At 48.1% G+C, this 71,145-nt stretch overlaps 2 protein-coding genes and 1 long non-coding RNA gene across 63 annotated transcripts in view; 2 read left to right on the top strand and 1 right to left on the bottom strand.

The window, feature by feature from the left end:
• Positions 1-3,752: 3,752 nt before the first annotated feature.
• On the bottom strand, positions 3,753-53,353 carry BCL2L1 (BCL2 like 1). 12 transcript variants are annotated; one of them, XM_085002856.1, is made up of 3 exons: positions 53,238-53,353; positions 51,240-51,726; positions 3,753-5,421 (listed from the first exon to the last, which is right to left on the bottom strand). In XM_085002856.1, the coding sequence occupies exons 2-3, from the start codon at positions 51,612-51,614 to the stop codon at positions 5,284-5,286; spliced, it is 513 nt and encodes a 170-aa protein (XP_084858982.1). In that variant the 5' UTR covers positions 51,615-51,726; positions 53,238-53,353; the 3' UTR covers positions 3,753-5,283.
• LOC106506650 (uncharacterized) lies at positions 12,203-22,270 on the top strand. The gene is made up of 3 exons (XR_001302085.3): positions 12,203-12,307; positions 14,361-14,494; positions 18,837-22,270. It is a non-coding gene; the product is annotated as an uncharacterized LOC106506650 (long non-coding RNA).
• Positions 53,354-68,961: 15,608 nt separating the features above from the next.
• Positions 68,962-71,145, top strand: part of TPX2 (TPX2 microtubule nucleation factor) — a 53,702-nt gene continuing 51,518 nt past the window's right edge. For 6 of the 50 annotated variants that reach the window (XM_085003509.1, XM_085003528.1, XM_021078088.2 and 3 more), the window contains exons 1-2: positions 68,984-69,249; positions 69,444-69,568. The gene's annotated coding sequence lies outside the window, so the exon portion shown is untranslated. Of the gene's footprint in view, positions 69,250-69,443; positions 69,582-71,145 lie in introns of all 50 variants that reach the window. The other 44 variants (XM_085003498.1, XM_085003515.1, XM_021078086.2 and 41 more) reach the window with 10 other exon arrangements.

Genomic DNA, 71,145 nt, shown 5'->3' on the forward strand with positions numbered 1-71,145 from the left:
TCAATCCCTGGCCTTGTTCAGTGGGGTAAGAATCTGGCATTGCCACAAGCTGTGTCGTATTTCGCAGATGTGGTTGAGATCTGGCGTTCCCATGGCTGTGGTATAAGCCTCAGCTGCAGCTCTTATTTGACCCCTAGCCTGGGAATTTCCATATGCCACAAGTGTGGCAAAAAAAAAAAAAAAAAAAAAAAAGCTTTCCTATATTGAGTCAATCTAGTTTACCTGGAATAAAGCCTACTAGGTCATGATGTATTATTCTTTTTTTTTTGTCTCTCTCTCTCTTTTTTTTTTTTTTTTTGTCTTTTTAGGGCTGTACCCATTGCACATGGAGGTTCCCAGGCTAGGGGTCAAATCAGAGCTGAAGCCGCTGGCTTATGCCACAGCCGAAGCAATGCTGGATCTGAGCTGCATCTGTGACCTACACCACAGCTCCTGGCAAAGCCAGATCCTTAGCCCACTGAGCAAGGCCAGGGATCAAACCTGTGTCCTCATGGATACTAGTTGGGTTCCTTAACTGCTGAGCCACGACGGGAACTCCTATTATTATTATTATTAGTTTTGCTTTTTAGGGCCGCACCTGCGACATATGGAGGTTCCCAGGCTAGGGGTCTAATCGCAGCTACAGCTGCTAGCCTGCCCCACAGCTCACAGCAACGCCTGACCCTTAACCCACTGAACAAGGCCAGTGATCGAACTGGCAACCTCTTGGTTCCTAGTCGGATTCGTTCCTGCTGCACCACGATGGGAACTCCCTATTCTTCTCATGTGTTTTAGATCCTGTTTGTTATAACTTAGGCTTGTGTGTTCATAAATATATTGGCCTAGAATGCCCTTTCCTTTCCTTCTTTGCCTTCCTTCTTGCTTGCCTTTCCTCTCTTCCTCTGTGCTATGCAGCCTTGCACGGTTTTCATAACCATTATATAATTTTATCAAAAAAAAAAAAAAGTTTGAGGAAGTTCCCATGTGGTACAGGCGGGCTAAGGATCTGGCGGTTGCTATAGCTATGGTGCAAGTACCAACTACAGTGTAGGTTTGATCCCTGGCCCCAGAACTTTTACATGCCGTGGTTATGGCTAAAAAAAAAGGATTTGAAAGCTTTAGGTCATTTTCTATGTTCCGGAACTCATGACTGATTAATTAATTAATTAAAAAATTTTTGGCCTTACCCATGGCATGTGGAAGTTCCTGGGCCAGGGATCAAACCTGAGCCACAGCAGTGATAATGCCAATCTTTAACTCACTGAGCCACCAGGGAACTCCTTGATTATTTTAAAATACTCAAGGGAGGTCCTATTGTGGCTTAGCAGGTTAAGAACCCAACTAGTATCCATGTGGATGCAAGTTTGATCCCTGGCCTCACTCAGTGGATTAAGGATCCAGCAGTGTTGCAAGCTGCAAATGCAGCTTGGATCTGGTACTGCTGTGGCTGTGGTGAAGGCCTGCAGCTACAGTTCCAATTCGACCCCTAGCCTGGGAACTTCCACATGCTGCTGGTGCAGCCCTAAAAAAAAGACAAAAGATAAAAATAGGAAAAGAATGAATCTGCCATAAGTTAATTGTTGAAGCTCTATGATGAGTACCCAGGGTTTGTGTATGACCATGGAAACTTCTCTAAGATTCACTATTAAGGTGGAAAAAGCAAGGCACAGTATGTATATTACCATTTGTGTAAAAAAAAAGGATCAGAATATATATATATTTTGTCTTTTCAGGGCCGCACCAGTGGCATATGGAAGTTCCCAGGCTAGGGGTCAAATCCGAGATGCAGCTGCTGGCCCACGCCACAGCCAGAGTCACAGCCACAGCCACAGCCACAGCAATGCGGATCTGAGCCGAGTCTGTGACCTACACCACAGTGCACGGTAATGCTGGATCCTTAACCCACTGAGCAAAGCCAGGGATTAAACTCCCACCCCACATAGTTGGGTTCTTAACCTGCTCAGCCACAATGGAAACTCCGAGAATATATTTATATTTATGTATTAGCCTTTGTATAAAGAAGTTTCTAGAAGGGTGGATATTAAGAATCTGGGGAGGGGACCTTGAGTGGCTAGGTTAAGGGACAGGGGTCAGGGACGCATTGTGGGCCTAAGGGTAGCAGGAGGCTGGAGGCTTTGGTCTTGAACCAAGGGGAATGGTGACCCTGAGCCCCAGGAGAGCCGTGACAAGTTCTTTTTTTTAGGGCCGCATCTGCGGCATGTGGAGGTTCCCAGGCTAGGGGTCTAATCGGAGCTACAGCTGCCAGCCTACGCCACAGCCACAGCAACGCTGGATCCGAGTGGAATCTGCCACAGTTATGACAACGCTGGATCCTTAACTGAGAGAGGCCAGGGATCGAACCCGCAGCCTCATGGTTCCTGGTCAGATTCGTCTCCGCTGGGCCATGACGGGACCTCCCCTTGGCAAGTTCTGAATCTGGTACCCATGAGTTGGAAGTGTAGACGTCCTTCCGGTGAACATGGCAGAGGATGGAGGGGAGGACACCACGGAAATCTGGCCAGACAGAGGTCGTGGGCACTCTGGGAGGGAATCTGGGTTGGGAGTGGCTTTTAGGTGGCAACCATCGGCCACCAGGGGGCAGTCAAGCTCGGTCCTTAAGGGTGGTGGGGCGGAGAGCCTGAGGCAGGTCCTGCCCCCCAGGCCCGCCCCCTTAGCTGGAGTTCTGCTCCCTTTCCCAGACCCCTCCCTGACCTCTGGCCACAGCCACGTGAACTCCACGAGGAGCACCTCCTTCCTCCTCCTAGGAGTCCGCTTGATGGTGGGGTCATCGCTGCTGCCCCCTCAACTTCCAGCCCCCCCAAACTTTGCTAGGTTATCTCATTCAATCTTGATGACAACTGCTTGAGATGGGCACTACCGTCCTACCCATTTCATAGATGGGAAAGCTAGGGCATAGAGAGGCTAGGTAACTTGCCCAAAGACCAGGAATGCTGACTCAGGATACACACCTGGCCTGTCCACCCTCAGAACTGGAGCATTAACCAAACCATGGCTTCTCCACTCTGCTCCCCTTTGAGAACCTTCTTCACACAGCAGCCAGAGGGCGCTTTGGGGGCCATAAGGGGTATATCACTCCCTGACAACCTTCCTCTGGCTCTCCCTGCCCTCAAGATCAAGTTCGGTCCCCCTCAATCCACCTCTGGCACCATATTGACCCAGGAGCCCACAGACACACCGACTTTTCTTCAACCTGAAGAAAACTCTTTGCTCTTCCTGTGCATTTGCTTCAACAGAGCCACTCTTCTTGCCTCCCTGCTTCTTTTGGATAATTCTTATAGCCTGCCTGTTCAGGCCCTGGCTCTGATGTCACTTCCTCCAGGGAGCCCTCCCTGAATCCCAGACAAGCTCAGGTTCTGTGTGAAATGCTGTTGGACACTCGTTACGAGCCTTTTGGGTTGTACTGGTCTCAGACATGTGCTTCGCTTTGTAATTATAATCATACCCCTATTCCCAAATCTCAAATCACCTCTCTAGCGCTCTCACTGATCCAGCAGCCAGTCTTGGGGCATTATCTTTAAAACGTTATCTCAAATCTGACCCCTTCTTACCTCCTTCCCCACTAGGTCCTTTATGTCTTGCCATGATTCCTCAGGGTCACCCTGTTGCCTCCTCTGCCCTGCAACAGCTGGCACCATCCTTATATTCATCTGGCTGTCCCCACTGCCCTCCCTGGCAGCCTCTCTGCCAGCCAAGCAGCCCCCACCCCCACCCCCCCGCTGGCCCCGTCCCGCAGCACACTGAAGCCTGGGCCCTTTGTTCACTGAATCAACACAGTTTATTACTGAACTGCACTTTCACCTTCACACAGACTATTTCAAAGAGCTGGAACAAGTGTGGGGTGGGGGTTGGGGGAGGGACAGGTGTCCCTCAGGAGCCAGGACCCCCGGCTGGCTTCCCCGGACCAGGGCAGGGGAGGGAGCATCAGGCTGTTTGACCTCCGGGCACCAGCTCTCCACGTGCACACGCACAGCAAGCCAGCAGCTCCTCACACATAAATACAGACACGCTTAACAAAAATAGTATATCATCTTCACAAGGAATAAAAACTAGTCTCAAATATGTACAGCAGAGAGCCCGGGGTGGCCGGGGCTAGGCCGGGACCCCCAGGGATGAGACAGGCCATGGGTGGAGCAGAGGAGAGAAGGAGGCCTGAAGAGCTCCTGGCCAGGCCACTCTGACCTCGGCAGCCCGGCTGCCCAGGCTGAACGAGGGTGGTGCACAAATCGTTTGGGCCAGGCAGGCAGGTCTGGCCCCTCCAGCAGCCCTCCCTTCACGGCAGCATGAGGCTCTCCTTCCTGCCCTTCCTGCCTGAGGTAGGGAAGACCCTAGGGCTCCCACAGCTGCTCCCTGTAGCTCCCCTCACCTCTGGCTGAGGCTCCTGACCCCCATGGGCAGCAGCCCAAGGCAAAGATGCCACAGGCTGATCTCCTTGCAGGAAGTGAGGCAGCTGAGGCCATAAACAGCTCTGGGGCACCTGTCTAGGGCCCAGTTGGTCCCTCAGTCATGGTCATGGGAGCTGGGGAAGAGGAAGGGGAAGGGAGCGGAGGTGGTGCTAAACCGCGAGGGCCACCCGAGCTTTGGCGTGGGGTGCTTCCTGCAGCTACAGCCCCCTCCATCCCAGGTGGGGCTGACCTCTAGCCAGAGGCCTCTAGTGGACACTGGGATTTGGGGGTAGGGACTTTGGCCAGGCCAGAGGTGGGGAGAGGGTCCTGGTCCTTTTTACTTTCTCCCAAGCAGCCTGAATCCGTAATTAGTCAGAAGTGGCCCTAAGTAGCTCTTGGAGGGTGGGCATGAAAGGAAGGGGAGCCCAGGTCCGGGAGGGGGAAGACAGGAAATGATCAATTCTGAGGCCACAAACATCAAAACGAAGGCAATCTAGTCTCTTTTTCTGGGGAAAAGGGTCAGAAAGCTCTCTGTGTCCTGGGCAGGAGAGCATTCTCTGGGAGGCTGGGGGAGGGGCTCCACCTATTAGGCAGGGAATTCTGGCCCCTGCCACAATCCCTCCACCACCCTGGCACCTGCCAGCTTCCATGGGGCAGATTTGGGGGAAACTTTGTGGGTTTTGAGGCCAGGAGAACTGAGGTGTTGGGGAAGGCGGCTCTCACAGAAGCATGGTAGATTCTAGAAACTAACTGCAGGGGACCAGGTTAGGCCCAACCCTGTGAGGGGTGGGTAGCGGTGGGCTGCACGTAGTGGTTCTCCTGGTGGCAATGGTGGCTGGACGGAGGGACGTGGTGGGGGCGGGGGGGGGTGTGAGAAGGTGAGTAGGTGGTCAGTGTCTGGTCATTTCCGACTGAAGAGCGAACCCAGCAGAACCACCCCAGCTAGAGTCATGCCCGTCAGGAACCATCGGTTGAAGCGCTCCTGGCCCTTCCGGCTCTCAGCTGCTGCATTGTTTCCGTAGAGTTCCACAAAAGTGTCCTGCAGGGAGACAGGAGAGAAAGGGAACATGTGGTTTGAGGCCTCAAACTGTGCTGAGGGTGGGTGGGCCGAAGGGGGGCTGTCTGCATGCAGTGGCTTTGGTGATTTGAGAAACAGTAGCTGTCTGTGACCTCTCTTGGCCAGAAAAAGGGTTAAGGGCTGCCCTCCCTCCTGACCCTCGGGTGGGAAAAACCAACCCATTTTACTGTTGAGAAAATAGGTGCAAAGTGGGAAAGAGTTTTGTCCAAGGTCAGACAGCTTCAGAACCTGGGGTGGGAAAGGGATGGCCAGGGGCAGGGGACTGACAGGAAGCCAGGTGGCCAGAGAAGCATGACAAGAGGAAGGGAGAAAGGAGTTGAGGGTGTGGGATGAGCGAGAGTTGGACCACGCGTGGTCTGGAGTTTGGAGTTGAGCCCAAGGGCAGTGCAGAACCACCAGGTCTCAGGCTTCCCACTGCTGCAACAGAGGGAGGGAGGGAAAGAAAGAGGAGAGACAGGGCTAAATTCCCAGAGCGATTCAGGGGCAGAGCAGGTCTGCAGGGAGGCTCTGACCAGGACAGGCGGATGGGTGGGCAGAGCAGGGCAGAGTAGAGACAGTAAGAAATGATGCAGGACTGGGAGTTCCCATCATGGCACAGCGGAGGCAAATCCGACTAGGAACTATGAGGTTGTGGGTTCAATCCCTGGCCTCGCTCAGTGGGTTAAGGAACCGGTGTTGCTGTGGCTGTGGTGTAGGCTGGTGGCTGCAGCTCCGATTAGACCCCTAGCCTGGGAACCACCATGTGCTGCGGGTGCGGCCCTAAAAGGACAAAAAGACAAAAAGGAAAAAAAAAAAAGAGAGAAATGATGTAGGACTGGAATGGGGATTGGAATGAGGAGGACTGGAATGAGGGCCTGGCCCTGTCCCGGACCCCACGGGGCATGATCCTGGGCCCAGGAGGTGAGCAACAGCCTTCTGCCCTGAAGCTAGTCAGGAGGGAAGCACATGATATGGGGAAGGAGGGGCTGCGGGTTAAGTTATCCAGCCTAGGGTAGAGCCAGCCCGTGGGCAGGGAGAGGGGAACTTGGAGCACCCTTTAATGAGTGAGCTTGGCACCCCATTTGTCCTTTAATTCTCTGAACAACACTGCAGTGTGATGCTGTCTCACCCCACTGACAGACCAGGAAGCCGGACCTCTCAGTGCAGAGGGACTTGATCAGGTCACCCAGCTTTGCGGTGGAACCAGAATCCGCACATGTTAAATCAGCATGCTGTGTGTGTGGAGGGAGGGGATGGGTCACTGCCTGGTTCCAGAGATGGCATTCCTGCCTCCCCATCAAGAGCTCACACCTCTACCTGGGCCCAACTCGCTGAGTGGCGGCTGTTCCCTCAGACGTGCCTGCCATTTCCGGTTGGCCCTACTGTGCTGGCTGTGATATCTAGTCTGAACAACACCCCTCACTCCATGCCCCATGCAGAGGTTTTTACAAACAGATGAGGGAGCGCCTATCGTGGTGCAGTGGAAACGAATCCGACTAGGAACCATGAGGTTGTAGGTTCAATCCTTGGCCTCGCTCAGTGGGTTAAGGATCTGGCATTGCTGTGGCTGTGGTATAGGCCGGCAGCTGCAGCTCCGATTGACTCCTGGCCTGGGAACCTCCATATGCCGAGAGCGCGACCCTAAAAAAACACCCAAAACAACACAGATCAGATCACGGCACACCAACAACTTTCAGAAAGCCAGCATCATGTCTGTTCATATCCCTGGTACCTAGCAGAGGGCCATGCGCACTGAGCTGCCAACTTGACTCAAAGAATCCTCAACACTTATTAAGCCGTTAGGGAAGTCGCAGTGATAAATGAACCAGAGCCCTTCCAGAAAAGCTCACCATCTGCTTGGGAAAAGGCATTGGGAGGGGAAGGCAGGCAGGTGGGGAAAGCCCCGCCATTCAGACCACATCACTCCATGCTCTGAAACTCCCCATCACACATGGAATAAAGTCCTTCCCACAGCCAGCAAGTCCAGCAGGACCGTGCCCCTCCCTACCACACAGTCCACCCCAGCTGCACTGGCCTCCCTGCTGTTCCTGGAATATCCGCTGAGCTTGGTACCTTGCTGCCTTGTGTTGCCTGAACACTCGACCCCAGGTCTTCACCTCCCTTACTCCCTTGTCTCACTCCTGACTCGACTCAAATGCCATCTCCTCAGAGAAGTCTGCCCGGGCCACCCTGGCTAAAATGCTACCCCACCCCACCCCCTTTCTCCCTATCCCCTTACCTTATTTTTCTTCTGAGCACTTGCAAAAGAAGAGTCTACCCTTGGTCTTGGTTTTGATTTGTCTCCTGCAGGAGATGTGGCTTGATGAGGCAGAGAGCCTGTCTTGTTTCTAGATACCCAGTACCCAGAACAGCGTCTCGCACACAGTTGGTGCTTCATAAATACATGAGTAGAACAAAGGTCTTGCATGTCTCCTAAGTGCCAGGCATTGTCATCCCACTTTACCTTCATCAGAATCCCCAGATGTTGGAGTTCCCACTGTGGCTCAGCAGTAAGGAACTTGACTAGTATCCATGAGGAGGCAGGTTCAATCCCTCACGGGATTGTGGCGTAGGTCACAGACGCAGCTCGGATCCCATGCTGCTGTGGCTGTGGTGTAGGCCGGTGGCTACAGCTCTGATTCGACCCCTAGCCTGGGAACTTCATATGCTGCAGGTGAGGCCCTAAAAAAAAAAAGGAATGTAGAGCTCTGAGCCCCAGTTACCTGTTCTCAGACAACTGAGGATAGAGTAAGTAGGAAAGCCTGGGGTCACCCAGCTAACAGGTGGCAGAGCCAGAATCAAAACCTAGGACTGCCTGGCCCCAACAGAGTGCTGCCACAGAGGGAGGCTGGGATGGAGGCAGAGCCTTGGGTATGAGGGGAGAAGGACAGTGGCAGCAGCCAGTGTCCTCACTCTTTGGCCGCACTGCTGCCCAGGCTCTCCTCCTCCATCTTGGTTAGCCTTCATGGGTGTTGACAGACCAGAAAATTCTTAGAGGAATTTTAATTTTTCTTGTCCTAAGTGAAGCAGGCTCAGGTGAAGTCACAAAAAGATCTGTGATGGAGGAGAGTCCTGGGCTGTGGGGAGCATTAAGAGAAGGGAGGCCACAGCCAGAAGGCCCTTGTTATCCCAAGGGGCTAAATGTCCCACAAGAACCCAGGACACAGGGGTGCAGCCAAAGTGGGAGAGGCCTGGCTCCCTGGATGGGAACTTTCCTGAAGTAGAGGTCTGGCAGCCACAGGAAATTTTCAGCTCTGGGGCTGAGTTGGAGTAAACAGGGCCTGTCCCTGCAAGGGCACAAAGCACTCACTGTCCAGGAACAGTCATTCCAGGGTGGAGGGAACATTCTCCTGCTGGTGCCACAGAGACAAGGCTCAGATCTGCCCAGCCCCCACCCACGCAGTCCCGGTTGGACAACCTTCATCTCCATTTCAGAAGTGCCTTCTCCTAGGGAGGGAGGGGGCAGAGGACCGTGGGTTCTGGGGACTGCTTTTGCAGCCAACATGAGCAAAATGGGGTGTGCTGTTCCAGGGCGGGGCTGGGGAGGCAGTGGTGTGGGTATATTTAGCCCAAGGTTCACACACACACACACTTGGAAACAAACACAGCCATTTTCTCAGTGGGCGGCTGCTCTGGATAAATAAACAAGATTGTGGAGCAGCCCTGGTCTGGAAAAGCAGAGATCAGCCCCCACTGCTGCTCAGTGGCTCTCAGAGGTTTCAGCCAGAGCTGGCATGGTGGGCAGGGAGTGAGATGTAAGGGTGGGGTTCAGGGAGGTTTCCGATGTCACAGAGGCTCTCAGGAGACCCAGGCCTAAGAGGCTACCTGCATCCTCAGCGTGCATTAGAGCAAAGCGGGGCATTTCTCTTTGCAGCTGCAACTGCTACCACGGCACCCATGTGGGGTCTTCAGGACCACTGGGGACGGGTAGTGGCGAATGACCTCCCTGAGAGAACCATGGACTCCTAGCCAGGCAGACCCCAAGTCAGCAAGGCCAACCCACTCACCCACACTACAGTCTCAAATAGCCAATTTGTGGCAGAACTTGGACTAGGAATCGGGGTCTCCTGATTTGACATTGGGGCCCTTCAAAGCGATGAGACAAGAACCAGGGTCCCCAGGAGAAGCTAAGGCTGGGATCACTTTCAAGATGCTGCCTCCAACAATCCGGGCCACATGTGCGGACTAGCCGCCCCCTGCACTCCAGAGGGCCTCAAGCCTGTGTTTCTTTGCTAACACTGTCCTCCAACTAGTCACCCTGCCCACGTCTCCCCTCCCCAGTCAGCCCACTCCTACTCAGCTTATATGACCCCACTTTGGAGTCCTGCCTTCCGAGAAGACCTCCCTTTTCATCCCGCCTTTAACTCCAGGATGAACGGCTCCTCTGTGCTCCCAGGGGTTTTGGACCTTCATTCACACCATAACTATTTACTGGGCACCTTACCATGCTCCGAGCCCAGCCCTGGAGACACAGCGGTGAACAAGACAAACGAGGGCCCTGCCTTCACAGAGCTTATGTTCTAGTCTGCTCATTTTCCATCGGGGGTGGGGTGGGCAGAAAGCCATACACACTACAGCTGTGGTATTCAAAGTCATGGCAGAGCAACAAGGACAAAAACGTCTAAAATACTCCTTAGCGGAAGGGGTGGTAAGCATAAAAAGGTTGAATAACACTGTCCTAGTAGGAAGCAGAAAGAAAAGGAGCCAAGACAATTTCAGAGATGATGAGGATTTGAAGACAGTAACCTGGGCAGGTGATAAAGACCTGGGGACTGGTGAAGGTAGAGTGGTCAAAGAAGGTGTATCTGGGGAAGTGAGATTTGAGCTGAGACCTGAGTGATACGGTGGCAGTGGCCAAAGGAGGATCCAAAATGTTGGGTGATGGAGTACCCTGGTGGCCTAGTGGGTTAAGGATCTGGCGTTATTACTGCTGTGGTAAGAGTTTGAATTCTGGCTGGAACTTCCGCATGCCGTGGGCACAGCCCAAAAAAAAAAAAAAAAAAAAAAAAAAATATATATATATATATATATATCGGATGAAAAAGAGCATGTTCTGGCAGAAATAACATGTGCAAAGGCTCTGAGGTGGGAAGAAAGGGCAGGGGCATCCCTAGGTCGAGGCCTTCTGTCTGTGTGTCAGTCTCTCCCAGCAGTCTGGGGACTCAGGGCAGGCAGGGACCAAGATCGACCACGTCTGAGGCCAGGGGCCCATCCAGACAGGCAGACTGATTTCAGCTAGATCTCTGTCCAGAGATAGCTCAGGGCACAATGCAGGTCACCCTGCGGCCAACTGCAACCCATCAGGAAAAAGGTTGGCACAACAATGCCCCGAGTGCAAGTGGACCACCTGCCCTGCCAGGGTCTGGAGTGCAGTCCCTGCTTGAATCCAGTTAGTCCTCCTGCTCCCATCCTTCTCCTCTTCTCACCTCCTACTTCTTCACAGTTCCTTCTGGCAGTGTGACTTGGAGCAGGTGACTTCTCCAGCCCACAGTGCCCTCACTTGTTAAAACGACAATAACTGTTATCATGGCTGCGGACCTTTATCACGTGGCTGACTGCTCTGCCTGTGCCAGGCCCTGAGCAAAAAGCCCTGTACTCTGAGGAGGCCGTGTTCCCTCATCATAGGCACAATCATGTTCACTTGAGCGACTATTGCCTTTTTTTGGTTAGTTTTTTTTTTTGCCTTTTTAGGGCCGTACCTGTGGCATATGGAAGTTCCCAGGCTAGGGGCTGAATTATAACTGCAGCTGCCAGCCTACACCACAGCCACAGCAACGCGGGATCCTTAACCCACTGAGTGAGGCCAGGGATCAAACCCGAGTCCTCATGGATACTGGTCGGGTTTGTTACTGCTGAGCCATGATGGGAGCTCCCTTGAGTGACTATTTTCTGTCCTGTCTCCTCGACTAGGCTGTATGTGGTTTTTGTCACCTGTATCTCAAGAACCTGGTGCGATACCTGGAACATAGCAGGTGCTGTTCTAAATGAACCTATTTGAACTGAACCAGTGAATGACTCCTTTCAGTTACTCCTCAGAACATTTATCGTGGCTTCATTGTACTGATGTGAAAATGGGGACTTCGGCATTCATCCACAATCTCTATCTAGGAAGTGGGGGGCTAGGATTCGTCTGAGTTTTGGCTTCTCGTTCATTCTGATCTCAGTCCCTGCTGTCTCCTCAGTGGCAGTGGCAGTGGCTGACACTGCCTACAGGACACTCTTCTTGGCCCTTTCTGTGGATGACTTCATTTAACTGCCTCTACCGGTCAGTGGGCACTCCTGTTAACCTGTCACATAGCTGATGGATCCGAGGCCCACAGATGATGTGTGTGACTTGCCCAAGGTCACACAGTGACCTGGTGATCTGGCTGGGTTGCCTGCACCAACAATCTGGCTCGGGTGCCTTTGCTACCAACCTCTACACAGCACCCTGCTCACTTTCAAAAGGACAACTCCTCCTGAGGCCTCGTCATGGGCCAGGTTCCTGCACTTCTGCTACTGAAGGAGGTCCTCATTCTAAGCCCAGGTAAACCGAGGCTCAGAAATACTGAGAGCCCTGCCCCAAGTTGATAAGTGGAGAAGCCAGTTCATAGTCTGGGCCAGGCCTATAGCTCTGAGTCCCTGTAGAAGGAAGAAGGTGGCCTAAGGCCATCAGCTGAATGAATGAGTTCTGGCCCCCAGCCAGCTGAGGGGAACTGGGTGCCACAGGAAAAGGATGTGACGAAGGCCAGGAGAGAAAGTGAAACCCTTCCGTCCTCGCTTCAGTGGGAAACGAGCACCTCTGCCAGACAGGTCCTTCCTTCCTCAAGGGTGACTCTGGAGGGCCCAGGCCCATTGCTTCCTTCCTGCTGGTTATTTCAGGAAAGAGGTAGGTGGAGAAGAGGAAGGGGATCTGAACAGCCCAGGGAAAGTGCCAGGATGTCAGGACTGTACCTCAGCCTTAGCACAGCCCTGCGTGGCCAGGCCCTGAGTCGCTGTCTGCTCCCGGCCTCAGTTTCCCTGATAAATGCCAGCTGAGTAGACAGAGAAGAGATCCCAAGAAGACGGCAGGAAGGCGAACCAAGAGGCCTTATCACTCTCTCGGCAGGGAGGTGCAGGCGGAGACTCAGAGGAAGTGAGGTTTGTGGTTGGAATCCACTTCCCTTGGCTTTGCCAGGGGCGGGGCATTGGCCTTAGCAATGTCAGAGGAACAGCCTCTCTCCTCTACCCTGGGGAATGTGGGCCTGGATGCGGACAACTTGGAGAAGCAGCTCAAGGGGGCAGGACTGTGAGATGGGTGGCCAGACTGTGCTGGGCTGACGCCTCAGTCTAGCCTGGCCCACCCAGCTCTGGGCAGCACAGCAGGCTGCCCTACCTCTGAGCTCAGTTTCTCCTGCTTTGACCTCACAAGGTGGAGACTGGGGGATGAAAGCACCTGGTAAAGCCAGGTGGCCTTGGTGTTACTGGCTGAAGAGGTGTCACAGGGGGCCCAAACCATCTGGGCTGTAGGGACTGTCTGGAGGCATCCTCACCGCAAACTTCATGTTCATCTTTCTCTAACTCCGCCCCCAGCAGCAGGCAGCCTCTCCTCCCCGCCTCCTCCCCCACCATTAGTTCTAAGAAGCTAAGCCTGACAGATGTGCTCTTTTCTCAGAAAAGGAAGTGGTTGTGCCGGGAGGAGATAACACCTCCACTGGGGAATTGAGAAAGCTATCTGGCCAGCAGCACAAGCAAGCGAGCATGGGCTCTTCACCTCCTCAGCTCAGAAGCGGGTTGCTGGTCTTGGAGGCAGAGAAAGATAAAGCGTTTACTAGGGGCACAGATACACATTTAGGGGCTCACAACCTCCTCCCCAGGGAGTGACGGCCAATATTTACCGAGCACTTGTCACACACCAGACATGATGCAAAGAGCTTCGCAGGGTATGCAAATTCACTCAATCCTCATAATAATCCCATGAAATGAGTAAGAGCTCTCTCATTACCCTCCAAGTTACAGATGAGGAAACAGGCACTGAGAGGTCAAGTGACATCCCAAAGCCACAACATTAATCAACCGCAGAGTAGCGATTTGAATCCAGGCAGTCTGGCTCCAGAGCCCAGTGAATGGCTCCTGGGCAGCTGGCACCTGCTTATGTGCATTCATTCCCCGGAACTCTGAGGACTCTCCTCATCTCAACCCTCTCTCATCTCATCCTTGGCAACTCCCTATTCTTTAAGGAGGAGATGGCCACTGCCTTTCAATCTCCTCCCAGTGTCCAGCGTGAGAAGGACTGAGGCTCACCCCTGAAACAGAGTCAGAGACTCAGAAGTGAACTTATGACTTTCCCATCCAACCTTGCACGTGATGCTCAAGCTCACCCCTAACATCCTCATTTTCCAGGTGCAGTTTAGATAGGTGGAGCACAAATCTACAGATTCAGTTCAATCCCTTTCAAAATACCAATAACATTTTTTACAGGACTAGAACAAATAATTATAAAATTTGTATGGAAACACAAAAGACCCCAAATAGCCAGCATAATCTTGAGAAAGAAGAACAGAGCTGGGGGTATCATGTGCCCTTATTTCAAACAACACTACAAAGCTACAATCATCAAAACAGTGTGGTATTGGCACCAAAAAAAAGACACACAGATCAACGGAACAGAGCAAAAAGATCAGAAATGAGCCCAAACTTAAATGGGAAATTAATCTATGATAAAAGGGCAAGAGGATATAATGGGGGAAAAGACAACCTCTTCAACAAATGATGCTGGGAAAACTGGACAGCTACTGCAAAAGAATCAAACCGGATGATTCTCTCACACCATGCATAAAAAACAATTCAAAATGGATCAAAGACTTAAATGTAAGACCTGAAACCATAAAACTCCTAGAAGAAAACACAGGCAGTATGCTCTGACAGCAGTCTGTAATATTTTTTTGGATGTGTCTCCTCAGGCAAGGGAAACACAAGCAAACATAAACAAATGGGATGACATCAAACTAAAAAGCTTTTGCATATGAAGGAAACTATCAACAAAACAAAAAGCTGCCTACTGAATGGGAGAAGACATCTGCAAATGATATATCCGGTAAGCAGTTAATATTTAAAATATACAGGAGTTCCCGTGGTGGCGCAGTGGTTAACGAATCTGACTGGGAACCATGAGGTTGCAGGTTCGATCCCTGCCCTTGCTCAGTGGGTTAACGATCCGGCGTTATGGTGAGCTGTGGTGTAGGTGGCAGACGCGGCTCGGATTCTGCGTTGCTGTGGCTCTGGCGTAGGCCAGTGTCTACAGCTCCGATTCAACCCCTAGCCTGGGAACCTCCATATGCCGCGGGAGCAGCCCAAGAAATGGCAAAAAGAAAAAAAAAAAAAAAAATACAAAGAACTCATATAACTCAACATCAAAAAAACAAACAACCTGACTAAAAAATGGGCTGAAGATCTGAATAGACATTTTCTCAAGGAAGATCAACAGTTACATGAAAAGATGCTCCACAATATCACCTCACACCTGTGAGAATGGCTGTCAAAAAGACAGCAAATAACAAGTGCTGGTGAAGATGTGGAGAAAAGGGAACCCTGTTCTGCACTGTTGGTGGGACTGCAAATTGGTACGGCCATTGTGGAAAACAGTAGGGCGGTTCCTCAAAAAATTAAAAATAGAGTTACCACTCCCTGGGTATTTATCTGAAAAAAACGAAAACACTACTTTGAAAAGATACAAGCACCCCTATGGCCACTGTGGCATTATATACAATAGCCAAGATAAGGAAGCAACCTAAGTGTCCATCAACAGATGAATGGATAAAGGAGATGTGGCATGTTCGTGCACGCGCGCGCGCGCGCACACTCACACACACACACACACACACACACACACACAGAGGAATATCAGCCATAAAAAAGAATGAAATCTTGCCATTTGGGACAACATGGACAGCATATAGGCTTAGTGAAATGAGTCAGACAAAGAAAGTCAAATACTGTATGATTTTACTTATTTGTGGAATCTAAAACAAAACAAATGAACAAACATAAAACATAAACAGAGTTATAGATACAGAGAACAAACGAGTGTTTGAAGAGGGTGGGCTGGAGGGGGAGGAGGAGGAAAGACATAGGGAGATTTGATTAAGAGATACAAACTTACAGTTGCAAAATAAGTCTTGGGTATAAAATGTACAGTGTGGGGGAATATAGTCAATAACTGTAATATCTTTGTATGGTGACATATCTTAACTAGATTTATTGTGACCAGTTTGAAATGTACAGAAATATGAAATCACTACATTGTATAAAAGGAAGTATCAGTGTTGTAGGTCAATTATACCTCAAAAACAAACAAACAAGACTCATAAAAAAAGAGATCAGATTTGTGGTTTCCAGAGGCCAGGGGTGAGGGAGGCGAGGAGAGGGGGAAGGAAGGTGGTCAAAAGGTACAAACTCCCAGCTAAAAGATACATGAGTACTAGGGATGTAATGTATAACGTGATAAGTATAATTAACACTGCTGTGGGTTATACATAGAAGCTGTTAAGAGAGTAAATCCTAAGGGTTCTCATCATAAGAAAAAAAGTTTTTTTCTATTTAATTTTGTACCTATATGAGATGATGGATGTTCAATGAGCTTACTGTGGTAATCACTTCATGACATATTGTAAGTCAAATTATTATGCTATAAATCTTAAACACAGTATTGTATATTAAATATATTTCAATAAAACTGAAAGGAAAAAACCAAACCAAAACAAAACAAGAAGGAAGGTGGAACATCCAGATCACACACTGGGTCTGTTTCACTCCAGGTGGGCTGTACCCACGGAGTCATCTCTGCTCACACACGAGTGAGAAGGGCTCCCTCTGTATGGAGCATTTCATCTTTGGACGGCTCTTTGGGAAAACCTTTCCCTTTGATCTGTTTTACTGGAAAACTTCTGCCTCTTTCTCTCTACCTCAGTCCTCTCTCTCTCTCCTCTAGTGCCTGTCCCCCAACCCTGTCCCAAGGGCTGCCCAAGAAGGCAACATGAGCTGCAGAGGAAGCTTTACCAGGCTTACTTGAGGCCCTGGACCAGGTCCTGCTGCTGAGTATCAGCTTCCTCATTTGTAAAATGGTGGTGCTATCTGGATAAGGCCAAGGCTGGTGACAAATTAACTTGTATTTCTCCACCAAGCTGGGCTGCCAGAGCAAAAAGTAGGTAGGAACCCAGTAAGTCTTGCAATTAGACTAAGATGTTTAGCTTTGGACCTCATCTATAAAGTGGGGATTAAAATGTACTTATTTCACAAGAACATTGTGAAAATTCAATAGTAATATGTGTAAAGCTCTTAGAACGGTATTTGACACATAGCAGACTTTAAGTAAATGCCATCTATTACTATTGTTCTTACGATTAGACTAAGGCTCAGCTTGAGTCTTAAGGGCCTTCTCCTTGGTTTGCAAGTCACTGCAGGGTTTCCTCGGCTTTGTCTAGGGCCAGGCTGCTTGTTCCTCACATGCTACGTTCTGTTCAGCCACAGGACCTTTGCTCATGTTGGTCCCTCTGCCAAGCTCTCTCCTACTTACCTCTTAGGTCTTAATCTTTAACAGGCCACTTCTTCAAGGAGGCTGCCTGCTCTACCCCCTTCCCCAAGTCTCCTTTAGCTCTCTCACCAGTTTTCTGGGCTGCTCATTTTTTCTTTCTCTCTCTCTCTTTTTTTTTGGGCCACACATACAGCATATGGAAGTTCCCAGGCTAGGGGTCAAATCAGAGCTGCAGCTGAGGCCTATGCCATGGCCACAGCAACGTGGGATCTGAGCTGCACCTGTGACCTATGCTACAGCTTGCAGCTGTGCCAGATCCTTAACCCACTGAGCAAGGCCAGGGATCAAACCCATATCCTCATGGACACTAGTTGGGTTGGTAACCCGCTGAGGCACAATGTGTACTCTGAGCTGCTCATTTTTGACCATGAGCTCTGTCCCCCAGGCCTAGCGGAGGGCTGGGCCCAGAGAAAGTGCTGATGAGTATGACTGGCTGGTGGGAAGGGAAGTGGCCAATTTTTTCTCTCTTCATCCCCATCCTCACTGCCTGGCAAAACTAGGAGGAAACCCTAAGACACTAGGTGATTAGGCAGGGTAGCAAGGACTTCCCAGGACATCAAGCTCTCCTAGGCTCATGAGAAAGTTCTGGAAAGGCATCTTTTGCATTGTGTTGAGGCTACAGGCCAGACAGACCATGGTAGGAATATACAAGGATCAGGACCTTGGTCTCTGGAGCCAACTCTGCCAACCCTAAAACTCTGTCTCCTTCTGGAGTCTATGCCTCCAAGCACTCCACGGTCCAAGGCAGCCACTCCCTCCTCCTTCCCATCCAAAGCTGCCCCCACTCCTGGACTGGTGCTGATCAATGCTGCCTGCTGTGACGAGAAGGGCAATGAACTGAGCATCAGCAGGATTTCGTGTCCCAGCTCTGTCACTGGCTTGCTTGGGGTGAGTCCATCCTGCTGTCTAGCATGCTGGGGAAGTCTGGGACTTTCCTCATCTGTAAAATGAAGATCATCTCAAAGGGCTCTTACTAGTGCTACAATGTGAGGAGGATGAAAATAACTCATACGCGGGGAGTTCCCGTTGTGGCGCAGTGGTTAACGAATCCGACTAGGAACCATGAGGTTGGAGATTCCATCCCTGGCCTTGCTCAGTGGGTTAAGGATCCAGTGTTGCGGTGAGCTGTGGTGTAGGCTGCAGATGCTGCTCGGATCCCGCACTGCTGTGGCTCTGGTGTAGGCTGGTGGCTACAGCTCCGATTCGACCCCTAGCCTGGGAACCTCCATATGCCTCGGGAGCGGTTCAAGGAAAGGCAAAAAGACAAAAAAAACAAACAAACAAACAAAAAAAACCACCAAAAAACCAAAAAACTCACATGCGGGCAGATGAGTGACTACCTGCATTCTCTCAGGGGATCCAAAAGATCTGTAATTTAGTGTGGAAGGCAAGAGGCAGCATTCTTGAGTAGAAGAACTTGTTGCCTCCACTGCAAAGCCTGCTGAGCCTTGCCCTCAAACCAGCAGATTCCAAAAGAAAAGGGCATGGGGCTTGTCTGTGACCAGGGCTAGCTCCTCAGAGGGTCAGACCTGCAGGGCTCTGTCCTAGTGGCCTCAACCCCTCACCCCAGCACTGCCTCCAACTAGTCCAGACAAGTCCCGGGTATTTTCAGCCACCTTTATCTGATCGGAAATGTTTGGAATTCCACAGCAGAAGGCAACAGCTCTGGAGGATTTGGGGATGGGAAGAAATCGCTGCAACCCCCACCTCCCTCATATGAATGTGCGCGCACGCGTGTGCGCGCACACACACACACACACACACACACACACACACCCTTGTAACCAAAATCTCAAGAGCTGCAGGCTTCCTCATGCTGCATTTCCTACATTCTGGTTCCTTCCAGTCTTCCCCGTGTTTTATCTCCACCCGAATCCACTGGCCCTCTCAAGGTGTAGAACAGCAAGATGCTGAGAGGGTGTCGGGAGGGCCTGAGTCTGCAGCCGATGACTCCGAGGGAGGGGCTGTTCACAGTCAGCGTCCACGCACCAATAAACTGCAGAAGACGACCACCGCCCTCACCAGCAGGAGGCCGAGAAGCGACGCACCATCCCACCCGAGGTGGCATGACCTGTGGTTCACAGCAATGTCTAGTTCAACCCCCACCCTAAAAAAGACCCTAGGAGGTGAAGGGACTCCCCCACAAGGCCTCCTGACCCCTGGAGTCTGCCAGTGCGGACTCCGACCCAGCTCTGTGACTGCCTACTTGTGGGACCTGGGACAAGACCCTTTATCTCACCAAGCCCAGAGGCCTGTCTATAAAGTGAGAACGCTGTCCTTATACCACAGGCTTAGCAGCAAGAGTGAAATGGTCCATAGAGAGTGCACAATACACGCGAACTGTCATTATTTTTCTATAGCTAAAAATGAATGGCCCCACTGTCCTTCCCATGTTGTATTCTTATTATTTATAGCTGCAAACAAACAAAAAACCCCAGCTCATACTGATTTAGCCCCTGCTTGAATTCTCAACATCTTGCAAGTAGGTGTTGTCCCCACTTTACCAACAAGGAAATGAAGACTCCGAGAGGGGAGGAGACTCTGCCTGAGATCTCTGGTTACCGAGTGAGGGTGTCTGACTCCACAGCACGTTCACTCTGCCAGCGCAACAGGACAGATGCAGAAGGACGTGACTAAGCTCTTCCTTCCTTCCCCTTTCACCCACCCACTGCCCACTACTTACTGAGGATCTTGGGCCCTGGATCAGAGAGGACTTTGAGGACAGGGCTGAGGCATGTCCCTTGGCTCCTTGGGTGCCTCAGGGGTAGGAAGGAGAGGGGTATGCGGATGGCGGCTCTGTGCCTCCCCTTTGCTCCCCAAACCCAGCCTCTGCAAGGCCAGTCCTTGCAGAAGAGTTCCTCCAACTGGTCATTATCTTGGAAACAAAAGTGATGCCAAGTAGCTTTGGCGGAGCGGTCAGCTGACTTTTCTAAGACAGACCATGACCCTTTTGTGGGCTGACCTGTGAGGTTGTAGGAGGACTCTCTGCTTAGTGCTGGACACTCATTCGTTCCATAAATCTTTATTAAGAGCCCACTAAATGCCAGGCATCATGTTAAGTGCTAGGGAATAAAGCAGTGATTAAGTTAGACAAAAAGTCCTACCTGCATGAGTTTATCATTTAACAGGAAGAGATAGGCAACAAACAAATGTGTCAGACGGTGATAAGTGCTAAAAAGAAAACTAAATGAGAGAAAGGGGTTAGAGAGAAATATGGAAGAGGGCAGAATTAGAACCCGTGGTCAGGGAAAGCTCCTTCAGGAGGTAACATCTGATCAGAGAGAACCCTGAATGAAGGGAGGGAACAGGCACTGCAAGGGTCTGAGGAAAGGCAGAGGGAATAAGTGCCAGGCCCTGGGGCAGGTGCAACTCGGGGTACTCCAGGAACAGGAAAGATGCCAGTGTGGCTGAAGCTGAGTGAGTCAGGGGAGAATGATGGGCTCTGGCAGTGGCCAAGGGCCAGGCTGTGCAGGGCCTTGAAGGCCATTTAAAGACATGGGAGCACCTTGGGGTTTTGAGCAGGGGAGGGACATGATCTGACTTTGATTTTAATCGAGTCCTGGCTGCTGGGTGAAGACCTCCGGGGCAAGGGTGGAAGTGAGAGGTGGTGGGGAGCTGACGCAGCCATCCAGGAGAAATATGAGGGTGGCTTAGCCACGATGGTGCCCAGCAGGCTGGAGAGGAGTCAGATTCAGATTTTCTTTTTAAAAGTAGAGCTGAAGGGATTTGCTAATGGATTGGATGTGGACTGTGGGAGTTGTTTGCTTCTCTGACCCTATTTCTCATCTACAAAAGGCAGGAGAAGAGGCCTTTGAGGATTTTTTTCCAGGTTGATAACTACGGGGACACTGTTGGGATGAAGAAAGAGACAAAACCATTTCTGCTGTCATGCAGGCAAAGCCATTTGCTCACCTGACCTCCAGGCATGTGCAGGATCACAGAGGAGCAGCCAGGCCCATGGTGGGCAAGAGGACAGCTCAATTTCTACTGGGAGGCAAGGGGCATTAGAGCTGCACCATATGTGTCCAGGCCTGCCAGGCAGAAAGTGCTTAGTGAATGAGTGAGTGAGCCAATGCCACGAGGCCAGGATGCATTCAAGAACTTTCCAAGTCCTTCCAAATTACCTAGAGGTAAGCCTGCCCCAAGGGACTCCTCTCTTGTCATTCCTTCTGCATCCCTTACACTCTAGGCTGAGTCAAGTTCCCCTTCTTCATGAATGGGAGACTCTGAGGTCTCAAATCACTAAAGCAGACTTTTAGAGCTGGAAGAAGCACGGATACATCTGACGCACTCTATCCACAATTTCAGCCACCACTGGTTTGACCTCACTGGTCATTATTATCAACATTTCCCTATCAAGTGACCCATTTCTTAAAAACATAAATATATTGAAAATTCTAAACCCACCCCCTACCCTGTTCTTTCTCCATCTTTCCCCCTTTGAGTGAATGGTAGTAGCTTCATCCCTCCAGCTATGGAAGCCTGGAACGCCCTGGAGTAATCCTTCAGTCCTCTCTAGCTCCAATCTGTCAGCATGTTCCTCTGGATCAATATCCAAAATTTATCCAGAATCTCACCACATCTCATCACCCCGACCATCCAAGCCAACATCATCTTCTGCCTGTATTGTTATAACAACCTCCCAGCTTCTTACTCCCCTCTCTGGTCTCTCACTACAAAAAAACCAGAAGGGTCCTTCTAAAAGCAGACAGATTCTGTCCAGTCAAAACACTCCATCCACTGCATTCCCATCTCACCCAGAGGAGCTATAGTGTCTCACCATGGCTGAGACATGTTCTTCATCTTGGACCATTTTCCCCTCTGCTCATTCTATTCTAGCCACACTCATCTCCGCCCTTCCTCAAACACGCCAAGCACATCCTTCTCACCCTGGGGCCCCTGTACTTGTTCCCTCTGTCTGGAAAGTTCTTACTACAGAGTGTTACACGGTTTTCTCTCTCAGGTCATGCAGATGTCTGCTCACCCATGACCCCTCCTCAGATAAGCCTTTCCCAATTACTCTTGATTAAAATAAACCCCCAAAGTTACCTATCCACCCTTCATCCTCATCATTCGCTGTCTTAGAGAATGTAAGCTTCATGCAGGCAAATATCGCCAGTAGCTAGAATGGTGCCCGGCAGAACAGTCGCTCAGTAAGTAATTGCTAAATGAATTAATGGAATGAAAAAGCAACTAATATTATTACTGCTATAAAAAGAAAACCAGTATCATTTGCCAGAGATGGAAATCAATGTAAAATAAAAACATTGGTTACTAAAATTTAAAAGTGTTTATTTGTATGTCACCTATAAGTTACCTCGAAGACCAATGGGACATAGACTGCTCTTGGTCCCACATCTTTACAAAGGAGATACATGTGACCTAGGGCAGGAGAAAGCTCAGGCCAAAATCAGCCAGTCAATTAGAGGCCAGTCCAGAGCAGCCACACAAGTGGCCCCTCCCAGCCTTGGAACCACCACCCTGCCCCCTCAGAGTGCAGACAAAGAGACCGAATCTTGGGACAGGTACAGCAAGGTTGGACCAACAGAGCCTGTCTGAGGCGCCAAGAAAGCCTTCCCCTTGGCCAGGCACAGAACTGGCAGCTCTGCTGAAGAGAACAAAGGCCAAAGAAGAGTGTGCTAGGCTAGAGGAGCCTCGTGGGGCTGCATCGTGGGGGACAGGCACACACAAACCTGTAGGTGAGGTCCGTGGAGACCAGACAGCTGAGAGCAGAAATGAAAACAGGCTAGGTCCCAAAGGGTGGCAGTTTCAATCCCGTAAACACCAGACAGGCGTGAGAGTTCAGGTGCAGGCCTGGGGCCCATCTGAGCCCAGGGGGAAGGTAGGACCTTCCCGGTCTGCTCTGTCAGTGATGAAGTCGCTAGGCTGAGTTGGCTGAGCAGAGCCACTGCCAACCCTGCTACTAGCCACACAGCATCAGACATTAAGGGAGAACAAGACAGAGCCAACCTCCTTGTCCCCACATCCCAGATGGTCTCTTCCGGCACTCTCCTAAGTCCCAGCTAGCTTGGCCTACATGGACCCTGGAGGATTTGATCCCCGTTTGGAGGGGAACACCCTTTTCCCAGCCCCACAGGGTGTAGCAAACATGGCTGCAGGTGCAAGGGTAAAGCTAGAGCTGTTATAACTGCCAGGCCAGCAATGCCTGACCCACATCTCCATGGTTGGCCGCATACAAAGAAAAATACCAGGGATTTCCGTTGGTGTTCACCAGATGCAGCTGTCAGGGGAAAGCTGGGCCTACTGTGAGTAGGGCAGGACAAGGGGGGAGCTGGCTGGGACAGGCTAGGGGGCTGGCCTCTAAATTATTTCCTCACTTTGAGGACCTCCCTAGATTTCAGAGGCTATCAAATTTTTACCTTTTTTTCTACCAAAGTCTTCCCATGAAGCTTCCTCCCACCCCTTCCAGTATATCATCCTTACTAAGAATTGAGACAGGGAGAGAAAATGAGAATGAGATTTTATTGGAAAAAAAACTCCAGAAACCTTTAGCTGTTGTAATTGTAAACTGCTGGCATTTGGAAAGATGCTTTAGACTTGCATAGAAAAAAGGCAATCTGGAAGTTTTGCAAGGTAGCGTAAAAAGGACACTGGGTTTACTCCTGCTCTGTGGTGGCAGAGACACGTCTGGCTCTGGACCTGTCAGTTAAGCACCTTGGCCTCACTCTTCTCACTTGTCAAGGATGGAGGATGGACCAGAGGATCTTTAAGGGCCTCTCTCCAGCTCCAAAGCACTAGGATCCTGTCCTTAGGCCCTTCCTCCGGCACCCCCGCACCCCCACAAGGGAGCAGTATTGTGTAAGGAAAAGATAAACTCTCTTAGGACACAAGAGACCAGAGTTCTAATCCCAGTGTTGCCGTTCATTAACTCACTCTGCAGTCTTGGGCAAGCCACTTTGCTTCTGGAGGTACCTCACTGTCTTCATATGTAAGTCAAAGACTTGTGTGTTGAAAAAAAGCACTATGGGGACTGTGGCATTATTACACCTCCCTTAGGTCACTCACCCCTTAGCATACGCCTGCCTCCCAAAGGGCGTGCTCTTCACCTGCAAACCAAGATCCTAGAGACACACAATGGAGGAAGGGGCCTGTCTGATCGCAGAGCACCATGGAAATGTGGAGGTAGCCTGGATGGTGGAAAGGACTTGGGGTTTGGAGTCAGAAGATCTCAGTTCCCTCTGTGGTAACAGGAAGACCTCCTCTACACCTCCTGGCAGAGCCAGAGGCTCAATGAGATAATGTATAGACATGAAGCAGCACTGGACAAACTTTAGTCAATGCTCCTGTGCTGTTACTTTGTGACCTGGGTTCCCCACAGAAGAAAGGAGAGTGGAAGGTGCAAGCTGTGCTATCTGAGGGGTATTACAGTTTTCAGTCTTCTGTCCTAAACATCTCGGACTCTTTCTTCTTGTCCGCATCTGCTCTTTTCTTCCAGACTCCCTTTACATGGGCGTCTCCAGGCCACTCAGTACAGAGCCCACAGTGCTCTCCCTGAGAGGCTGTAGAGGGGTTCAGAGTCCTAAATACAACAACTGTTGTGCACTCTGGGCTGACCATTTATCTTTTTTGTCTTTTCTGGGGCCGCACCCATGGCATATGGAGGTTCCCAGGCTAGGGGTCTAATTGGAGCTGCAGCCGCCGGCCTATGCCAGAGCCACAGCAACGCCAGATCTGAGCCATGTCTGCGACCTACACCACAGCCCACAGCAACGCCAGATCCTTAACCCACTGAGCAAGGCCAGGGCTCAAACCTGAAACCTCATGGTTCCTAGTTGGATTCGTTAACCACTGAGCCATGATGGGAACTCCTGGGCTAACCATTTAAATTCTGAGTCTCTCTCAGGTCCTTGTTTATAAAGTGGGCATAAGACCTACCACATAGTGCTCGATAAATGTTTGCTACTATTCTAGCTATGTTATGCTTCCTCTCTCATCTCAGCTCCTCTAACCCTTGCAGTTGTTTCCATCGCCTTGGTACTTGCAATCTCGTGACCTAAGTTATTGAGAGCGAGGCCTGTACTCTACACATCTCCTCTCTCCCTTGGGAGTAGTCAGCACATGACAAATCTTCAAAGAGAGCACCTGTTATATGACTGGGAGATGGGTCCTTTCTGAGGCAGTATCAGTGTGGGCCATCAATCCTTAGGCGTCACACTGCAGTCCACTCTTTGCTACTCTGAGCTGAACAGCAGGGATAGGGGAGGGGATATAAAGTAAATGGAAGCTATAGGCCTTCTCCCTGAAGCAGTCTGTGTGAGGTGGAGAAGCGAGATTCACCATCTAGAGGGCACCAGACAATACGAAAAAGTGGAAGAGGCAGAGAGAGCCTAAGGAAATCCATGGACACCAGAGTGAGTAAGTAAGGGTGTCTGCGCCTAACAGATTGTATTTGGATTCTGTCCTTATTAGCATTTGCCCTTGGGACCATTATTTAACCTGTCCCTCAGTTTAAACCTTACTCTCAGTTAATCTGGACAGTGGGGACAAGAATATGTTTCCTAAGCAGGATTATTATGAGGGTTAAAAATACAACACAGAATGCTGCAGGCATGGCTAAAACAAACAACCAACAACAACAAACACAGAGACCTTACAGCACCTTGCACGTAATAAGTATTCAAATAAATGGCAACATGTTTCACCAGTATATTAACCATAGATGGGTTAAATCTAGGGGCCCCTGATGGCCAATAGATCACACACCAAGAACCAGGAGGATGGATGACCTCTCTATAGCAGCTGGAGCTCCAGACAGCGAAAGCTCTCCTGACAGATCCTGATTAGATTTGGAAACTCTATGAAAGGAGGGGAGGCAGCTCAGTGTAGACCAGAGGCCTCAAATCATGCAGCTCAGTGTAGACCAGAGGCCTCAAATCAGACATATGGAGGTCCGCCCTGGGGACTCCATAGCTTCCTGGCTGTGTGTTCTTCTGGCCAGCTACTCTCTCTGAGTCTAATTCTTCATCTGTGTTAGACTCTAAGACCATACGTTATTCCTCCCAAGAGGCAGTCGAGAGTGTTCTTTAAGAGCACAGGTGTTAGAAGACTCCAACCTGGGTTTAAACCCCAGCTCTGCCACTTACTAGCTTGGGTTAGTGACCACAGCACACTATTTAACCTGAGCTTTAGTTTTCTCATCCAAAAACCTTCCTTGTTGGATAGCTGTATGACCAGATAATGTGCCTGTATTTGGCACACAGTAACAATTTCACTTGATACATGAAAGTATTATCTTTGTATCCAGAGCCTGGCAGTAAAAAGCACTTCATAAACTGTCCTAAATTAAACCCAACCCTGTCAGTCCAAGGGGTGTGGAGAGAAAAGATGCTACTGTAAATTGGCACTGCTGCTGCCTGCCCAGGGTAGTGATACCTATCAAATCACAAGTGCACCCACCCTTGACCCTGAAATTCCACTTCTAGGGATTTATCCTCCATGGGTACCCTGTAGTCACACAAGGGCCAAATGACAGATATATAGGGCTGTTTGTTGAGTATTCTAAAGGTAAAAGAATGCAAAAAAAAAAGTGTCTACCACTGGGAACTGGTTGAATAGAGGACAGTTCCATGTATGGAATACTATGTAACTATTGAAAAGAATGATGGACTGATAGAGAAGGATCTCTAGGAGACACTGTTAAGTGAGAAAAATCAAGGCACCAAATAGTGTATAGCACACAACCAACTGTGTAAAAACCAGGGGAAATATATGTGTTTGCTTATGTCAAGAGAATCCATTCTCCCAGAAAGGGGACTGGGTGGCTTGGAGAAAAGTGGGAGGAAGACATTTATTCCTTTTAAAATAACCTTATGAATGTATGATCTGTTCCAAAAAAAATAATAGGTTAAATGGCGCAGGGGGGAGTTGAAAGAGAAAGAGAAATTAACTTTCCCATGAGACGCAGGTGAGACCAACCCAAAGACAGACCCTTTGGCCAGTTATCACACCATGAGAAAAAAATGACAACTCTGGTATTTGCGTCCTGTGACACCAAAATAACAACGCTACCTTGTGACCAACTGCACTAGGATTGCCACCATCTCTGACCTTTTGGCTCTAGGGTCTAGGATAAGACATCTATCCTCTGGGTTAAGTCTGTCCAGATAGAATAATTTGGAAAGAAGGTTCTGGTTGAAAGTAACAAGTATCACTGATAGTCTTGGAAGAAGAAAGGGAAGGGAGGGAACCTAGCCCTGGAGGGAGTAAGTAGGGACGTTAGGCTCTAGGGGAAGGACTGGTAAGTAGGCCTGAGAACACCCCTTCTTCCACCTTTCCTCTCCCAACCCACTACCATGCTTTCTCCTCCTGTTTCCTGCCTGTGTGCTAAGAACACTCTGCTGGGGACTCCTGGAAGTAGATGGAGACTCAGCTGGGTTTGGAAGAAATACATATGGCCAATAAAATATTTTAAAAAAAAGATGCTTTACCTCATAAGTAACCCTGGAAATAGTCCTCAGATATTTTAAGCTTTTATTACGAAAATATTTAAACATGTACAAAAGTAGACAGAATGATAAAATGAACCACATCACTCAGCTTCAAGAACTATCAACTCAATACCAATTTGACTTCAAGTGTTTCCACTCTCCCTCACCCCTGTATTATTCTAGGGACATAGTATGTATTTCTAAAAGAAAAAAAAAAAAAAAAGCAAGCCATAACCCCAATACCATTATCATATCTAAAACCTGAAAAATCCAACAAAAGTCTTGGAAGGTTTTAAATGTGATCAAAACTCTTTCCCAAAGAGGGCACCTTTGTTCAATATGAAATATTAATGCAGTGTATATAATAAGCTCTAGGTACAACTTGTGATAAATAATTCAGATTTGCAGGCATTAAAATCTGTTGAAATAAAGATATTCCATTAACAAAAATATTAAGGTGAAGAGTTTCTGCTGCGGCACAGTGGGTTAAGGATCCAGCATTGCTGCAGCTGTGGCATAAGTCACAGGTGTGGCTCAGATTTGATTCCTGGCCCAGGAACTTTTGCAGGCCTTGGGTATAACAACAACAACAACAAAAATCCTACAAATCTGTAGGAAAAGGCAAATCAAAAGAAAACAGAGCAGGAGTTCCCGTCATTTTTGCAGGTTCGATTCCTGGCCTTTCTCAGTGGGTTAGGATCTAGTGTTGCCATGAGCTGTGGCGTAGGTCACAGACACGGCTTGGATCTGATGTTGCTATGGCTGTGGCGTAGGCAAGCAGCTACAGTTCCGATTAGACCCCTAGCCTGGGAACCTCCATATGCCACGAGTGTGGCCCCAAAAAGCAAAAAGAAAAAGAAAATAGAGCAAAGACTTGTACAGGTATTTCACAAAAGAGGAAACATGAATGGCCAGCAGATATACGGAAAGATTCTCAACTCCACCTGTAATCTGAGAAATGCAAATTAAAACCACAAGACACCATCTCACACTCACCAGCTATTTAAAAATTTTAAAGTCTGACCCTATCAAGTATCAAGTATTAAGTTGTAAAGCAATGGAAACTCACATGCTGCTGTTTGTAGCATAAATTCTCACAAGCACGCAGGGAAATATTTGGGCGATACCTTCCACCAAATAATTCCACTCCTTAGTATATAACCCCATGGCAATGTTTCTCAAAGTGTGGTCCCAAGACCTGGAGCAATAATCACCTGGGAACTTGTTAGAAAGGCAAATTCTCAGGGCCCAACCCAGACACACAGAATCAAACACTGTGGAGCAATGTGGTTTAACAAGCCCTCCAAGTGATTCCGATGGGCACTAAATTCTCAGAACCACACTGCCCAGGAGAGAATCTTGAACATGTGCATGCAAAGGAAACACAAAATGTTCAAGACCACATTGTTTGAAATAGCAAAAACAAGGGAACCCAAATAACCACTGACAGTAGAATGGATACACAATTTGAGACATAATCATACAAAGGGATGTGAAAATGACAGAATTACACCTATATACTTAACATGGATGGATCTCACAATGTTGAATGAAAAAAGCAAACTACAGATGAACACACACAGTATGATACTTAAATGAAGTTTAAAAGCATGTATAAGAGTGTATATACGTATACATACATATACAGTAAAACTAATTTTTTTGAGTTCCTGCTGTGGCACAGTGGGTTAAGAACCCGACTACTGGGAGTTCCCGTTGTGGCTCAGTGGTTAACGAATCTGACTAGGAACCATGAGGTTGGAGATTACATCCCTGGCCTTGCTCAGTGGGTTAAGGATCTGGTGTTGCCGTGAGCTGTGGTATAGGTTGCAGATGCGGCTTGGATCTCGCGTTGCTGTGGCTCTGGTGTGGGCCAGTGGCTACAGCTCCAATTCGACCCCCTAGCCTGGGAACCTCCATATGCTGCAGGAGCAGCCCAAGAAATGTCAAAAAGACAAAGAAAAAAAAAAAAAAAAAGGAATCTGACTACAGTGGCATGGGTCTCTGCAGAGGTGTGGGTTTGATCCCAGCATAGTGGGTTAAAGGATCCGAGGTTGCTGTAGCTGTGGAATAGGTTGCAGCTTCAGCTCGGATTCAATCTCTGGCCTGGGGAACTGCCATATGCCAGGGGTGTGGCCATTAAAACAACAAAAACAAAACACTAATTCTTTTTAAAAAGGCAAGGGAATGATAAACACAAATCTCAGGACAATGGGTAGGGTGTGGCTGTAATTGGAGAGGGGTGTGTAGGGGGCTCTAAGGTATTTGTACTTGATTTCTTAAACTGGGTTATGAGTTTATAGGTGAGCATCTTCCTATTCTTGAAACTTTACATATGCATAAAGTATTTATGATACATTTCTTAAAAAAGGGGGGGCGGATATTGGAAGAGTGCAATACTCAAGAGCCAGAACTGCAACTACTAACTGGCTACATGTGTGGTGTCCAAAGAGTTAAGCCTGTTTCCCTGCCTGTGGGTGGGAGGGCAGGCAGCAGCTGGGCACAGTGGGAGTCCCTGGCTCCAGCTGGCTCCAGACTAGATCTGCCTGGATCAAGCACCACGCCCAGGAACTGGCACCTGCAGTGGCGGGGGGGCTCCAGACAGGTGGCACCTGAAGACCTTGATGACCTGTACATGTGAGGGTCCAGGCTCTGTCAGATGGATAGGAGCCTCTCCTTTAGAAGCCCCTCCATCTGCTAAGAAAGTGTGATGGTGGCAGCTTAGAGCTGGTGAGAAGGGGGAAGAGGGTCTGGGACTCAGGGTGGGGGTGGGGAAGGAACTGGGTCCACTGGGCTCAGATACCAAGGGAGGCTGCTGGGATTAGCACCTGCTGAGAATGAGATTAGGTTTCTTGGGAAGGGCTCATCTATCTAATGCCCCCCAAAAGCTGTCTCCCTCTGGCTTTTCTCTGCTGGACAGATGGTGTCTGAGCTGCCTCTAGGAGGGTGGGCTCCTTGAGGGAGTAGTGGAGGTGGGGTGGGAGCTGATGCCTGCTTGGTCATGGGATTCCCTGGCTTCCAAAATAATAGTGATCAGAGCTCTTTCTGAGGCCTTATGATATGCCAGGCACTCCTAACCCCCCCTTTTTTTTTTGTCTTTTTGCTATTTCTTGGGCTGCTCCCGCGGCATATGGAGGTTCCCAGGCTAGGGGTCAAATTGGAGCTGTAGCCACCGGGCTACACCAGAGCCACAGCAATGCGGGATCCGAGCCGCGCGTCTGCAACCTCCACCACAGCTCACGGCAATGCCGGATCGTTAACCCACTGAGCAAGGGCAGGGACCAAACCCGCAACCTCATGGTTCCTAGTCGGATTTGTTAACCACTGCGCCACGACGGGAACTCCTAAACCCTTGACATAAATGATCCCCATTTAGTTTTCACAACACCCAACTGCCTATGACCTAGAGAGTAGGTTTACACTTGAGGAAAACTAGGCTTTGTATACTTAAACACTTGCCCAAAAGTCATGGTGAACAAACTAAGACTTAAACACAGGCAGCCCTTACAGGAAACTACTACTGGCCATGGCCTTCTCCTTTTCATTAAACTGCAGCAAGCTCCTTTCAGTTGCTCAGGCCAAAAACCTGGACTCACACACCCCTTAGCCAATCATCAGCAGATCCAGTTGGCCCAACTTTCAAATTATATTGATGCTCTGACCACTGCCCACTACTCTGGCCACGCCTCCACCCTCATACAAACCTTCATCACCCGCCCAGCTTCTTCCTGGTCTCTTGCTCCCACCCTTGTTCATACAATGAACACAAGGACTTTGGTTTGTTTACACTGTATGCCCAACATACAGCTCAGTGCCTGACACATGGCAGCTACTCAATAAGTATTTGTTAATGAACAAATGAATGAATGACCATCTCCCAGGAAATGACTCAGACTCAGAAGGGAGGAAGGGCTGCCCAAGTGCCTTTAGCTTTCTCAGCCCTGATGACCTTCAGTACCCCCAAGGCAATGGTCAATGTCCTTCCCTATTATGAAATGTCTTGGGTGTATAGCATCACCACTGTGTCATCTACTTGTGCATGCACACACACACACACACACACACACACACAGGGACCGGAGCTGGAACAGGGCTGCTTCTGAGGAGGAATGAGCTAGGGCACTGATTTCTAGGGGACTGTCCTCTATCTGTCCCTGCACAGTATACACTTTGGTTTCTATTCTCATGAATGAAGAATCACTGGAGGGCTCCAAACTGAAGAATGACAGGATCTGACCTCTACTTTAGAAGGATCACCGGTTGCTACCTGGCTAACAGACGGGGCGGGGGTGGGCAAGGGCAGAAGCAGGGAGGTGGCTGTGGAGTGGTCCAGGTGAGCGAGGCAATGAGCAATAGCTCTGCCCTTTCGCATCCCACCTCCGGCCCTCATCAGGCTAGTTCTGCCAACTGAGAAACAGCAACAGCACATGCTGGGGACTCCCTCAGCAGGTTGCACTGTCAACATAGCACTTCGTTAAGCCCCTCAAGAGTCCTGTGAAGCAGATTCTAGTAGTACCCACATTTTACAGAGCAGAAAACGGAGTCTCTGAGAGATTAAGTTACCTGTCAAAGATTCCACAGCATCCAAAGTCTGTCCTCTTCCCATTCGAAGAGGCTGATTCCAGCCAGAATCCCATCCACAGCCTAGCCAGACACCAAAGCCCAGTTCTTCAGCCTACTTAATGGCCTTCTTTTGAGAACCAGTCTCCAGGGCTACCACTCAGTGAGTGCTCCCCGGGTGCAGGGTTCACCGCTGAATGCTTTACATGTGTTATGTGATATTCCAATGATCAAAGGAGCCACATACCCTGGTGACATCCATTTTACACACGAAAACACTGACGCTGAGAGAGGCAAAGTTACAGAGCAAGCAAGCTGTCTATTTCCTACTCACCTGGCACTGAGTCGTCATTTTATTACTTTTTTTTTTTTTTTTTTTTTTTTTTAGGGCCACACCTGCGGCACATGGAGGTTCCCAGGCTAGGGGCTGAATTGGAGCTACAGCTGCCGGCCTACACCCACGGCTGCCGGAAACACCGGATCCTTAACCTACTGAGCGAGGCCAGGGATTGAACTTGCAACCTCATGGATCCTAGTAGGGTTTGTTAACTGCTGAGCCACAACAGGAATTCCCTTTATTACTTTCTTTTGATTCTTTCCTTGCTTCATTCCTCCCTTCCTCCCTCTCTCTTCCTTTCCTTTTTTTTTTTAAGTGTGTTTTACTTATTTTTTTCCTTTTCAGTCTCTGGATCAAGGAGGTGATATCCAATAGATCACGCTGTGGCAGAGATGCTCTGCTCTAAACATAAGCTGTCTTTTTATCCCCTTGACCTGACTCTAAATGGCCAAGGTCAAAGTTCACAAGTAACACTTGTTTGCCATCCTACAGTGCTGGGCCTGAGCCTTGGACTGGGCAAAGACCAGAAGGGTCAGGAATTCTTGTCAGAGTCACAGGGCTTGGTGAAAGTGGAGGAGAAGGATGGGGTCCTCCTATGAATCCTACCCCTCAAGGGCACCGTTCTCTTAGTTTGAGATGCCTCGAGGACAACCTTCTCCAGAAAAATGCACCTTCCAGTTGGTCAAAAGTGGGGAGCACTGTTCCAGCTAACACCTGGTGGACAGGTGGAATGCCCATACCCCAGCCTCACTCTGAAGAGACTTGCAGAGGGGGAAGGAAGGGGGCAATGGCTTTCAGTTCCTGTTAATATGTCTAGAAGAGCAGCTGATTCAGCTAGATGATGTCACCTTCCCAAACCTCCTGACCAGCAGCTGAGATGGTAAAAGCAGGAAACTGGGGGATACTCAGTTGGCTAAGCCTGAACATGCCTCTGGCAGAGGCCAACAGTAACCCCAGACTCTGGGGGCATCCTCCTGCAGCTGAGCCAAGAGTCCTCTCAGATGAGAGGTCAGGAGGTGCCCCTCAAGACCTGCATTCCAAGATGCTCCCCAATTCTCCTTTTGCTCAGCAGCTTTCTGCACATCCTGACTGAACAATGCTTCACTTATCCTGAGGGTGGATCACTGGAAAGAAGTCTGGCTTTAGAGCCAGACCAATCTGGGTCTGAAGCATTTCCAAGGGACAGGACCCTGGGCATGGAACTTCATCTCTCTGAACCTTAGTTTCTTCATAGAAAAGAAACTGGGGCCAAGAGCCCATCACGACACAGGCTGGGTGGGAGAGTAAATGAGAAAATGGAGGTAGAGAGCCTGACATGAGGAAGGTGCTCAGTAGGTGGCCGTCGGCACTGCGCCCTCTGGATCCCTGGGAGGGAGGAATGAAGTACGGCTAACGTGAGGCCCACACTGGGCCCACCAGTGTCAGTGCTGAGGTCTGCATGGGCCCAAAGCCTGGAGGAGCCAAGTTCAATCTGCCTTGCTTTTCTGCTTGCAAAATCTCTGCTTCAAATCTTCCCAGGCTGGCTCTTTCTCCTTAATCTACTCCCAGGTCAAAAGTCACCTCCTCAGAGAGGCCCGCTTGACCTCTCGGTATTAAGTTGCTTCCCTAGATACTGCATTACTCAGTTTCATTCTCTTTACATCATTTAACCCTCTATCTGAAATCATCCTATTTGTTACTAGGGCCTACCGTCTCCCCAGCTAATATAGTAGTTCTATGAGAGCAGTGTCCTTGACGGTCTAGTTCATCACAACACTCCAGGCACTTAGCGAGGGGCACTTAGTGAGGGGCGGGCACAGAGCCGGTGCTTAATAAACATATGCTGAGTCAACAGATGAGTGAAGGCATCTGGGATGGCCAAAGGCTAAACCGACAATGACCCCACACTTATTCCTTTGCTCACTGTCAGTTCGAGGTCCTGGTTCTCATTTCAGATACTGGCACTGCTACTTGGGGATCAGTGGACTGACAGGAGGCCAGGATGGGAATCCGTGCCTGGCAATGACTCAAAACACTGGGATAACAGGACTGCCAAGGAGGGCCTAGGACCCTGTTCCTGGCACACGAAGTTCCCACAAATCTGGTTCCAGCTGACCTTTCTGGCCTTATCACCTGGTCAGTGACACTTCCACACATACTCCTAATGAACAGCCACTTGTATGGGTCTCTTCTGGAGAGCCTATCCCAGCCTGCATAACATAGCTCGCATGGAGCACCAGCCCCTGTCTCCACGGTAAGTCCCAGCACAAAATTCACCTCTTCTGTGAAGTGCTTCTCTTATTTGGCATTTGGCATTTACTGCTGGCTTTCACAAGATCCCTTTTCATGTGGTCTCTGCTAATTCAACTGGAAGTGTTTTGAAGGCAGTATCTCCATGAATAAATCTAGGGAAAAGGTTCTTTTTGAAATAAAGTTGGCTGGGTCCAGAGAGGACTGGGAGAGGGCCAGGCTCCTCCCTGCCCTTTCGGTGAAGGAGATGGAAGAGCCCAGCTATGACACAGTGAGGGAGCCAACAAGTCCTGGACTATCACATGCAGTCTGGGGCAATCGCAAGGTCCTATGTGTGACTGGGTTTTTAAAACACCATAATTTTCAAGAATGTGGGCATAATTCAGTTACCAACCACAAAGAATGACTGAAAGAAAAACTTTGCTCAGTACAAAGGAACTCATGTGGTATCTGCTTCTGTGAACTAAGCTTAGTCCTGGCCCTCATCTTCTTACCTGCACCTTCCTTTCCCTTGACTCCCCTTGTTATCTTATCCTTTTGATCACATGAATTTTCCTAAGTTTTCCTCCAACCCTTTGTAAAACAGAGTGAGGCTCCAATAAAATATGAGTTGGTCTTCTTTTAAATGCTGCAGTGGTGTATGAAGAAGATGTTCCAAACAAGTCATTATAACAATTAAATGGCAAAAAGAATGCATGTGAATCACTGAGTGTAGTGCTTGGCACTTAGCAATCAAAAGTTCATTTGAAAGAACACTCACAATTCTTAGCTTCTCTTTTCTAGGCTGACTCAGTTTTCTCATGTGTAAAATAAAAACATCTTGGGTTTGTTCATTTGTTCAATCATTCATTCCAAAATCATTCACTGAATGTTTACTATCTATAAGGAACAGTTCTAGGTACTAGAAAGAAAACGATGAACAAACCAAACTCCTTATAAGCATGGGGCTTATGCTCTTAGTAGAAGACCAAAAAAAAGTAAACAAAGAAAATTTCAGATAGAGGTTGGTGCTGTGTCGAAAATATAAGAAGGTAAAAGATTAGCGTGATTTAGAAGTATTTAGCTATGCTAGACCAAAGGTCAAAGAGAATCTCTCAGAGGAGGTGACCTGTGAGCTGAGTCAACTGAAAGAACCAGCAAGGCAAACACCAGGGGCAGAGCACCACAAAGAACTTCAGGCAGGGACAAGTGAGCCAGGAACCAGGAACAGCAGGAGGCCGTGTGGCTGGAGTACAGAGAGGGAGGTGGGAGTGAAAAAGGATGGATGGAGACAGCCAGTACCAGATCAGGCAGGCCTTAGAGCCCTTGGTATGGACTCAGTTTTATGCAAAGTAGGTGAGGGATTCTAAGTAAGAATGTGACAAGATCTGAACTCGGTTTTCAAAAGACCAAACTGCCTGCTGTGTTGGGGCAGAACCGATTTATTAAGGCCTATTCTTAGCTCCAAATATCTAATTTTTTCCATCATTCTAGGAGAAGACGGAGGGAGTGGCCCACACTCAGGGAGGGGTGGGAATCCTAGCTTGGAAAATGTCCCCAAGCCACCTGTATTGTTTCTGCCTCCTGTATGGAAGTTTCTGCCAATGACACAGTGCTCTGGAATGTTCCCTGCCCCTCTTCCCCCAACACACACACCCAATCTTCCAGCTACAGAGGCAGAGTTGTACTTTGCATTCCTCCCAGGATTTAGCTCAAATCTAGCCTACAGGAAATGGTCGATAAAGAGCTACTGATTGATTAATGAAGAGAGGGAAGATTCACAGCCATTAGGCAAATATTAATGAGTACTATGAGTACCAGTTTGGCCTCCAGGGATGCAAGGTGATTAAGATGGGTTTCTTGCCTTCACTGAGCTCAGAATACAACAGATAGACCAAAACCACAGACAGCTACAATGCCGGATACAAAAGTAATAGCACCAACATTAACCAGACCCTCTTTCCAGAAGCAGAACACTGTGGGCTCTGGAGCCAGACTGAGGTTCAAATCACTTCACCATTTTTGGACAAATTTCTTAACTTCCCTATACCTCATTTTTCACCTCTGAAAAATGAGAATTATAATAAGATTACCTGCCTCAATGGCATTGTTTTGAGAATTCAATTAACACATACGAAACACTTAAGGGTAAATGCTCTATAAATGTTAGCTATTACTAAAATCACTATAACATCTATGCTAAGTTTAACATGAATGATCTCATTTCATTCTTACAAAAACCCTAGGAGGCAGGTATTACTATCTCCATTTTTCAGGTAGGGGAATTGAGGCTTAGGAAGGGGCTGGAATGTGCCCAAGGTCAAAGAGAAGGTACATGATGGAGCCCAGATGCAGACTCTAGAGGCCGTACTTCCAATAATGAAATGATTGCATTCTCTTCAAAGGCCCCTAGCACAGCACAGTGCCCCAAACACAGTAGAGGACCCACAAAAGGGAGCTTACGGTTATAATTCCATTGTGCCTGGAGATTTTCCAGTAGTAGGTGCTGTGGAGCCTACAGGAAGTGCCTCTTTCACCCTGAAAGGGTCTGAGAAGGGTTCAAAGGAAACTGACTTGGGGCCAACTGCAGGCTATGCTCTGGAGTCCTGGAGGTGTGTGTGGGTGGATGTGTGGGTGTGTGGGTGTGTGTGGGGGTGTGTGTGTGTGTGTGTTTCAACTCACTGAAGCTTGGGGTCCTAATTTGGAACCCTACCTTCCACCACTAAATCAGACCCAGAAAGGCTCCCAGGTGCCCAGACACCTGCATGGACAGGCAGGCAGGCTCCTCTGGGTTGACTTCTTGTCTGACCCTACACATCTCTCAGTTTCATCACTCAGCCACCAGCCTGGGGCCTCAGGCCTGCACCTGTTGCTGGACCCAGTCCCAGGGGACCCTCCCCCAAAGGGCCATTTCTGACTGACTCCCTGGGGACTTCCTTGATACAGTAACCCCTAGGGTTCCATATGAATGTGGGAAATTTTTCTCACTGAGTAGCAGACAGGGAGTGGGTAGAACAAGGGGTGGTTGTTCTTGCTCTGAATCAGAGGTGAGCGTGGGGTGAGGCCCGCTAGGCCTCCCAGTTTTACATTTAAGTAGCACTGATCCTGACCAGTCAGAGCTCCCACTCAGCGTCTGGCTGAGGTTGGTGAGGCCATCCTGGGGTGAGGAGTTAACTAGTCATTTCTACTTCCCATCTGAGTTATACTCAGAGGTCTGGCCTTGCTGTAATTAGACTGCAGAGGGCAACCAATGGCTGAATCAATGAATAGCCAAACTTCACAGGAAAAAGAGAGGAAAAAGAAAGACCCAGCATTTGGGGAGCTTCCACTCCCCACCGGGCTCTGTGCTGGGGGGTACCTGACATACACTGTTCATCATTTTGAATGTTCATTACCTAGGACACTAAACACTCAGCCACCACATGCTGGGTCCAGAAGTAACTGATGACAGTAAACAAGACACAATTTCCACCCTCAATAAGCTCAGAGCACCTCACTTAGTCTTCCTCCCAACTGAAACAAGTATAATTTCCATTTTCTAGATGTCCAAGGGCTTAGAGAAGTAAAGTAACTTGTCTAAATTCATGAAGCTAGGTAAGTGAGAGGGCTAGGATACTGTTTCCAGTCAAAAAGTGCTTGTTGGTTGAATGAAAGAGTGACACAGTTATGGTCTTGACCTCTGTCAAGAAGCAGCAACAAGACCAAACATTTATAGTCCTCAAAGTGCTTTTTCATCTATCATCTCCTTGGGCCTCTCAGCTAAGCCCACGAGGGAGGCAAGTTGGGTGTTATCTTTCCTCCGCAGATGAGGCAACACACTTACAAGCCATGCAACAAACAAGGAGTGGGGCCATCCTGGAAAACTCCTGAGCGCCCACGGCACCTTGTTTAATCATTCAAATGCATGTCAGGCACCTACTCGGTGCTAGGCATGCTCCTATGCTTTTTGGGTATTCAACTCATTAAGTTTTCCACTCAGTCAACAAATAATGATTGTCTTCTATGTTCCAGGTTCTGTGGCAAAATCTAGGGATAAAGAAGTGAGTAAGGCAGAGATGCCTGCCTTCTTGGAAGCACTCTGCAAAGATGGAAGAATATCTGCCTCATTGCCAAATGGGCATCACCAACACTGGCCAGACCCCCCACTGTGTACGGCATGACTTGGGGCCCTCGCCAAGAAGGTGGGGGACAAGTTAAGAGCTACAATCAGTCCCCAGCTTTAGCTCTTGGTTCAAAGGATACCCACAAAGTCTGTCAGCCTAAAAGTTCGCTCTTGGAGAAGAGCTCCAGTAGTGATCACAGCCTCCTGATCACCTGCGAGGGCAATCTGCTAAGAATAGCTGTAATAGTAGCTGTCGTACTGAGCAATGACATATGCCAGGCTCCATGCTAAGTGCTCCGTGTATCCAACCAGTTACTTTCGTGATCAAAAGAGTCTTTAAAAAAAAAAAAAAATACTACATTATTTTCACCTTTTAAAAGATGAGGAAACTAAGGTTGAGGGAGATTGAGTCATCTGTCCAAGGATAACTATAGAGTAAGTAGGATTCAGCATTGGTTTGTCAAATTTTGTACCTGGCTCCTAGCGGTGATGGAATTTCTCTCAGGGAGACACTGGAAAGGCAAACACCAAGAATACCAAGAGCAGCTGCTTCTCTTGGGAGGGCTGAGGCCTCTAGAGCCCCCAACAGATTCTTAGCCCTTTTATCAGGTCTGAGCATCACAATGAGATGGGAAGGTAATGAGGGAATGGTTAGGTATGCTCAAGCCATCCCTAGGGCAAGAAGAACGCTCCTTCTCTGCTGAACCTCCAGGGAAGAAGTCTCTGACCTCCATCTGCCACCCACCAACCCCCTAGAGAAAGACAGAAGGGGGTGGGGACAGGGGGCAGGGGAGTCTTTCCCCTGGAATGGAGAGGGGTGGGGCACACCAGAGAAGAAGCTTAACTGGCTCTTTCCTCTCTTGGACAAGAGGCCTGGACATGTGCTATGGTGCCCATCCTGTACACACAAGCTCCATGGGGGAATGCCGGGGTACCTTTGGGACTTAAGAAGCCTGAGAGGACAGACTGGCACAGCCCTGAACTGCAAGCTCAGCTAACAATTTCTAAGCATTGTAACTAGGTCATCAGGTTCCTGGAGAAGCCAGCTGTGGCTGGGGGGTGGGGGATGGGAAGGGAAATTTTGCAGCCTACAAAGATCCCTACTTCCCTTCAGGCCCCGCCCTCCCCGAAATCTGCACCTGCTCCCAAGCTGACCCCTCCCCCCAGCGAGGCCCAGCGAGGCCCAGCTGTCAACGGCTCCCAATGCCCCACCCCTGCCTTCCATGGGCTGGAACCACTGGGGCCTCTTGGGCAGGAGGTACCTTATTGCCACCTGAGCCCTTCAGAAAGGGAGCTGTGGGGCAGGGAAGGAGTGGCCTCTCCTGGGGGGTATTTCTTGTTCCATGAGGGCACCAAGAAAGCTGGGCCCCTTAGAGCCTAGACAGGGTACCTTCCTGGCATTGTTGCCACAGGTGGCAGGAGACAGGTGATGTTTACGCTGCTGAGACCAGAGGTGCCAAAAGGCTTCAATCAAGCCTTTGAATCTGCACCTGGCCCAGAGCCCCAAAATAACAACTAGGGCAGCCTACCTGATCCAGAGGTTGCAGGTGCCTCTGGCTTTTTCCTCCCTGCAGCTCTGCCTGCTGAGCCCTGGCTGACAAGGGAATCTCTCTCCCAGGGACACCTGGAGACAGGGCTGCATCCCTCTGGTGTTGGGCCCATTGGACCCATTTCTCCCATCAGCCCTCCCTATCCTTCTGCCCAGTGGCTTCCACGATCAGTCACCATTCCCTTCTCCCCGACCAGCTTCACTGACAACCTGCACCCTCTTCCGCCAGTCTGCCTCTGCAGTCTTCCAAATGCTTCCTACACATTCCGCCCTCCAGCTCTGTCTGGTCGTTCTGACTTATCAAGGCTATCTTTGCCACATTCTTTTTACCTACTGAGAGCCTTCCTGGTCCACATCTACCTAACAGGTGGTAATGATGCCTAACACTGACTGAGCACACTGTATTCAGGTGCTGTGCCGGGGGGGGGGGGGGGGGGGCCCTCAGAGGCACTCTCTGACTCATTCAGCAAGTGTTTGCTGAGTGTCTTCCCATGTGCCAGGCACTCTGCTAGAGGCTGGGGATGAAGGAAAAATGAGACAAAACCCCGACACTCTAGGAGCTAAAGCTGTACAAGAGGAGACAGTAAAGACATAAACATAGGTGGCTTCTGGAGGTGTGATTTTGATTTGAGATGTAGATGATAAGACAGCCTTGAGTAGGTCTAGGGGAAGAGGGATCTAGGCCAGCCTGTGAAAAAGAGATTACTACAATCATCTTCATTAAGGAGTGACCATCACCTTCATTTTACAGGTGAGGAAACTGAGGCCTCGGTGTGAACGGCACAAAGCCACACTGCTGAGAAAGCTATTATTCAAGCCTCTAGAGACTTTTCCCCTTCCTGACACTTTCCACTACTGGCACAGAAGAGGGTCTGGGCAGGCAATGCCAGACAAGGGAGAAGGTGCACACTGCTGATGCAGGCTGAGTGTGGAGGCCCCTGGGCCGAGTCACCAATTGAGTTGAGTAGCTGATGGTGGAAGTGGGCCAGTTTGGCAGAGGTCCAGAGCACCAGGGAGTCTGTCCTTTTCCATTTTTTGGAGTCTACACTGCAGATTTGACACAGTTTGCCTAGAGCCATTCACCAAGTATTGTGGTTCTATCTCTACTGCTCTAAAAGAGTTTGCTTCCTTAAGGACAGAGACGTTTCTGTAGCCTAACCTGCATCTAATAATAACAACCCTTCATGTTCATTGAGCAGATCCTGGCTGAGCCCTTGCCCAACCACAGGCCCTCTGCCAAGTACTCAGGGTGAAACAAGCCAGTCTGGGCCTGCAAAGAATCAATGACGTGGTGGCTTGAGGGTAGGCTTTGGCACCAGATACAGCTGAGTGCAAGACCCACTCTGCCTCTTACAAGGGGTGTTACTGTGGACACGTTACAGAGCCTCTTAAAGTGCTGGACTCTCCATCTTCACACCAGAGCAGTTGCGAGTACCAAACAGGATGATTGTGTCAGGAGCATAAACATAGCGCCTGGCACAGAGCAACCACTCAACACCCGGCATCTGTCATTATTACTAAAAAACACTTTTGCATTTCACTTTCTCGTTTGAGCCTTGCCTACTCTGGTAGGCTGATACTATTCTCTTAGATTTGTGGATGAGAATTTAAAGCTGATTTGCCTGGAGTTACGCCACCAGCAAGGAATCAAGGTACGTTTCAAACCTGAGTGCAGAGTTTTAACCATGGGTGTGTAGAAAGTCATCAATACATACTACAGTGAACTTTGCCGGGTGTGTCTGGGAGCTGAGGGGATGGACGTATGATGCAGGAGGCCTGACTCAGATGGCAGAATGACACCAACAGGCCACTGAGGGAGGGGACTCAGTTCCCTCCTCTGTAGTACCCACAGGTCCTAGCACGTATAAAGCATTCATCAGTATGTGCTGATGTAACAAATGAAACTAAACTCTGAGAACAGTTCCAGCAATGAATCCAGCCTCAGGGAAGGCAGGCAACATGGAGAACAGTGGGCTAAAAGCTAGAACACAGATTCTAAGCCATTTACTGTGGGACAAGGCCCCTTGCCTTAGTTTCCTCCCTGAAATGGGACTGAACAAACTCATCTCACTATGAAATGAGGGAGCCAAGAAAGCATCATCATGCACAGAAAAGCAATATCATCGTTCTGCACACGGCCACGGCAGTACAGTGCGGTGAGATCAAGCACCTCAAGTCTGAATCCTACGTCATCTAGCTACTGGCCTGTGAGGCCCCGAGCACCGTCACTTTTCTCTGAGCCTCAGTCTTGTCAACCATCAACTGAAGATACCACCACCTACCTTGTAGAGCTTTTAAGGAAGGCTTAGAGATAAAGAACATGGTGGCGGGGGTGGGGGTGGGGGGGTGGGAGTAAGACAGACTTGGTTTCAAATTCTGACTCTGCCTCCCACTAAAGGAGTGCCCCCAAATCTCACCATCCTATAATGATGAGGTTGTTGGCCAGTAACACAGAGAAGGTGTGGTGAAAGCACTGTCACAGAAGGAGCTCTGGATAAATGCCAACAACCATTTAGACACTGGTACAGTTGGGGGAGGGGGCACAGTACAGTGTTAAAAAGTGGGAGCTTGGAAGGTACTCTCACAGGCTTGGCCACTTACTAACTGTGCTACCCTGCCTAAGGCACCTAACATCTCTGTACCTCAGTTTCCTCATATGTAAAATGGGGATAATAATAGCAGCAACTTCAGAGTGCTGCTCTGCGAATGGAATACGTTAATACATGTGAAGCATTCTGAACAATGCCTGGCAAAGAATAAGTACTTGATAAATGTGAGGTGCTATTAATAGTAACATTAACAATAATATTAATCACCGAGTGGAATAAGAGGGAGGGGTTGTGTAATCCTGGGACACGAGCATCCCATGGAAGAATTCCAGGGAAGTTCCTGGGCAGCTGTTTGTAGGCAAGTCCTCAGCCTCAGGGGAAAAGACTCTTCTATGGAAAGGCCATGAGGCTGGAGGCTCCTGGGCAAAAATCTCAGTCCTGCTGACCGGGAGGCCAGCCTCTGGGGAGGCAAGTCAGGCTCCTTGGAAGGACACAGTGTTCCCGGCCCGCCTGACAGGGGGAACAAAGGCACGTGTGTGTGGCCAGGGAGGAGGGAGGGGAATGTTTCCCTTTCAAGAGCGGAACAAAGGATCTGAGGCATAGTTGAGTGCGTTCCAATCCCCTCCCAGGCTAGCTCCCATTCCTCAGATGACTGTCCAACAAGGTTTTCGAGCTTCCTCCTGAAAGGTGACCGCTGGAGGGGGTGGCGGGCTACCCTCTGTCGTCAGTCTCCATGAGGCAGGATTTCTATGTGCCAAACCTCTAAGACCTCTTTTAGGAGTCCCAGTCCTGGGCAGGGGTGGGGTGGGGACCCCCGGGGAGCTTGGGGTTCATGGATGACATAAGGCACTGCAAGTGACAGGTTTGATGTCCCTCTAGGGGGAGTCCAAGACAAAACTGCTATTTAGTGTGGAGCCACGAGAGAACTCAGGAGTTCTGAACAACCCCCAAGTGGGGGGGCAAGGGGTGGAAAGGTCTGACAGAACTCAGCGGAAATGCACTTTCTAAATTTTTTCCCCCAATTTTTAAAAACTATCATGGATTTACAATGTTGTGCCAAGTGCGCTTTCTAAATTTTATAGGGATGGTCACAGGCTAGAGAGAGAAGCTAGGTGGAAGAGAAAGGAGCAAAGAAAGTAACCACAAGAGGAACAGGAGGGCATGTGGCTAAAAAAAGGAGGGTTGTGGGAGCCCTTAGGGATATTACTTTCCAGTTTCCACACTCTCGCCAGCGAGAATCCGGCTGCAGGGCTGGGACAGGAAGCAGTCCATGGAAGTCATTGCAATGGCATTTCCTGAAGAGCGAGAGAAAAACCTCTAGTTCCGAGGGGAGCTCTGGAGCCTGCCCCAAAAGCCCTGTAGCTTGGAGCTAGCCTTAAGGCTCCAGCTTGGCCCAAGAGTCTCATTGGGGATGAAACCAAGTAGCAGAAGGTCCCAAAGGCAGTTTCTTTCAGCAAAAAACACTATTTACAAAAATCAATATGTAATAAACGGGAAGCCAGATGATGTGACTAAAGGAGTCCAAAGATGCGGCTGCCGTTTGCTGCTGATACTCTCAGTCACTATGCTGAGAGCCTTCTGGACACTCACTGCATCTTTAGAACAAGGCACTGTTATTACAGCCATTTACAAGTTCAAGACAGCAAGTCAGTGGTCAAATCCAGATTTGAAAGCCCTAGCCCTGCACCTTTCCCCTGATGTAACCTTGGGCAAGTCACTTCATCTTTCTCAACCTATTTCCCTCTGCTCACCTCCCTGGGGTTATAATCATCAAAAAGGCAGGGTGGTAATGAAAGCACTTTCCAAGCAGTACAGTGCTACATAAATGTGGAACAGCATTACTGTGGGGCCAGTGACAAGCCACCCTACACAGACACTGGAATTAGTAAATTTTTAGCAGTGAAAGTGTTGCAGCTGCTGACAGGAAAGAGTCATCCTAAAGCATAACTATTGTGACATGTGACATAACGGTGGAATCTCTCACTAGGCCTACGGCCAGTGAGAAGCAGGATTTCTAGATGGTCAACATCAACCCTTCATCTTACGGATGGGGAAACTGGGGCCTGGGGGTAAAGTGACTTGGCCAAGGTGAGACACTGAGCGGAAGCAGATTTGAGAGGAGAACTGGGATTCTAAGACCAGTGCTTGACCAACACAGCAGAGCAGCACTATGGAACTCCTGCCCACCCTGGGGATGTGCCCGGAGCGTGATAAAGGAGTCCGAACAAGGAAGAATAGATGACAAAGAGTCTGTGAATGGGTCTCTGACATCAGTTCTGTGGCAAAGATGGTCAGAATTATGATACCAACCCATGCCAGGCTCTACACATCACCATGACCTTGTGAGGCAGGTAATATTTGCCCCAAGGTTCAGAGAGTTCAAGAGCTTGCCCAAGGTAACAGAGCCAGACATGAGTAAGTTGGGACCTCAACCCAGACATGGTGCAGTTATTCAGAGAAAAATAGTGCTAGACTAGAGGAAGACCACTCACGACGCCACATTTGAAGAGACTGTCCCCGAAGAACCTCTAGCCTTTTTTTTTTGCTTTTTAGGGCCACACCCTTGGCATATGGAGGTTCCCAGGCTAGGGGTCTAATCAGAGCTACAGCTGCTGGCCTACACCATAACCACAGCAACACCAGATCCGAGCCACATCTGCGACCTACACCATATCTCACGGCAACGCCGGATCCTTAACCCACTGAGCAAGGCCAGGGATCGAACCCACAACCTCATGGTTCCTAGTTGGATTCGTTTCTTCTGCGCCACAACGGAACTCCCAAGAACATCTAGCTTATTTAGCTGAGTTTATGATCTCCAAGTGGTTAAAAAACATGGCTTTAAAAGTGGCCAGACTCATTGATGCGTCATGTGCAAGCCTGGTCTTGCTCCCTGATCCCTTTTTACCATTTCTACCTCTGCCTCCTGATCCAAGTCACTATTCTTTCTCACCTGGCAGCTGCACTAGCCTCTTCACTGGGCTCCCAGCTGCCACCTTTGCAGAATTCAGATCATTCCACCCCTGCTCCAAATCTTCTCCTGGCCTCTCTCATTCAATCAAAGCCAAGTCCTCATTGTGGCCTGTAATGCCCTATGTGATCCGCCCCCTGGCTACCTCTCCCCCATCAATCTCAACCACTGTCCCCTCTTACCTCTGCCGCTCTTCTTCTTGCTGTTTCTCCTCCAGCTCCACTGGCCTCCTTGCTCATCCTTGAGCATGCTAAGCATGCTCCCTCCTGAATCCATTCCCTCTGCTTATAACACCCTTTCCACAGGAAAGTTCCTACCTTGTCCACCACCTTAACTTCTTCAGATTTTGGCTCAAATACTACATCTTCATGATGCCTCCCTTAACCCCTCTTTAAAACTGCAGCCCTCTCTCCCTTGCCAGGAATGCCCTACGCCTCAACCTGCTTTATTTCCTTCACTTATATCAGGTGATACTTGTTATCTATGTATGCAACTACATGTTGTCTGTCTCTCCCCTTTACAATGTGAGCTCCACAATACAGAAATTTCATTTAATGCTGTACTGCTAGTGCCTAGGACAGCCTGACACAGAGTAGGAGATCAATTAATACTAGTTGAATCAATGAATGAATGATTAGCTGAAGGGCAATTCCCATTACTATTATTCTGGTTTGATAAATATCTGTTTCTTCAGAAATTGAGTGGGCTTTTCTTTCATTGGCTACCTGCTATGCCTAAGCCCTCTGTTCAGAGCCGATTAAACCAGAATGTACAAGATGTAGACTCCACCCTTAGGAAGCTCCTAAACCTGGCAGGGGTAGAAATGTCTTCTTTATGCTAATTTAAACTCTACCACTGTGATTTACCTTTCATGGAGCCAAGTTCTGCTGGGTCCCATATCAATAAAAAAGGCTTAGTCCCTCTTTCTGCAGACATTTGAAACCAGGGATCATGCTCTCCTGGGTCTTCTCTTCCCCAGGCTAAACAAAAAGACCCAGTGGGATTGTCTGACTCAAACCTGCCAACTGGGAACAGGGAAGACAGACTGTTGGCTGGAGAGACAGAACAGGAGCAGATCCAGGAGCAGAGTGACTCCTTCAAAGAAAAGAGAGGGAGTCCTTGGGGAGGACACCATGGAATTAGGCTGGAGGTTGGGCGTGGAGACAGGGCCCTGCTAATTAAGGTGCTAGGAGATGATGTTTCTGTAGAAGAGCAGCTCACTGGGAATTACCCCTAAATCTATCCCATGCTAAACCCAGACAAAACCGTGGCTGCTGAAAGCAAGCCCCAAGATGGAAGGTGAGGGTGCTGGAAAGCCCAGGGAGGAGGCTCAAGCCCTGGTCTGAGGACAGTACCTACTAGAAAAGGGACAGCTAACAACTGCTGCTTTCTGTAGCCCAAACAAATCTGGTGACTGCCCACACAAAAGCCAAAAACACCCTCTGGGTTCCGCTGGGGCCCCCTGAAAAAATACCTGGGTAATTCTCTACAGAGGCTGAAGGGCTTTGTGGGGTTGCTGGGGAAATTAGTCCTAGGAAGTCCGGAAAACCCTGTGATGGTGATGGAGTTTTAAGGGCAAGTTCAAACATACATCCAGAAGACCTGGGTGTTTTGAGGGGGAGCCCCTGAGACACTTCTATCTCACTTTGGGACCTGAGTGAGATTACTAAAAATTTCCACGTTTGGGGTTTCTAATGGGGTTTCCCCAAGAAAACCGCAGAATTGCCAACAGCTGCTAAGCTCTGCAAACGTCGCTGAGGTGCTTTAGTGAAGCATATGCCACTGCCAAAGAAGCCAGAACAGGCAAGAAAGAACCTACAGAAACTAGAAGACGGCAGAGCCCTGCAACCTGGGAAAGGCCAAATTATGTGTTGTTCTTCCTGCACCCCGCTCCCGCCCCCGTTCACTGCTCTCAACAATGGTGTTTCCATCAAGCTAAGGAGCTTCTGGGGGACAGCAATCCCAAAAGGACCTGGCCCACCTCAGTCCTCATCGCATAACAGTCCACATTCCCACTGGAAAGCTCCAGAAACACTCTGTCCCGAGCATTGTGAGTATCTCAGGGGCTGGCTTTGTTTCTTGAGAAACTCTGGGGGCAAAGTTCAGTTTTCTGAGGCAGGTAGCCCATTCATTAAAAGAGGTGCTTCCACCCTACAATTAAGGCCCAGGAAGAGTCTTTGTTCTAGATCCTTTACTAGAGTCAAGCTATGGCAGGTGGCTATCATTATTTCATTTTACAGGTGAGAGAAATGGTTGGACAAGACAGACAAACAGGTTCAGCATCTTGCCAGGTGACTCCAGGTAGGCGGTGGCGTGGCTAGAAGTGTGGAATTCCAGCCCTTGGAGCCTCACCCACAACTAAGTAGACACACTTGGAGCAGGCCGTCTTCCCCTCTCATGCACAATTCTCATCTACTGGTAGGGCCTGAGAAGGCTTGAACAACTGAAAAATTAACAGGAAGCCCACTCTCACCGGGCAAAACCCTGATACCTACCTGAGTTTTACCAGTGCCAGAATCTACAGAGGCTACACATACTTTTGGCAACCTGCTACTGCCAACGAAGGTGCTGAACCGGGCCAGCATCACAGACTCATATGAGCACCTCCCACAGGCACATTCTGCTTGGCCCAATACATCTCTGGCTCACATTATTACCCCTGATATGGATGGAAAGAGTTTAAGCTTTAGGGTCAGGCCCCACCTAGTTATAAATTCTCACTCAGTCACTTAACTGGCTGAGGAACACCTGGGACAGTCACTTAGCTTCACATGCAAACTGGGAATAAACCCACCTACCTTAGACGGGTTATTGTACGGAACATATGAAGCAGCATGTCATTTCCATGAGGGAAAGTACCATGTCTGGCTTATGGCCAGCACCTAGCACATGCCTGCCTCACAGTACCTGCTCAGTTAACTTTGGTTGCATAAGTAGAAGACCAAACACAATGCCTCGTGAATAAGACGTACTCCATAAAGGCTCACTTCCTTCTCCTTTCCTGTAGGGATGCCTAATTTAGAGCGTTCCCAGGGTGCGATGGCCCCTAACTCCTACACTCGTGGATCCCCCAGCCACAGCCTGCAGGAAGGTGATGAGATGCTACTGCATAGCCAGTCTATAGCTCAAAACAGGATGGTACCTGAGAGAGAAGTGGTACCTTCTGCCCAAAGGATCCCCCGTCAAATGTTCTTTACCTCCTGGCCTGAGGGAGAAGGCGTGCCTGCAGAGAAATGTTCTGACACAACTAGCTTTTTGGCACACATCCCCTCCGTTCACCAAGAGGAAGTAACATATGGTATGTTGTCCAACAGACTCTGATAATTCTTGAGCAAAGAGACAGAAGATCTAACAAACCTGCCTGGTGCTGCTGTGTCTAAAATCTCTTTCCACGTGCAACAGTGGGGGACTAGCAATTCTCTCATCCAGGTAGCCCTTTTAGAGGCTGGCTGGCAGGCCAGGAACCTCTCCCACACTGCCTTTTGTTAATAGCTGGCAACGACCCACCTGGTACTAGGACCACTGGCCAAAGACAACAGTCAGGCAGAGTGGGCAAATGGCCCAAGTCTCTACGTGGAGATGCCTCAGAGGGTGTGTCTGAAACACTGGAATCCTCTCCCTCCTGTAATAAGCTGAACAAATATTTGCCCCCAAAGAGAATCAAAGCAGGAGGGAATAAAAGAGGTCATGGCACAAACCAACAGGAACTATTTAATCATTTATCCCCCCAGAGGGTTCATTTACCAAAAGGCTTCTAGTCCAGTGGGCCTTAGCCAGAGAAAGCAAGCCCTCCACCTTTACCCTTCCCAACCCCACCCCAGTCATCTGACCTCTACGGACTTGACCCCTTTGCCTTTTACAAGAACTGGCAGCAGGAAGAGTCGATGAAATTGCAAAGAAATGGGAAATAAGACCGGGGGTGGGGTTCCAGGAGCTCCCTTGCTCAGTGGTAAACTGAAGTGCCTGCCACGCCCTAGGCCCTAGGCCCAGCCTCTGGGTAACTGCATTCTTAACATTCCTGAGTCCGTGGTGCGCGGCCCTTTCCACCTCTGCTCCTCCAATAGATGACTTATTTTCCACTCGATTTCCTGGGTTTTCTGAGGGGACAGAATACCTCACATAAGCCCTCCACCTCCCTAGGCAGGGAGATAAGGAAGGAGCTAGGACTGAGTTCATTGTAGAAGAGCAAAAATTGCCTCCAATGAATCTCTCCCCACTGGCTCACCCTGACTTAGTGATGGGCAAGGGAAGTCTCCTCCCTGGGAAAGGAATGAGGCATGACTATTTCTGGGCCCAGATGGAGAACCTGGGACCAAGAACAACTACTACAGCAAACTGGCTGGTGTCCGTCACTGTGCTCACCTTCGCTCCAGGATTTACGAGACCTGCAGGGCAAGGAGGGCTGGTCACATTTTTTTAAGAGGAAGAAACTGAGGCTCAAGGTAAACTGGCCTGTCCAAGGTCACATGGCTAATTAAGCGACAGGGCTGGGACTCACGCCTGTGTCAGTTTTGTTTCCGAAGTCTGTCACTGAATCTCAATGTCCCACAGAGCCCCACGGACCAGGTTCTTGCCTTGCGGGCAAGAGATCCCAGAGCCCTGGCCCGAAAGCAACAGGCAGCTGGAGCTTCCCAACCGACCCCAGGCAGTGAGGTGCAAAGTCCCTGGGCTTAATGCATGACACTGCAAAGAGCTCCACAAACAGGCCAATCATACCCAAAGTTGCACACTTCAGAGCCAATGAACATAGGGGTGTGGCACAAACACAACTGGCCCACTGGCACAGCTTACACCCTAAAAGTAGACAATCCTCAGCCATCTAAGCCAGTGGGAACTCCCTGCCTGGTCATGCCAACTCTGAAACACAGGGGACTCCATCTGGGGGAGGGAAGCCCAGGACAGGATTGACATCCCAGGGGGAGTAAGACTGAAGGGACTGGTGGGTCACTGATACCGTCTCCTGCAGGTGTTACCCTTAGCGAGGGGAGCCATTACGTCAGGGTCAGGGAAACACCGGACTAACCCGCCACCCGCAAAGGTTTGGGGCCCAATGAACACACAGGCTATGTTTTCCTCTGCAGAGAAATTGGACACAAGTCTGAAAGGGTAGGGTCATGGGGATGACCAGAACGAAGCTGTCTGGTCCTTGCAGAACTAGGTCATCTGTATTTCAGGACAGTTAGCGTCTTGTGCTGCAGTGAGGCCAGTCACATCTCCTTAACAAACAACATCTCCAATAATCACACAGCGCGACAGAAAGAGGTACAGAGGAAAGGCTGTTGGGGATCTGACCCGAGACCAAGGAACAGGGACACCACAAGGGGCGTGGTCCTTACCCAGCCGCCGTTCTCCTGGATCCAAGGCTCTAGGTGGTCATTCAGGTAAGTGGCCATCCAAGTTGCGATCCGACTCACCAATACCTGCATCTCCTTGTCTACGCTCTCCACGCACAGTGCCCCACCGAAGGAGAAAAAGGCCACAATGCGACCCCAGTTCACCCCATCCCGGAAGAGTTCGTTCACTACCTGCTCAAAGCTCTGATACGCTGTCCCTGGGGTGATGTGGAGCTGGGACGTCAGGTCACTGAATGCCCTCCGGTACCTCAGTTCAAACTCATCGCCCGCCTCCCTCAGCGCTTGCTTCACTGCAGCCATGGGGATCACCTCCCGGGCATCCAAGCTGCTGCTGTGGCCAGTGGCTCCATTCACCGCGGGGCTGTCCGCCAGGTGCCAGGATGGGTTGCCATTGATGGCACTAGGGGTTTCCGCTTCTGATTCAGTCCCTTCTGGGGCCTCAGTTCTGTTCTCTTCCACATCAGTAAACTGACTCCAGCTGTATCCTTTCTGGGAAAGCTTGTAGGAGAGAAAGTCAACCACCAGCTCCCGGTTGCTCTGAGACATTTTTATAATAGGGATGGGCTCCACCAGTCCATTGTCCAAAACACCTGCTCACTCACTGAGTCTGGTCTCTGCTTAGTGGTTCTCTTCTGAGATCCAAAGCCAAGATAAGGTTCTGAAGGGAGAGAAAGAGCTTCAGAAAAAAAAAAAAAAAAAAATTAACATGCATGCCATTTACCCTGCAACATCCATTCCCCCTCCAGGTACCAGAATGGGGTCTTTTGTGGCTCTTAGGAAGGTCTGGGTCTGGCTTCCAAGGGACTTCAATAAAGTCAAATTGAAAGCACCAGTGGGCTCTGAATCATCACACCGGCCTTTAAGCCTCAGCCACCCCCTTTTCTCCGAAATGTCTTCCTCGGAAAGTCACCCCCATGGGCAGTCTGTCCCCCACCCCCCACCCCCGCACCACCTACATTCAAATCCGTCTCAGGCGACCGGCAGGCAGGTGCAGCCCCCGGAAGATCTTTTGTATCAGAGGTCGGGAGAGGAGGTGGCAGCCGGGATGCCGGTAACTCAGCCGGCCTCGCGGCGGCTGGCAAAAAAAGCAGCTCCGGCTGGAGGGATCATGCGACCCGGCAGACTGAGAGCCCAGAAGGCGATACAGGAATTACGAAGCTCAGGAACCGGCCCCCTCGCCTGCTTCCTCCTCCATCGCCCAGATCGAGGGCGGCCGCTTCAGCAGCCGCGGCCCGGGAGCCCAGCCCCCTTGCTCTTGCACGCCCCTTGGCTCTCCGCCTCCTACTGGGAGCCAGGAGAACTCTCCCGGAGGTGGCTGGTGTGAGATTTAGTTTTTGTTTTTCTTCTATTTAAGTACCAGCCCAGGGTGAGGTTTACTGAAACCCTAAAGGGACTTCTCAATGGGGCTCAAGGTTTCGATGAGGGACGGAGGGAGGGGGAAACTGCCTCGTATCTGCGGTCTGACTTCGGAAAGGCCATCCCCGGGCCTTTCAGGGAGGCGGAAAGCCGGGGACCCCCCAGAAACGCTGCTGGCTTTCTCTGAATTCCCCAAAGGCCCTGGTCGTGGCGGTGGGGGGCTGCCGGGTCCTCCATTCCCCGCACGGACACAATGGCCGCCGGCGCCCGGCACAAAGACTGGGCGAGGGTGAGGCGCCGGGCCTCTCCTCGGGTCAGGGAGAATGGGCGAGGCCTCCTCGAGGCCCCCCCACAGCTGAAACCACGTTCTCCTGTGGACAGGCCCAGGGTGGCTTCCTCGCGCCCTGGCGAGGGTTTAGAGGCAGGGGTCTGCACCTCTCCCGAGCCCAGGGTGGGTGGGCTGCGGACTCGCGGCTCCCTCCGCGCGCTAGGCCGGGTACCCGCCCGGCCACCGCCCCGTTGCTAGGCAACCGCTCTCCCTCTGGGGCGCCCCCTAGACCTTTCTGGGAGGAGGGGTCTCGCCCCCGGCGGCCCGCCCCAGCGCGGCCAATCAGCGAGCCCAGGTGGCACGGAAGCAGGACGGCGAGGGCTCCCATTGGGCGCAGCGCCTGCCACGCACAGGGGAGGCGGCGCTCTCACCTGCGAGCCCCGCGAGCCATGGGGGGCCACATCCCCCATTCATCGGCCAGGTAGTTTCCAGACGCGACCGCTCTTCGCGGCAGAGTTCTGCGCCGCGGACCTGGGCCGGCCTACCTGGCTGGTGGCTCGCGCTGTCTCTTCCGAACGAGCCGGCCTCAGTTTCCCCTGAAGAGACCGGGGGAACTTGCAACCTCAGTCACTTCCGGTGCCGCGGCAGCGCGCGCGAGCCCGAGACGCAAGGGGAGTGCGCGCCTTTAAGTACTGGCGTCAAGACCTTGGCGAGAGCGCCCCCTTGCGGTAGAGCTGGGGAATCCGGAGACAAAAAAGGATAAACGTTTACATTCACGTTTCCATTCATTCATTCATTTAGCCAGTTTCATCCACTGGTTAGTTTATATGTCGAAAAAGCATCGCGTCGTGGCAAGAATCTTGTGTCTGGGATTCCAACCTTGCTAACTGGGAAAGTTACTCAACCGCTGTGTCTCGATTATCCTTAACCGTAATGTGAGTAAAAACCAATCTCCCTCATTGAGTTACTGTGATTGATTTGAGTTGTTCTTTGTGAAGTCTATGGTACATGCTGCATAATTTCATTTAGCAAATGTTTATTGTTTGGGTTGCTGAAAATGGAGTTAGGAACAAGACACGGCCCATGTTTTCATAGAGGCTTAAACCCTTGAGATGGAGAGAGTAAACAACTAAGAAAACAAACAAGGTAATTTCAGATAGTGACTAGTGCTCTGAACAAAGCAAATCAGGGTATTGTCGTAAAGAGGGTGAAGAAAGAGGTGCTCCTTTAGAGTGGGTGGTCAGGGATGTAAGCCTCGCCCTCCCTGCCCAGTGAGGAAGAGGGACATTTTTTTCTTTTTTTTTTTTTTAGAGCCGCACCTGCAGCATATGGAAGTTCCCTGGCTAGGGGTCGAATCAGAGCTGCAGCTGCTGGCCTACGCCACAGCCACAGCAATGCTGGATCCTTATCCCCCTGAGTGAGACCAGGGATCCAACTCCCATTCCCACAGATACTAGTCAGGTTCTTAAGCCACTCAGCCACAGTGGGAACTCCAAGAGAGTCATTTTTTTCAAGTGTTCTTTCAATTGTTTGTGTAGGGTGCCAGGGATGGCCTCTTCAAAGGGATAACTTAGAACCGAAGATCTGAAGTGTAAGGAAATGCCACCCGTCAGAAGAGTTTAGAGAACATCAGCCTAGGCAGAGGATATAGCTTGCGCAAAGTGTCCTGAGGCAGGAAGATCTTGGGATGTTTTAGAAGCTGAAGGAGAAGCAGTGTGACCAAAGGAGGGCAAATGTGTTATGAGAGGTCATTGGTTGGAAAGTTGACCATGGAAGTGAATTAATCAATTAATTTTGTGGTAATTTAATTGATTAAAAATAGGATATTGGAGGAGTTCCCACTGTGGCTCAGCGGGTTAAGCGTCCATGAGGATTTGGGTTCAGTCAATGGGTGAAGGATCCGGCATTGCCAGAGCTGCAGTGTAGGTCGCAGATGTAGCTCAGATCTGGCATTACTGCGGCTGTAACATAGGCTGGCAGCTGCAGTGCTGATTCGACCTTGAGCCTGGGAACTTCCATATGCTGCAGCTGAGTCCCTAAAAAGAAAAAATAATAATAAAAATAAAAAAGATATGAAAAATATACCACAGAGCAGAGAATCAAAAAGTCTTCTTCCCACCCCTTCTTTCCAATCCCCAGTTCCCCTAACAGAGGTCACCATTCTTAAGCCCTTTCCTCTGTAGTCTTTCAGAGATGGTCACTGTATTCACAAGCAAATTTATAGGACTCAATATTGTATGCAAACAGTAGCTTGCTATAAACACTGCTACATCTTGCTTTTTTTTGCTGAGCTCTGCTTTTCCAGTTGGCCTCAGTTTTTGGGTTTTTTTGTTTTGTTTTGTTTTGTTTTGTTTTTGTCTTTTTGCCTTTTCTAGGGCCACTTCCCACAGCACATGGAGGTTCCCAGGCTAGAGGTCGAATCGGAGCTGTCGCCTCCGGCCTACACCACAGCCACAGCAACTCGGGATCCCAGCCACGTCTGCGACCTACAACTGTAGCTCACAGCAATACCGGATCCTTAACCCACTGAGCAAGACCAGGGGCCAAACCCAAAATCTCATGGTTCCTAGTCGGATTCGTTAACCACTGCGCCACAATGGGAACTCCCATGGCCTCAGTTTTTTAAATTAACACACTTTATAAAGATAGGCTATAATTTACTTGTCTAATCCCCTTTTTGGGAACACTTAGGTAGTTTCCAATCTTATCTTATTATAAATAAAGCTATAACTTGTCCATTTGTTATTTTGCATATGTGGGAATTTATCTGTTAGGTAAATTCCTGGAAGTGGAATTACCGGTAACTGAGTATGTGAATTTCTTTTTGTTTTGTTTTAATGGATGTTGGCAAAGTGCTCCACACGGCGGTTGTACCAGTTTGTCCTCCCATCAATAAAGTATGAGACTGCCTATTTCCTCACATCCTGAACTACACCGTGTGTTATCAACCCTTTTTATCCTCGCCAATCAGATGGGAAAACAAAAAGCTGGGAGGGATTTTATTTTTCATTTATTTTTATTAAGAGTAAAGTTGAGGGAGTTCCCGTCGTAGCTCAGCAGAAACAAATCTGACTAGTATCCATGAGGACGCAGGTTCCATCCCTGGCCTCACTCAGTGGGTTAAGGATCTGGCGTTGCCGTGAGCTGTGGTGTATGTAGGTCGCAGACAAGGCTCAGATCTGGTGTTGCTGTGGCTGTGGCGTAGGCCAGCGGCTACATCTCTGGATCCCTAAACTAGGAACCTCCATATGCCTCGGGTGCGGCCCTAAAAAGGCAGGGAAAAAAAAAAAAAAAGAGTAATGTTGAGCAATTTTCCATATTTATGAGTCTTTTTAAGGGGGCAGTCTTGACCTGGTGGATTCTGTGTTCATTTGCCCTTTTTTTCACTTGGTCTTTGTTGAACTTTTTTCTCATTGATTTGTAGTATGTTTATCCTTTTTTCCCTGCATATAAGTTGTAAATGGTTTTCCAGCTTATTATTACTATGGAAAAACTTTTATTTTATTTATTTATTTTTTTCTTTTTCGGCCGCCCCTACAGCATATGGAAGTTCCCAGGCCAGGGATCAAATCCAAGACACAGCTGGAGCAACATGGGAACCTTAACTCATTGCACGTGGCTGGGGATGAAACTGGGGCCTCCACAGAGACAAGCGGGACCATTAACCCACTGTGCCACAGCGGGAACTCTGAAAAACTTATTTTCTGAGTATTTTAATTAATGATCCTTTCATTTGCGGTTTCTGGGTTCTATAACATCCTTATGAAAACCTCTAGTTTGATATTATTAAAATAATTCTTTGTTTTCTTCTAGTTTTTTACGTGGTTTCATATTTTACATTTCAATCTCTGTTCCATCATAAATTCCTTTTCGTGTGAGGTGTGAGGCAGGAGTCCATCCTTTTTTTTCCAAATAACTACCCAGTTATCCCACTATCATCAACTTTCCCCAAATCACTTGAAAAGGTCTCCATTATCAGTATCTATATTACCAAGTGTATTTACATCAATTTCTGAACTTTCTATTATGTTCCATGGAAAGATTTTAAACTGATACAGGACAGGATCTGATTTCCATTTTTAAAACCCGTGGTGTCACAATCATTTCAATGTAAAAATTTTCATCAAGGATGTCTACTATGTATTTTGGGAGGCCAGCAAAGGGCGGATCAACTCTGCCCAGAGACCTGGGCTTAAGTGAACTGGCCCTTAAAAGGAGATTAGGATTTTGCCTGGGAGACAAAGCAGGTGAGGGGCATTTTAGGTGGAAGCCACTGCCTGAGCAGAGGAATGGAGCGTTAACATAAGTTTGGAGGTGTCATAGAAGTAAATTGGGCGAGAGGACTGAGTGTAAATGTGTATCCACGTGTGCAGACACTAAGTAGGTACTGGAGGAGCCAGCCAGCCTCTTTAAACAGAAAGGACATAAAGAGATGTATATTTGAGGAGATAGAAAGGGCCTTTGGGGAAGGGAATTGTGCAACACTTATCAAGAGCCTTAAAAGATCATTGAGAAATAATCTTTGGATTCAGATTTAAGACGTGAAATGCAACCCAAGTTTATCCACAGTGATGTTCAGACAAGGTTATTTATAACACAGAAAAGATAAATTCAAACTGAGACGTTCAATAAATAGGGTGATGCTTTAAATGGGTTAAATTCGCACATATTTAATGATGTGGGAAAAGGCTCAAAACGTAACAGTTTGTAAAAAAGAAAGGTTAGAAAACTATACTGAGAATTATTCTAATTTATTTAAAATGTACATTACATGCAAAATACAGTAGAAAGAATTATACCAGAATGCAAAAATTTGGTTACATCTGCTTAGTCAAATTATGGATGATTTTCTTTTTTATGCTTTTGTGTATTATCTAAACATAACTATTTTTTAAATTAGGAAACACTGTTTAAAAAACATGTTTGCTGAGATTTAGATGATGAAGAGATGCTGGTGGTGTGATGTTAAGTGAAAATAAAAGTGTACAAAATTAGATGCGTGACATGATCTCAACTCTAAATAGGAAAAAAGGTTGGGAAATCAGTATGATAAAGACAAAAGGAGTTCCTGTTGTGACTCAGTGGAAATGAACCCAACTAGTATCCATGAGGATGCAGGTTCCATCTCTGGCTTTGCTCTATGGGTTAAGGATCTGGCATTGCCATGAGCTGTGGTGTAGGTCACATACGCTGCTCAGATCTGGCATTGCTGTGGCTGTGGTGTAGGCTGGCAGCTGCAGCTCCAATTAGATCCTTAGCCTGGGAACTTCCATTTGCTGCACCTGTAGCCCTTAAAAAAAAAAGATAATAATAGTTTAGCCATTAAACAAGGTCAAGGACTTTCCTCCTCAAGGGCTCAAGATAATATTCTGAGCCTTGTCCTTTGAGCTGTTTTGCAGATACTGAAACCCCTACCAGGTGGAAGAACTTAACCTATGCTGCCATAGGCATGCAGACCTCTTGAGGTTGGAACCATAAGGTTAATGATGTTGACCCCCAGTTACCTCAATGACAACCAATCAGAAGATTGGGCTAATCAGAGGTTGTAGAGCTGATCACCCACTCTATAACCTCTGTCTCCCATCCTGTCTTTAAAAACCTTTACCTGAGAGACTTCTGGAAGTTCGGGCCTTTCAGGCACCAGCTGCCTGGATTCCTTGCTTGGTGCCCTGAGATAAATGCTGCACTTTCCTTCAACACAGTCCGATGTCAGTAGATTGGCTTTACTGAGCGTGGGTCAGTGGACTCAAGTTTGTCTCGGTAACAAAGCCTCCAGCCAACACTCATGTGATGACACTCCTGTCCCACCAAGCTTCAGATAACTACTCCCAAGAGTTAACTACACATTTTATGCGAGACCCTGAACCAGAACCACTCTCTTAAACGGAATTCTCAACACTTAGAAACCATATAAAATAATGTGTGTCATTTTAAGCTGCTAAATTTGGGGGTCATTATATTTTGTAGCAATAAACAGGGAAATATATCCATGTGGGAAAAGCATAAATAACACAAAATTCAAGATATCCTTTGTACATTAATGGGGGAGGACAGAGGATGAACCAGGGAACAGGATAAAATTGGGAGCTTGAAAAAGAATGGAAATGTTCTTATTAAATTAAATTGTACATCTATATATACAGAATGTGCTTCCTCACTATTCTTTATACTTTTCATATATTTTACGTATATATATTTATGTTTGTATCCACTCAATATCTAATAAAATCAGTTTTTAAAAGACTGGAAGGAAATACACTTAAATGCTAATAGTGGAGATGTTGCCTCTAAAGGCTAGGTTGTGGGGAGTTCCCTGATGGCCTAGGGGTTAAGGATCTGGCATTGTCACTGCTGTGGCTCAGGTTTTTGTTTTTTTTTTTTCCTTTTTAGGGCTGCACCCACAGCATATGGAAGTTCCCAGGCTAGGGGTCGAATCGGAGCTATAGCTGCCGGCCTAGGCCACAGCCACAGCAACACAGGATCTGAGCTGTGTCTGTGACCTACACCACAGCTCATGGCAACGCTGGATCCCTGACCCACTGAGCAAGGCCAAGGATCGAATCCGCATCCTTATGAACACTAGTCGGATTTGTTTCCACTGGGCCACAACGGGAACTCCCTGTGGTTCTGGTGTGAGCCTTGGCCCAGGAATATCTTCATGCCATGGGCACAGCCAAAAAAAAAAAAAAAAAAGAAAAAGATAAGGCTAAGATTATAGTCATTTTTGTTTTTTCTTTATTATTTTCTAAATATTATAAATAAGAAAGCAATACTTGAAAACTAAAAACATATAAACAAATATACAAATGCATGTATGTATAGATATAGATATATGAGGATTTGTATTTGCATTATAAGTCTTGGAAAGATTCACATTTATCTTTTTTTTAAATTAAATTAACTTTTTTTTTTTTTTTTTTGTCTTTTCAGGGCCACATCCACGGCATATGGAGGTTCCCAGGCTAGGGGTTGAACTGGAGCTACAGCTGCCAGCCTACACCACAGCCATAGCAACGTGGGATCTGAGCCTCGTCTGTGACCTATACCACAGTTCACGGCCACACCAGATCCTTAACCCACTGAGCAAGGCCAGGGAAGAACCTGCATCCTCATGGATGCTAGTCAGATTCATTTCCAATGAGCCACAACGGGAACTCCCACATTTATCTTTTAACACTAATTTTTAAAAATTTTATTTTATTAGTTTTACACTGATTTATTAACTGAGGAGTGGTATTGGCAGTGGGGTATGGTGGGACGCGCAGGGCATTTTCACTTTTTACTTCATATAGATTTACAAACCCTGGTGGACCTGGCTGTAAATCTTTACTGTGTGACTCTAAGTCATGTCACCTCTTTCAAGCCCTGAATTTTTTTCCATCTGGAAACTGGAAATAATAGTACTTTCCTTTATAAACTCTTACCAGGTGTCGCAATGATTAAATGAAGTAATAAATGTATAGCACATATATTCTCACTCTGCCATAAGCATGTATAATTTTTGTAATCTAACAACTTTTTTTGGCTGTGCCCACAGCATGTGGAAATGCCCAGCCAGAGACTGAACCCATGCCACAGCAAGCAACCCAAGCTGCAGTAGTGACAATGCTGGGTCCTTAAAATTCTGTACCACAAGAGAACTCCTAAAATTTTTTTAAAATAGGAAAAGTCTCATAACCAATAAAGACCTACTGTATAGCGCAGTGAACTCTACTCAATTAATAATCTGTGAGGCAAAAGAATCTGAAAAAGAATACATGTATATGTAGATGTATAACTGAATCAGGTGCTGTACCCCTGAAACTTACATGACATTCTAAGTCAACTATACTACAATACAAAAAAGTTTAAAAAAATAGAAAAGTATCAAAAGTACTAAAGTATCTTGACCTAGACCAGGGCCCACTGCAAATGCAGAAGTTGGAATATCAAGAGATTCCTTCTTTCAACTCCCAGAAGACAAAGGCATCTTTGAGCCTGATACCATTGATCTTAGATGAGTTTATTGAAGAAAAAAAAAAAACAGAATCTGGGAGTTCCTGTTACGGCTCAACAGGTTAAGAACCCGACTAGTATCCATGAGAATGAAGGTTTGATCCCTGGCTTTGCTGAGTGGGTTAAGGATTGATCCGGTGTTGCAATGAGCTGTGATGTAGGTCACAGATGCGGCTCAAATCCTGCATTGCTCTGGTTTGTGGCAGAGGCCAGGAGCTGCAGCTCCGATTAAACCCCTAGCCTGGGAACTTCCATATGCCAGAGGTGCGGCCCTAAAAAGAAGAAAAAGAAAAAAAAAAAGAATCCTGCAGGTTCCCATTGTGGCACATCGGAAACAAATCCCACTAGTAACCATGAGGTTGCAGGTTCAATCCCCGGCCTTGCTCAGTGGTTTAAGGATCCGATATTGATGTGAGCTGTGGTGTAGGTTGCAGACATGGCTGGGATCTTGCATTGCTGTGGCTGTGGCCAGCAGTTGTAGTTCTGGTTTGACCCCTAGCCTGGGAACCTCCATATGCTGTGGATGCGGCCCTAAAAAAGAATCCTGCATCGGTAGTCACTATCTCCCTAGTCCCCCAGCCCTTGGCAACCACTAACCTATTTTGTCTCGAATCTACTGACTATTCTGGTAATTTCCTATGCATGGAATCATACAGTATTTGTTCTTTTGAATCTGGCTTCTTTTATTTAGTATGTTTCAAGTTCATATATGTTGTTGTATGTGTCAGTATTTTATCCCTTTTATTAAAGAATACTATTCCATCGTATGAACTTAACATTTTATTTATTCACTCATCAGCTTGTGGATACTTGGGTTGTTTTGCTACAGTCTGTTGCTTTTAATCACTGTGTGCTGAGATCTCTGTAATCCTTATTTCAAAATAGATTCCGCATCAGCCACAAAGAGACCAGGACACTTGCAGAGCTCCCTGTGTTTGATTGCAAGGGAATTGTAGAAGATAGATCTGTTTGATGGTCACCAGTGGCTCACACTTGCAACCTTCTCCAAGGGGTATCCTTGGGTGATCACGGCCACCTCACCTGGAGGTGTTTGTGGGTTTTGTTGCCCCGCAGAGCCAATGACCAACAGCTCTCTGTTCTCTATGAAGTAGGAGGTCTCCATTGATTTGGAAGCAGGTCCAGATTTCTGGCCTGGTGACTACTGGTTGGAGAGTGGACACGGGGTGAAGAAGATTTAGAAGGGGCAGGAGTAGAGGTTAGGTCTCTCACTTTTTAAATATTGAGTTTGAAGAGCAGGAATCACTTTCTACCCCACTGGCTCCCCCTCCTCTCCCCTTCTGTTATGAGAAATAATAAATTGGGAGCTCCCACTGTGGCACAACAGGATCGACAGTGATCTGTAGCAGCAGGGACACAGGTTCGATTCCCCAGCCTGGCACAGTGGGTTTGGTGTTGCTGCAGCTGTAGCATAGGTTGAAGCTCTGGCTCGGATTCAATCCCTGGCCTGGGAATGACTAAAAATGCCATGGGGTGACCAAAAAGAGAGAGAGAAAAAGAAGAAATAATAAATTCAAAGCACACAGGAGTTCCTGTCATGGCTCAGTGGGAACGAATCTGACTAGCATCCATGAGGATGCAGGTTCAATCCCTGGCCTTGCTCTGTGGGTTAAGGATCCAGTGTTGCTGTGAACTGTGGTGTAGGTTGCAGATGCGGCTTGGATCCCTTGTTGTTGTGGCTGCGGTGTAGGCCAGCAGCTACAGCTCTGATTCAACCCCTAGCCTGGGAACCTCCATATACCGTGGGTTCGGCCCTAAAAAAAAAGATGAAAAAAAAGTGGAAAAAAACATTCAAAGCACACAAATAATACATGGATATATTCTTTTTCTTTTTTTTTTTTTTTTTTTTTTTTTTTGTCTTTTTGCTATTTCTTTGGGCCGCTCCCGCGGCATATGGAGGTTCCCACGCTAGGGGTCGAATCGGAGCTGTAGCCACCGGCCTACGCCAGAGCCACAGCAACACGGGATCCGAGCCGCGTCTGCAACCTACACCACAGCTCATGGCAACGCCGGATCGTTAACCCACTGAGCAAGGGCAGGGACCGAACCCGCAACCTCATGGTTCCTAGTCGGATTCGTTAACCACTGCGCCACGACGGGAACTCCTCTTTAAAAAAATATAAAGGTAAACCTTACATTATCTATCCTTTCTATCCATGAGTTCTGTTTAGCTCTTCCTTTCTGAAGTTCCCAATGGTTGTGAATTCTTCCATACCTTTCTCTCTATACACACATCCATGTTTAGGAGAGGCAATCTAGAGCAATGGTTAATGTTTTGGCCTCTAGAGCTGGCCTTCTGGGGTTCGAATCTTGGCTCTGTCACATACCAAGTGCGTGACTTTAGAGAAGTTGTCTAACCTCTCTGAGTCTCAATTTCTTCAATCTATAAAATGGAAATATAACACTACCTACCTCATAGGGTTATTGCAGAATGAAATAAGTTAATATGTGCAAAGTACTTCAAACAGTGGTGGGAGTATGGTAAATGCCCGATAAGTGAAAGCTGTTATTAGTTATTCATACCTGTGGGGAAAGTGGAGCACTGCTTTTTGGTTTTTTTTTTTGTTTGTTTTTGTTTTGTTTTGTTTTGTGTTTTGTCTTTTTAGGGCCGCACCCGCGGCATATGGAGGTTCCTAGGCTAGGGGTCCAATCAGAGCTACAGCTGCTGGCCCACACCACAGCCACAGCAACGCCAGATCCAAGTCACCTCTATGACCTACACCACAGCTCACGGCAATGCCAGATCCTTAACCCACTGATCTAGGCCAGGGATCAAACCCGAAACCTCATGGTTCCTAGTTGGATTCTTTTCCACTGCGCCACCATGGGACCGCCTCTTTTTGGTATTTTTTAAAAAACATAATGAACAAAATAATGAAAAAATAATAAAATACAAAAAAGGAAAAAAATTTAAAATAACCAACCAAATAAAACCCCATCATAGTTTCATAATGAAGTTATAGCAATCAGCAGGGATGGAACCCGAGTCACAGCAGCAACCCAAGCTGCTGTGGCGACACACCAGATCCTTAACCTTCGGCACCACAATGGAACTCCTGTAGCAATCAGCACTTTGTGTTTTAACTCAAAAACGGGATACCTTCCTGTCAGTCCAGACCTAGCGAACTCTTATTGAACCGATGCTTAGTATTCCATCCGATAGACAGTTTATTAAAATATCCCTCTGCTAATGGACATTTAGGTGATCTCCCAATTTCTTGCAACTACAATGCAACAGCCTACTAATTGATTTCCCTATTTCCACTCTTGTCCCTAGTTCCCTCTGTTTTTAGCACACCAGTCAGAGTTACCCCATTAAACGCAGAGAGTAAATCAATGCTCAAAACCCTCCTGGGACTTCCACTTCAGAGTAAAAATCAATTTTCCTACAATGGCCCAGATTATCTGGTCTTATCCTGCCCCAGATTATCTCTGGCCTCGTCTCCTGATCCTCTCCTCCTTGTCCATTTGACCCAGCCATAGACTTTCTAGCCATTTCTAAAACCTCTCTGCTCCTGCCTTTGCACTTGCCATTCCCTCTGCCTGGAGCATTCTTCCTTCAGATATCTGCATGGCTTACTCCTTCACCTTCTTTGGGTCTTCATTAAACGTTCCTGAACTACCCTCTTTAGTTTTTTTTTTTTTTTTTCTCTTTTCTCTTTAGGACTGCACCTGCATCATATGGAAGTTCCTGGGCTACATGTCAAATCAGAGCTGCAGCTGCCAGCCTACACCACAGCCACAGCAACACAGGACCAAGACACATCTGAAATCTATACCTCAGCTCATGGCAAGGATGGATCCTTAGCCCACTGAGTGAGGCCAGGGATCCAACCTGCATCTTCATCTATACTAGTTGGGTTCTTAACCTGCTGAGCCACAATAAGAACTCCTGAACTACCCTATTTAAACTGGCAAACCCTGACATAGGGATAAGGCCAAAAGAGTAATGACTAAAACTGTGGATAGAGTGGACCAAATGTATCTGTGCCTCATCCAGCTCTAAAATTCTGTTTTGGTGATTTCAGACCTCAAAATTTCCCATTCATTCCCACTGTGGCTCAGTGGGTTAAGAACCTGAGTAGTACTCATGAGGATGTGGGTTCGATCCTTGGCCTCAGCTCTGCTTCGATCCCTAACCTGGTAAATTCCATATGCCGCAGGTATGGCCCTAAAAAGCTAAATAAATAAATAGGACTTGAGACATAGCCTAGATTGTAATGGTTGCAGAAGAAATGACAAGAGAGGAATCTTTTGGGCCAGGCTCACCTCCTGTTAATGTGGAAGTTCTTGGGAAGTTTTCTTTGTTTTTTGTTTTTTCAGGGCCATACCTATGGCATAAGGAGATTCCCAGGCTAGGGGTTGGGGTTGAATCAGAGCTGTAGCCGCAGGCCTACACCACAGCCACAGCAACACCAGATCCCAGCCACATCTGTGACCTATACCACAGCTCATGGCATCACCAGATCCTTAACCCACTGAGAGAGGCCAGGGATCGAACCTGCGTCCTCATGGATGCTAGATTCGTTTCCTCTGAGCCACGATGGGTACTCCCTTCTTGGGAAGTTCCTGCACGCATCCCGACCTCCTGGCATTGCCTCATTCACTCACTCACTGAGCACTTTCTGCCTAGCAGGCCTGGACAGAGCACAGCTTTGACACCCCTTCCCACCTCATATCAAGCAAGCAAGCTTTACCTCCACTGCTATCAATGGCCCTGCAGGGACCTGGAGGTTGGGTGATGTGTCTGCTGAAAATGGGCAGCCTAGGCAGAAACTGTCCTCTCTTCTTCTCTGTCCAGCTGTCCCTTCCTCCTCTTCTTGCCATCCACCTTTAGGGGCCTGGTGAGCAAATGGCTTTGCATTTATCACCTCCAAATATATAATTAATTTATCTATTTACCTTGTTTAGTGTCCACTAGAATGTCTGCTCCCTGAGGACAGAAATTTTGTCTGTCTTTTCACTGCTGAATCCCCACTTTGCATAGCAACTGGCACATAGTAGGCGCTCAGTAAATGCAGTGACTGTGCCTCTGTATCTCTGTGGGAAAGATGCTAAGTGTGTCTCTTGGAACTAAACTTAGAAACAAAAGTCCTAGGTTGTAGGGAGCACATGCTTTTTTTTTTTTTTTTTTTTTTTTGTCTTTTTGCTATTTCTTTGGGCCACTCCCGCGGCATATGGAGGCTCCCCAGGCTAGGGGTCGAATCGGAGCTGTAGCCACCGGCCTACACCACAGCCACAGCAACGCGGGACTCGAGCCGCTTCTGCAACCTACACCACAGCTCACGGCAACGCTTGATTGTTAACCCACTGAGCAAGGGCAGGGACCGAACCCGCAACCTCATGGTTCCTAGTCGGATTCGCTAACCACTGCGCCACGACGGGAACTCCCTATTGTTGTTTGTTTTTCATTTGTCAAACAGAATCTTAAAATTTGGTCTGATCAGTCTTTTCCTTTATGACTTAGTTTTTCCCTTGTGTCTGTCTTAAAAATTTCCAACCCAATGTCGTAAATATATTTTTTTAAAAACTTTAAAACTTAATTTTTAAATTATCTTTAGGGTTTTAATTCATCTGAAATTTGTTTTTGTAAATGGTATTGAATAAAAATTTAACATAATATTTTGCCCAAATGAAAAAAATATCCCAACTCCATTATCTGTTTGTCTCCATATGATTTGAAATTCTACTCAACATTTACTAAATTCTGATATACATGGGTCTATTTCTGGATGCTTAAATTCTTCTACTGATTTTTTTTTTGTTAAATTTTTTTCTATGGCAATACCCTGCCTAAAAAAGAACTGTGGAAAATTTCAAACAAATATATGTATGTGTATGTCTATATGTATCATGAACCTGTTGCTTGTGTGTTTTGTTGTTGTTGTTTTTGTTTTTGCTTTTTTTATAGTTGCACCTATAGCATATGGAAGTTCCCAGGTTAGGGGTGGAATCCGACCTGCAGCTGCCAGCCTATGCCATAGTCTCAGCAATGCAGGACCTGAGCCAAGTTGTGACCTACACCACAGCCCACAGCAATGCTGGATCCTTAACCCATTGAGCAAGGCCACGGATTGAACCTGGATCCTCATGGATACTATGTCATATTTGCAACCCACTGAGCCACAACAGGAACTTGCTGTCACTCAGTTTTAATAATTATTAATTTGTGGCTAATCTTGTCTCATCTATACTCCCATCTACTTTCCTTCCAGCATACTCCAGATAATTTTGAAGCACATTCCAGACACACTTCATCCTCATCATTTCTATATGTGTCTCTAAAAAATAAGGAGTGTTAAAAAATAAAAGCACCCCCCCCCACTCTTGCAGGGGTTTTAAAATTTTTTGTTTTCCTTGGAACTCCCTCCTTCCCTTTCTTTCTTTTTCTGTTTCTATTTTTTTTGGTCCCACCTGTGTCATTTGGAAGTTCCAGGGCCAGGGATCAAACTCTCACCACAGCAGTAACCAGCACCTCAGCAGTGATAACTTGGGATATATGGCTGAGCCAGCAGGGAACTCCTGATGTTTATGTCTTGAAGAAACTAGATCTTTTTTTCCTGTCAAATTTTCCCATCTGGATTTTGCTGATTGAATCCCCGTGGAGTCAATTAATAAGACTTTTTTTTTTTTTTTTTTCCAGCACCAATGGCACATGGAAGTTCCCAGGCCAGGGATTGAACCCAAACCTCAGCTATGATTTGCCATAGCTGCAGCAATGCTGGATCCTTAACCCACTGGGCTGGGCTGGGGGGCTTGTAATGGAGTCCCCACACCCCAGAGACAAGCAGGATCTTTAACCTGCTGTGCCACTGTGGGAACAGCAATACTTTAAAAATTACTATAATCTCATATATTAATATTTATGAGATCTGGTATGGCAATTTCTATTATGTTTTCAAAATTCAGATGCTCTTTCTCTTCCACATGAATTTTAGAATCAACTTGGCAAATTCCATGACAAAACCTATCAGGATTTTCATTGGAATTGCCTTGAACTTTTTTGGGGGTCGGGGGGTGTGCCCAGGGCATGAGGAAATTCCCAGGCCAGGGATCCACCCCAGACACAGCAATGAGAACGTGGAATCCTTAACCACTAGGCCACCAAGAAACTTTGTGCCTTGAACTTTTAACATGGAAAATTTACAGTATTATATATATCCCCATCTATTAATAAGGTATATACCCTTATTTAATTATTTTTATAGTTACTCAACGAAGTTTTCCCTTTAGAAAAATCTACTGTGAAGATCTTAGGTATATTTTTCAAAACTTTGTAGCCTTTGTTGTTATATGTGTTTATTTTGGCCTCCCACGCGGCAAATGGAGTTGCCTGGCCAGGAATAAGATCCTAGCCAAAGCAGCACTTGCGGCAAAATCACAATTCCTGACCCTGAACCCACTGTGCCCAACCGGGGATCCAATATCAGTCCCAGCGCTCTCAAGAGACCAATGATCCCACTGCACTACAGAGGAAACTGCTTTTGTTATTACGAACGTTCATCTTCTTGTTCTGTCCTTGCTATTATCCTCTAATTGACTACTGATGATGTATAGGACCAGACATTCTTAATTCAAATCCCATCTCCTCCACTTAAAAAATATGACTTTTGATGTTTATTCAACTTCTCTGGGCCTTTGTTTTCTCTTCTACAATACGACAGTAAAAAAGCTAAGGATGTAGATGGAATTAAAAGGGGAGGACCAAGCACCGCCAAATCACCGCTTTAGCCAGTAATATCAGGGCGTGGACTGGATAAAGAGTTCGAGAGACTCCACACTTGGCAGAGACTCCGGGGGCGAGTCTATATTGCATGCAGAGGACTCGATGTTAAAACGAAGTGAATTCTCGTGAATATTCAAAGCACTATGCATAACTACAGGGAGAATAATAAAAAAAAATGAGAAATTCTCTTCCGTGAATGTTTTGGGGAGGTCCAGGACGCACGCCGTTCTGTTACCTAAATTCGACCTCCACCTCTTCAGTTGGTAGTACCATCTTTCCCAAAGAGTTTGGAGCGAAGCATTCTGGGCTTTGTAGTAATTTCTTCTTTGGAATTATCCCTACCGACTCAGGCTCTTGTACTACATTTCCCAGAAGCCTCTGGGGCCGGTTGTTTGCTCGTCCCTCAGGCTGACTTCCGGCGCCGCTGAGATCTCTCGGGCCAATCGGGAGGCTGGGCTAGCCGGATCCTGGCTCTCTGATTGGTGCGTTTGACTGGAGAGTCTGGGTTCAAATTTTCAACGGTACTGAATGAATCCCGCGGCGGGTTTTCTGGGCGGTCGGTTGTCAGCGCCGAGGTGAGGTGAGCCGTGGGGAGAAAAGGGGAGCACCCAGGGCTCAGGGCAGGCTTCTCCCTGATTTCGAGCTTCTGGAGGTCGCCTCCCAGCGCTGCCTTGAGGGCCTGGCTTCTGGGAAAGTGTGCTGCAGGGGCGCCGTTCTGTCCTGCGTAGCGGGAGCCGGGCTTCCGGCCACCCTTCTCTTGGTAATAGGATTTCCCCGTGAAGTCCGTCCGGATCGGGTCTAGCGAGCTGTGTCTTCAGGTAGAGGCAGAGGCCGGCTTGGGAAATAGGTGGAAGGAGGAGTTGGGGGAGACTATGGGCTAAGGATAACGGTAACGACAATTATATTACCCAGCACACATGAAACAGGCGTTTATTGGACTAAGCACTGTTTTCTCATTTAATTTTCACCCAAAGCCGGTGAAGTTAGTGCTATTCTTATCCTTCTTTTATAGGGAGTAAACTGAGGCCTGTAATCTAGAAACATTTTGAGAAAAGGGTGATAAACTGTAGCCCCGCCCTCAAGAAGGCATTTAGCGGAGGAAAACAGCCACAGACAACTGCATTTCAGAACAACTGTGTAAGTTGGAAAGGTAAATGAGGTGGTGTGAGAACATAATTGAGGGCAAGTTTAATTCCACTTGGAGTTGTCTTTCTGTTGGGGGATTTAAAATTCATTGTTTTATCCCTGTCTGCCCAGCCCTTCCTCTTTGTGTGGAACCACTAGTTACTATTGCCTTTCTAATTTCCTATCCTAAAACATGTAGAGATTGAAGAGGGAAGGAAAAGTGAACCAGGCTATAATATTGTGGGATTGTTTTTTTTCTCCTGTTCTCTTTTTTTCCTTTTGTTCGCCCCCGGCAGCATATGTGCCACAGTTGGAACCCTTCCCTGGTTTCTAGATACATGGTTTCTTTTCTCACGACTTTCTAATATTCAAGTACCAAGCATTTCCTGCCAATCAGTCCTGCTTGGGACAAGACAGCATCTGAGTGCTCTACTGATTTCGCTTTATTTATTTATTTATTTTTTAAATTATTTATTTTTTTAACTTATTATTATTTTGTCTTTTTAGGGCCAAACGAGGGGCATATGGAAGTTCCCAGGCTAGGGGGTCAAATAGGAGCTGTAAGCTCCTGGCCTATGCCGCAGTTCATGGCAATGCTGTATCCTTACTCACTGAGCAAGGCCAGGAATCAAACCCATACCCTCATGGATACTACTTGGGTTTGTTACTCCTGGGCCATAACAGGAACTCTCTGATTTTGCTTTAAGATCATTGCTTGGATTTCTCCCTGGTTCAGCCTTACCTTATCTTGCCATCCTATGGCCTGTCTTTGAATTTGTCTCACTCATCAGATGTCAACATTTGAACTATTTTCTGTGTTACTAAGGATATTTTTATGTTGTGATCTCAGTATATCACACCCCCTGTCCTGCTATCCCTAAATCAAACTTGGTTGTTTTGGAGTCATACTGTGAGTGTGTCTGTTCAGCATTAAGTTGTCACTCTTGGTTTCAAAATTATTGTGGTTCCCAGCTCACTCAGGTAATTAATTGACCTTTGAGGGTTGTACTCTGTGCTCAGATTGGTACTAGATGCTGTGCATATACAGATATGAGGTTTCTGCTATGCTTCAGGACAAAAGTCTGAATCAAATTGACAAGTGACAATTAGCACAAAACAGCATCTGAGTGCTCTGTTGTTTTGTACTGTAAGTGCCCTGGCAATTTAGAGGTGAGGGAGATCAAGGAGTCTTAAAAGGGACAAGGGTGAGCGTTCCCCGTTAGCTCAGTCTTAACCAGCATTGTCACTGCTGTGGCTCAGGTTCAATCCCTGGTCCAGGATCTTGTGCATGTCTCAGGCACAGCTAAGAAAAGACACACACAAAAAACAAAAAGCAACCCAAAAAACACCCCAAAACAGGCAGGAGTGGCTTTGGGAAGCAGGTAGGACACAAACTACTCTTGATAAAGTGAATTTAGTTAGAACTGAACTAGAACCATCTTGGTGCATGAAAATCTCTCATTCAATATCTGTTGAATTAGAAAGGCAAGAAGGCTTTATTTAAATTGACTACACAATTTCATATATGTGAAACTGAATTTATTGAAATAGGACGGCAAATTTGTTTAAACTTTCAAATTATTTATTTT

This window comes from Sus scrofa, chromosome 17 (assembly GCF_054392235.1).
Source record: "Sus scrofa isolate SSC_HxYL_T2T_F1_AM1 chromosome 17, Sscrofa_HxYL_maternal_Yorkshire_Landrace_v2.0, whole genome shotgun sequence".
NCBI lineage: Eukaryota > Metazoa > Chordata > Mammalia > Artiodactyla > Suidae > Sus > Sus scrofa.

Bases quoted from the DNA above. Each gene is read 5' to 3' on its own strand.
- BCL2L1 (XM_021077296.2), bottom strand. From the start codon at position 51,614: ATGTCTCAGAGCAACCGGGAGCTGGTGGTTGACTTTCTCTCCTACAAG. The intron at 5,422-51,050 runs GTAAGGACCACG...GTCTCCCTGCAG, and splicing joins TCCAGGAGAACGGCGGCTGG to GACACTTTTGTGGAACTCTA.